The sequence below is a fragment of the Entelurus aequoreus genome, linkage group LG05 (assembly GCF_033978785.1).
Source record: "Entelurus aequoreus isolate RoL-2023_Sb linkage group LG05, RoL_Eaeq_v1.1, whole genome shotgun sequence".
NCBI lineage: Eukaryota > Metazoa > Chordata > Actinopteri > Syngnathiformes > Syngnathidae > Entelurus > Entelurus aequoreus.
In genome coordinates, this window is record NC_084735.1 from 62863646 (window position 1) to 62935734 (window position 72089).

The window sequence follows — 72089 nt, forward strand, 5'->3', positions numbered from 1 at the left end:
GTTCTCGATTCTCATTTTCAAGAGGATATAGTATCCGAGGTGGTTTAAAATACAAATCCGTGATCCACAATAAAAAAAGGAGAGTGTGGAATCCAATGAGCCAGCTTGTACCTAAGTTACGGTCAGAGTGAAAAAAGATACGTCCATCACTGCCTCTCAAGTCCTTCACTGTAATGTTCCTCATCTACGAATCTTTCATCCTCGCTCAAATTAATGGGGTAATCATCACTTTCTCGGTCCGAATCTCTCTCGCTCCATTGTAAACAATGGGGAATTGTGAGGAATACTAGCTCCTGTGACGTCACGCTACTTCCGGTACAGGCAAGGCTTTTTTTTAATCAGCGAGCAAAAGTTGCGAACTTTATCGTCGATTTTCTCTACTAAATCCTTTCAGCAAAAATATGGCAATATCGCGAAATGATCAAGTATGACACATAGAATGGATCTGCTATTCCCGTTTAAATGAAAACAAATCATTTCAGTAGGCCTTTAAAGGCCTACTGAAATGAAAAAATCATTTCAGTAGGCCTTAAAGATATACAGTAGCTCCTTCCCCTACCTTTGCAATTATACCCCCTGACCGTTAGGGGCTCCCATATAAAAGGACGGCGGTGCTTCCAGTCACAATAAAAGAAGACGACGAGGAACACTATAACGCATAGACATCTTATACGTAGACGCAGCATTGGCTGTTGTGACGCGAGAAATTTGGACTCCATCTTGAAGTGGTGATGAGGAGCCGGCAAGCAGCCTAAACTGACAGTTGACATGTACAAAACAAAGATGCCGGGCTGGTATTCAGCGTTTTCCTGCTCAAATGAACGGACTGTTGAAAATAGGAATAGGGGGATTACTTTTCACAAGTAAGATTAAACATTAACGTACTATTGGTTGTATTTTACACTGATCATACAGGGAGCGGACCGCCACAATCAGATAGTCCGATACCCCATACTCTCTAAGCACTCCCCACAGGACTTCCCGAGGGACACGGTCGAATGCCTTCTCCAAGTCCACAAAGCACAAGTAGACTGGTTGGGCAAACTCCCACGCACCCTCAAGGACCCTGCCAAGAGTATAGAGCTGGTCCACAGTTCCACGACCAGGACGAAAACCACACTGTTCCTCCTGAATCCGAGGTTCGAGTATCCGGCATAGCCTCCTCTCCAGTACACCTGAATAGACCTTACCGTACACTGACACTGTATGATCAGTGTCAGAGCTTGGTCCGCATTGCCGGCAGTAAGTCGGACACGTTTCCAGTGAGGGTTGGACTCCGCCAAGGCTGCCCTTTGTCACGGATTCTGTTCATAACTTTTAAGGACAGAATTTATAGGCGCAGTCAAGGCATTTAGGGGATCTGGTTTGGTGGCTGCAGGATTAGGTCTCTGCTTTTTGCAGATGATGTGGTCCTGATGGCTTCATCTGGCCAGGATCTTCAGCTCTCACTGGAACGGTTCGCAGTTGAGTGTGAAGCAACTGGGATGAGAATCAGCACCTCCAAGTCCGAGTCCATGGTTCTCGCCCGGAAAATGGTGGAGTGCCATCTCCGTGTTGCGGAGGAGACCCTGCCCCAAGTGGAGGAATTAAAGTACCTCGGAGTTGTGTTCACGAGTGAGGGAAGAGTGGATCGTGAGATCGACAGGCGGATCGGTGCGGCGTCTTCAGTAATCCGGACGCTGTATCGATCCGTTGTGGTGAAGAAGGAGCTGAGCCGGAAGGCAAAGCTCTCAATTTACCGGTCGATCTACGTTCCCATCCTCACCTATGGTCATGAGCTTTGGGTTATGACCGAAAGGACAAGATCACGGGTACAAGCTGCCGAAATGAGTTTCCTCCGCCGGGTGGCGGGGCTCTCCCTTAGAGATAGGGTGAGAAGCTCTTCCATCCGGGGGGAGCTCAAAGTAAAGCCGCTGCTCCTCCACATCGAGAGGAGCCAGATGAGGTGGTTCGGGCATCTGGTCAGGATGCCACCCGAACGCCTCCCTAGGGAGGTGTTTAGGGCACGTCCGACCGGTAGGAGGCCACGGGGAAGACCCAGGACATGTTGGGAAGACTATGCCTCCCGGCTGGCCTGGGAACACCTCGGGATCCCCCGGGAAGAGCTGGACGAAGTGGCTGGGGAGGGGGAAGTCTGGGCTTCCCTGCTTAGGCTGCTGCCCCCGCAACCCGACCACGGATAAGCGTAAGAAGATGGATGGATGGATGGATGGTTGTATTTTGTGAAAAGAATATTACCACAGAGTTGAGAAGGAGCAAAGATCTTCAATAGTACTGAAATCGTAGCCGCTAGCAAACAAGAGTATGACCATAATAGAATTGCTTGTCAATTAAATTAATTACATTTAAAAATGTCATACTTGAGTAACATAAAGTTGAAATGAATGATGAAGATAAAGATTGTAATACAGAATTTGGTTTTGTTCTGAATCCAGTGAAATAGATTGGTGGTTTTAGCTGATATAAAGACTTTCAGGTGTTTATATATGTTTATGTTTAAAGGTCTACTGAAATGAATTTTTTTTATTTAAACGGGATTAGCAGATCCATTCTATGTGTCATACTTGATCATTTCGCGATATTGCCATATTTTTGCTGAAAGGATTTAGTAGAGAACAACGATGATAAAGTTTGCAACTTTTGGTCGCTGATAAAAAAAAGCCTTGCCCCTACCGGAAGTAGCGTGACGTCACAGGCTGGAGGGCTCCTCACATTTCCCCATTGTTTACACCAGCAGCGAGAGAGATTCAGACCGAGAAAGCGACGATTACCCCATTAATTTGAGCGAGGATGAAAGATTTGTGGATGAGGAACGTGAGAGTGAAGGACTAGAATGCAGTGCAGGACGTATCTTTTTTCGCTCTGACCGTAACTTAGGTACAAGGGTTCATTGGATTCCACACTTTCTCCTTTTTCTATTGTAGATCACAGATTTGTATTTTAAACCACCTCGGATACTATATCATCTTGAAAATGAGAGTCGAGAACGCGAAATGGACATTCACAGTGACTTTTATCTCCACGACAATACATCGGTGAAGCTCTTTAGCTACTGAGCTAACGTGATAGCATCGGGCTCAAATGCAGATAGAAACCAAATAAATAAACCACTGACTGGAAGGATAGACAGAAGATCAACCATACTATTAAACCGTGGACATGTAAATACACGGTTAATAATTTCCAGCTTGGCGAAGTTTAAAAATGCTTTTGCTAACGACGCCATTGAAGCTAACTTAGCAATGGGACCTCACAGAGCTATGATAAAAACATTAGCGCTCCACCTACGCCAGCCAGCCCTCATCTGCTCATCAACACCCGTGCTCACCTGCGTTCCAGCGATCGACGGAAGGACGAAGGACTTCACCCGATCATCCGTGCAGTCGGCGGCTAGCGTCGGCTAGCGCGTCTGCTATCCAAGTCAAAGTCCTCCTGGTTGTGTTGCTACAGCCAGCCGCTAATACACCGATCCCACCTACAACTTTCTTCTTTGCAGTCTCCATTGTTCATTAAACAAATTGCAAAAGAATTACCAACACAGATGTCCAGAATACTGTGGAATTTTGAGATGAAAACAGAGCTTTTTTGTATTGGATTCAATGGTGTACCAATACTTCCGTTTATTTAGTGACGTCACGCGCATACGTCATCATACATAGACATTTTCAACCGGAAGTTTAGCGGGAAATTTAAAATTGCACTTTATAAGTTAACCCGGCCGTATTGGCATGTGTTGCAATGTTAAGATTTCATCATTGATATATAAACTATCAGACTGCATGGTCGGTAGTAGTGGGTTTCAGTAGGCCTTTAAGTATTTGGCAGACGCTTTTATCCAAAGCGACATACATAAAAAATACATATAAAACAATTACTGTAAACATTATCATTTAAGGGAAGAATGTAATACAAAATATTAATACAATACAAAGTGTCAATACAGAATAAACTCTCTGCTACTGCAGCAACAGAGATACAGTCTATAGGATAGGTCCCTATAGATATATAGACATCTAATGTATTTATACATTGTTTATGAAGGATATACGCATGTATATATAACCTAATCATATTGTTTCTTGAATTTAAAAATAGCTGACCGTTTTTTTCCCCCTTCTATGGGATTATATTCCCAGTTTTGATCTCGGACGTCTGGTCACTTATCATATACGAATATTCTATTACTGTTAAGCAAACTATGAATAATAAAACACGCCAAAACATGTGTCCTTTATCATAGCTACACGTATGACAAAAAAACGCATGAAAATCTGTGGTATTCAGTGAGGTAAGATGAATTAAATGCGCTGACAGTTCATTGCTCCTGCCAAATGAATTGCACTGAGTGGAGCGGATAACCACTCCAAGATGGCGGCCCCGCGTCTCGTCAGCGCCAGTAGGCAGTAGCGCTCGATGCTGCGTCTACTTATAAGATGTCTATGGTTATAACGTGTATTGACGCGAAACAAATAATATATTACAAAAATAAAATAAAGGAGTAAACATACCTGATTACAGTGACGATCAGATTGAACAAATCTGGAAAAAAACAACAACAAAAAACAAAGCCTTTAATATTTACGGCATGTCTTGATAGACTAGTCAGATTACTTAAAAGTATTGTAATGATAATGTCAATTTGGGATTTCTAATCACTGCTATGTTGGAATTGTTATTCATATTGATACTGTTGTTGATATTATTCATTTTTGTTTGACTACTTTTGGATTGTTTTGTGTCATGTTCGTGTGTCTTCTCAATTGCTCTGTCGATTGCTATTCTGAATGTTGCTGGGCCGGGTTTGGTTTTGGAATTGTAATTGTATTATTATTGTATTATTGTGTATTATTGAGTTGGATTGATTAATTAATAATACAAAAAAAGTATTGATCTGTCTATGGCAGTTTCATCTGTTTATGATTAACTTAAAAGATACGAAAAGTGATAGGATCATGACAGCGTCATAAACAAGCTTTGTATTATAGTTAGAGGTGCAATAGTTAACTTGCCACTAGATGGCGCCCTGACTCTTTTGAGTGTCCCTGTAAACACACTAGGCTCATGACAGTGGTTACTACTTTGTATTCATCATTAGCCAGCACAATTACCCTCCTCATTAAGAAGTGTATTCTTCACAATGCTTGTAAGCCGTCTAAGTCATACTTTTGGGGCTTTCTGCTGACTCCCCTTCCCCTATAATGAGACGACAACTTGACTGCAAAGCAGGCTGAGCATGTGATAATGTGAGGATGAGTAATAATTCATCTAAAGAAAAAAAGCCAGAATTGCTCATCTGAAAGGGCGACTCTACCAGTTCACAGCTCAGAGATGGACCTGTGGTTTTACAAAGGATACAAAACAAAACCACACAATCCATGTTGATGCTCGCGGGAACTTAACAGATAGCATAATGTTCAATACTGCATCCTGTGTCCTTGAAGGTGCCAATAGGAGCTCGGACTGATGAACCCAAAGCATGAAAGGAGGCTGGGTGTGACCAAGACGGATGATGTCATCGTGCTTTTGTCATAGTTCAGCATTGACACTAAATGAACCTCTTTGTGGTCATACATGTGCATTGCGAGCAAAAAGGGCCAATAATGAGCGGCTGGCAAGTCCAACTAACTACAGAGAAGGGCATATTCTGACTGGCAGTCACACTGGTAGACACTGTTGTTACTGGCATTGGTTGAAGTTGAAGTTACAGAAGGGAAAGGATTCCTGGGTGGATCTCGCAAGAGAGGAAGGTGGGGCCTCTGGGGGATTAATCATTATGCAAACCAGTCTGCTGAAAATTATGGAAAGCCCCATTCTACACAGCAACTCCCACAATTACCACAAAACTAATTTTAAGATATTCAACACTCTACTGCCGTCTTGTGGCTAAAGTGGATAGTGCACCACACCAACTTCCTCACGTTCCAGGTGTCAGGTAAACCGCGATGATTGGAACCATATGAAACCCCCTCTTACTGTAATGGTGCATTTACAACGTATTATGAAGAAACTGACCAAGCTGTATGTTCATGTAATCTTACTGACTCTGAAGCTTCTCGGTTTATAAGATTGCATAGTTGAGTCGAGTCATTAATGATTAACATATAGTTACGGTATTTTGTTGAAACTTACATATTTGGGTTTATTTGTGGAGTTGAGTGCCTGATCACAAATAGTCTCGAACGTAATAACTAATTGTATTAGTGGTTATAAAGTGTTGCTAGTGAACAAGGCAGATACGGTTGATAAAGCAAATATATTTTTGGATGCAAGGGGCTGTTTTCAATTGGAAATTGATCAACAAACTATTATAACAGACATTTGTTCACAAGACACAACTGTTTTTTTTGGAGCCTACAATGCAAACATTTAAAAAATAGTATTCAAATAAGGTTGTACGATGTTCATCATAATACAGCAATAATGCACAATATTCCATATACATTATGGCAGGGATGTCCAGAGTTTTTCCACCAAGGACTGCATGGAAGAAAGAAAAAAAAACTAAGGATTTGGGGGTCATTTTGACATTCTACTTTTTTAACAGGCTAAAACAATCCATGTTTACTGTTGATGTTCATTGCATTCTCTGATATAATTGCACACATTTATGGCAGAAAAGAACGGGATAGTGTGTTAAGACTCTAGAGGGGATTATTTCGAACAGGAAATATTGTAGTTTGGATCTGAAATAAATCTTTGTGACACACCTCATATACTGTATGAAGATATAATTTAAAAAACAACAACAACAACAAAAATAACAAAAACGTCAGACTGCATTTAGTGAAGTGAATTATATTTATATAGCACTTTTCTCTAGTGACTCAAAGCGCTTCACAGAGTGAAACCCATTATCTAAGTTACATTTAAACCAGTGTGGGTGGCACTGGGAGCAGGTGGGTAAAGTATCTTGCCCAAGGACACAACGGCAGTGACTAGGATGGCGGAATTGGGGATCGAACCTGCAAACCTGAAGTTGCTGGCACGGCCGCTCTACCAACCGAGCTACAAGCTTTGTTTTATAGGGGAAGTGTGTTAATGTTATAATTTCTATTTGCTCTTTTTGCCATTTTTTCCTTTGTTTTTTTGTTTAATTCTATTTTGTTTAATACTGTACCAAAATACCGAGCTGCGAGCCAGAGTTTGATTACTTCTTCATTAAACTGTTTACCAGTCAAAGGTTTGGAGACGCGTTCGCTTTGATTGAACGAGCAAGTGTCTATAAATGTTTGGCCTGTAATTCGTGTAAATAAGAGGAATATTGTTTTGCGGATTAAATACAATATATTACAACTATATCAAAACTGTCTTTCTTTTATTGATACTGTGGTGTTGTATAAAATATATAATGCATCACAATATTTTGTCAAACACCTAGTCACAAAGTAAATACAATTTTACACAAAACACATTTGACATGTAAACATGGAGAATATGTGAATGCATGTCATGTGTTAAGTGTAATAATAGGCATTTGTGAGGGTGCCATAATCAAAACAATAATGGTGGACCATAGTTCATTAATGGTACATTTACTGTACTGTATTGCAATCTTACCGACTAAAGCATCAATTTACTTAAGAAAATAGTTTGAGATAAAACCTGGAAGAACAAGCAGTTGGTACCATTGCCATCTACTGGCCTGGTGTGCATATTGCAGCGTTTTCAGTCATTTATACAGGTTGGTGGGAATGTGTGCAGATAATGCGCCTTATTTTGTAAACATACCCTTAATGTATTTCTTATTAAACAGTTTCCCTTTTTGGTAGAATGTATTTGCATCCCTCGACTAAATGGGTGACCTGCGTGTAACTCAAAAGGCCCGAGGGTCAAAGGCAAAGGAATGCTGACGGGTCAGAGGTTATGAATGTTAGGGTAGAGGTTAAGAAATGAGGGAACTTGTTTGTGTTGCAACAATGAAAAGCTGAGAGAGATGTTGTAGAATCAATCAGCAAGACAAGACAAGAAGCTAGTGTCTACAAAAAAAAGCAGAGTTTAAAAACGGCCGACATTCCCTTGATCCTCTCTGGACCTCCTTCTGGGCCGCCGTCAGGGGCTTTCCTACGGCGCCGGTCATGTGTGCAGCTGGGGATGGAGGCCACGCAACAGTGATCTTGCATTTCCCGGCTCAGGAAAGTACCGTGCCTCGCTGCGCACAACCAAAACAACAAAGAGCCGAGTGTGGCTGCAGCCCGCGGGGGTTCACTGCACCCACCACAACACGTCCAAGAGTCACGGCTAGCTGCTCGTACCCGTCTATCCACGCATGACTCTCCTTCTTGCCTGCTGCCTTGACAATGTCATATTCCTCTCTTCCACAGCAGGGGTGTAGAGGACTTGGGAAGGCCAAAGGGAAGGACACATTCTAGAAACCGCACGTTTGGTCACAAAAGCTGCAATGCAATTATTATCATATCTGGTACATTGTCTTTCCAGTGAATTAAGACAAAGAGGCTAAAGTGATGTAAAATGGGGTTAAAGATCCATTTCTTATGCAGACATTACTTTTGAATTATGGTATAACAGAAATATGCACCTGTCTCTAGATCTTTAGAGCCACCACCAAATGTGAGAAAAATATATCATCTACCTCACTTGTTTGCTCCACTTTTCAGAGATGAGGAAATCAAATGGTCGGTTTAGAATTTTGGGGTTTGGATGATGACGTAAACACCATGTGGATGCCTTTGTAAAAAAAAATAAAAAAAATGCAGACTTCACTACACATCTTAAAATATCTGTCAATTGTCCATCAGCCAACTACAGAAAGTAGCTGTAACTTTTGTCACTTTGTCTATAGTAAATAGGCTAAACTAGTATCATGTTGCTATTAAAATGTGATTGGAATGTTAGCATTGAAGCTCACATGTAGCTATACTATAGAGTTGCTAGCAGGTTTGTCCCCCCACTCCTTAAAGGGGAAATGCAGTTTTTTAGAAATGTTTCTTATCGTTCACAATCATTTTGAGAGATAAGAAGACGTATGTATTTGTTAAATGCATTCTGTCTCGTAAAAACAACCTTAAATACGATTCTGATTACAATGGAGTCAATTCCACCCATAAAGCCGTCTAAATAACCATCCAAAAAGTGCCAACAATGCTCCATTTACATTTCGTGACTTGAATATCAACCAAGTATTAGTGATATTGTTATTATAAGCCAGGGGTCACCAACGCGGTGCCCGCGGGCACCAGGTAGCCCGTAAGGACCAGATGAGTAGCCAGCTGGCCTGTTCTAAAAATAGCTCAAATAGCAGCACTTACGAGCGAGCTGCCTCTATTTTTTAAAATTGTATTTATTAACTAGCAAGCTGGTCTCGCTTTGCTCGACATTTTTAATTCTAAGAGACAAAACTCAAATAGAATTTGAAAATCCAATAAAATATTTTAAAGACTTGGTCTTCACAAACTGACAAAGAAACAGATAACAGATTGGTGTCCAGTTCAAAGTGGGACATGATTTATTTACAAATGTGACAGTTGACTTTTGTATTTTACATGAGTTATTATTTGAACAAACATGGTGCAAAGTAATTCATGATTTGTTAAAAAATGTTAGTGGCTAGCTAGTTAAAATGGGATATTGTGATTTCACAAGACTGTCTTAGAAGTGATCGTTTGAAAATGTTCAATTTGAAAAATGTGCACTTAGAGAAAATATAAAAATATAGGGTTGCATATTGATATTTATCTGTTTCTATATATATTTATTGTGAGAAATCATTAAGATGATCAGTGTTTCCACAAAGATAAATATAATTAATTATTAAAAATAACATAGAGTTAAAGGTAAATTGAGCAAATTGGCTATTTCTGGCAATTTATTTAAGTGTGTATCAAACTGGTAGCCCTTCGCATTATTTAGTACCCAAGAAGTAGCTCTTGGTTTCAAAAAGGTTGGTGACCCCTGTTATAAGCGCTAACGCAGACAAACTATTTTAGTGACGCATTGTCACAGAGAGCTAACTAGCTTGTTGCGGCTATATTGATGTCATGAGCTGGTGAGCTGCTTTCTCGCCTCAGTGCTTGTGAAAGTTTATTATAATGCCTCTCAGAAGCATAAGGACAAAATCCGAGAAGTTGGTCAACTTTGGCATGCAATTTATACCTGTAATGGTGAGAAATACACAAATAGTCGCTTGGTTTCACCCCCCCTTTTTCAATCAATCAATGTTTATTTATATAGCCCTAAATCACAAGTGTCTCAAAGGGCTGCACAAGCCACAATGACATCCTCGGTTCAGATCCCACATAAGGGCAAGGAAAAACTCACAACCAAGTGGGATGTCAATGTGAATGACTATGAGAAACCTTGGAGAGGACCACAGATGTGGGTGAACCTCCCCCCCTCTAGGGTAGACCGGATGCAATGGACGTCGAGTGGGTCTAGCATAATATTGTGAAAGTCCAGTCCATAGTGGATCTAACATAATAGTGAGAGTATGAGTCATTCTCCATCTTAATCAAGGGTGTCAAACTTACGGCCCGTGTGCCAAATCAGGACGCAAACAGTTTTTAACCGGCCCGCGGGATGGGTTTGCTAAGTATAAAAATTAGCCGAAATTTTTGAATAAAATAAACTGCTGTTCTACATGTGTCCACTAGATGTCACAATAGCAATTATTTGTATCTTTGTAGATTATGCTACATATGTAAACAAAATAAACCACATGATGTTAGTACATCAGTCGAGGAAAATTAGCAAACTACATAAATAACATACTGTCTTTTTTTTATCTTGATTGATTGAAAATGAACACCAATGAGTTGACTGATGAACATTATCACATAATTTATTCAAAAAGTATACATAACGACAAATAAAGATAGAATACTATTAACCGCAACATGTAAGTGTAAAAAGAAAAACCCCAACAACATTATAATTTGTACATTTTCAAAACGTTCTTATTGTATTTTTAAACAAAAAAAAAACAATCTGAAGTTGTCTTTATTTTTAAGTTATCGTGCCGTGATTTTACCAGTCCGGCCCACTTGGGAGTAGATTTTTCTCCATGTGGCCCCCCATCTAACATGAGTTTGACACCCCTGATCTAAATGGTACTATATGAACAACCCAGCGGTTGCCATCCTAGTGACAGCAAACATTGTACAGTAAGTGATGTTTTATTTTGTTTGTTGTCTCTCATGAATACTGCATGAGTACAGTAATCAGTGATGTTGTCGAAGGAAAAAAGCAAACGTAGTGACGCGTTTTTGAAATTAATGCGCCAACGTATGTTTAAAATGTGTCATGTCTGTGTGATCATGTTTTGTTTTAGTTATGTTCGGTTTTGTTTTTGGACTCTTTGTGCACTCTTGTTTTGTCACCATGACGATCGATTAGTTGCACCTGTTTTCACGTTCGGACTCACACACCTGTTGTCAATCATGTCTGTATTATTTAAGCCCATTGTTTTCAGATAGTCTGCCTGGCGACATCACACTTTATGATCACTCGTCTTCATGCCATGTTCACAGTTCCATGCCAAGTAAGTTTTTGTTTCTTGTTCATAGTTTTTTGCCTTTGTGCAAGTCTTTTGTTTTCATTAGCCAAGTTTTGTACCTCTGCTATGAGCGCTTTTTGTTTGTTCATTTTTTGATTAGATTAATTTAAAAAATGTACTCACATTCAAGTCTTGCCCGCGCCAACTTTCCGTTGCCTTCCGGGAAAACAAACCCCAAGGACCAAGTCCTGACAAAATGATCTAAAAAGGTAAACATACATGTTAATATAAATGTTCTTGTTACTACACACATACTTACATCATCAATCAATCAATCAATCAATGTTTATTTATATAGCCCTAAATCACAAGTGTCTCAAAGGGCTGCACAAGCCCCAACGACATCCTCGGTACAGAGCCCACATACGGGCAAGGAAAAACTCACCACAGTGGGACGTCAATGTGAATGACTATGAGAAACCTTGGAGAGGACCGCATATGTGGGTAACCCCCCCACCCCCCTTCTGGGGGAGACCGAAAGCAATGGATGTCGAGTGGGTCTGACATAATATTGTGAAAGTCCAGTCCACAGTGGATCCAACACATCAGCGAAAGTCCAGTAAATAAAGTCATGTAAATAAAACCTTGATGGGGGTGTTTGGATATTTTTTCTGATTACATATGAAATGTATTTAAACATAGGGATTGAAATATTATTTATTATAGTGCATGTATTGGTGGGTAAAAATTAGGTATAGGTCTAAGCATGATGCACTTATTATTATGGATTTCTTGGTTTTGCGGCGAGTGTTTTGTGAACTAACTTGGAAAATGTTGAGCGAGCCCTTTTGCATCAAATTTGAAGTTTATTATTCCGAATCACTTTATACCCACCGACACGTTCAATAAGTTATTCGTGTGTGTGCGCGCGCATTTATTGTGTGAGCTGCTGTTTGGAAGGCGACGTCTGTGCGTAATTACGCACTCGGTGGCCTTTGACTTTAGTATTTGCCAAGTGAGTGTCATGTTTACGAGCCACAGAGAATATTTGTTTGCAGGGAGGGCGGTTGGCCGCTGTCACGGTTGGTACACCCCCCCAGCCACACACACACACACACACACCCCACGCTGCCTCTCGCCCTCAGCTGTTCTCTCTCTCCCTCTCTCTCTATGTTCCAGCACTAGAGCCTCCACCGGGCGGCTCGATCGATTCGCATTGATTGTCCCTGACGAGCTGCTCCACTTTCTAGCCAATGTCAGCCGGTCTGCGATCGGGAAGGAGAGAAATGAAGGAAAATCTCTGCCGCCCTGGCGGTGTCATGTCCACACACTTGGGCTGAACGCCTGCCAAGCACCAGGGCTGGTCCGAAGACGCGGAGTGGACTCTCCGATTGAAGGACCGACCGGGGGGAGGGAGGGTGCATTTCTGGAGTGAGTTCAATGATCCATATTCAAATAAGAGTTTTGGGGCGGTAAAATAAACAACCGAGCAGCAATGATGATGCAAATAGAACGTGTTTTTAAGTTCCAAAATGTATCTGTACCACTTATTAACGTGAGAAACCGCGCCATATAGTCAAACTGATTGATGACATCGGTTGTGCGCTGCGTGTTTCCACGACAATCGTGCAGGCTGCAGAAAGTGTCCTTGTCCGAGTGTCGCGCCGCACCAAAAGTCCACTTCGGTTTTTCCTCCGAGCTCCAAAAATCCATGAAACGTGTTTGCATGTTCCTCTCGGCGAGTGGGGTTGTAGAGGTGGGATCGCCAGGACCGGAGAAGGCAGGCTGAGGGGAACCCACGCGTCCGAGCACCACGGAAAGTCCGCCTCGGCCAAAAACACTCTTTCGTTTCGAACCTCGCGTGTTTCCGACTACACGGACGCGCCGCAGGCTACTTGTGGAAGGAGAGGAGGGGGGACAAATTGTCTTTCCTTCCCGCTTTTGGGTGTTTTTTGTGTGTGTCACCATTGCGCACGACAAGGCTTGGGAAGACGGAGCTCTCGGACTGTGGGAGCAGCCCCTCAGCCCTCTTGTGCTCGTATCCGCTCTGGTAGGTGCCAATACGCATCTGTGAGTACAAATAACATTGAATGAGAGGTGGAGCGGTGCACCGCACTTTGCTCAAGTAAGTCCAAAAAAAGTTCGGGGACGTCATCTCCACAAAGCGAAACGTTTTGGACTCGGATGACACTGCGGGAGCCGGTGCCGCAGATGGGCTTCCGAGCTCCAGACAAAAGCGGTGCGTAAAGATGCTGCTCCCACTTGGCACCGACAATCTCGCCTTTAATTTCGGATGCGCGCGGCGTGAAAACTTGAACCATTCTTGTGTGTTTATATTTGTGTGTGTGTGTGTGTGTGTGTGTGTGTGTGTGACTGGTGGGTTTAGTGACTTATTCCGCTGCCGTGCCCCTCCAAACACAAACAAGCAATATTAATGGTGCGTAAAAAGAGGCAGGAAGTGAGCTTCGTCCCGGTCCAGATGCCACAATCTCTCTTATCTACGCCTCGGTGTGCTTTTGTCCGAGCCTGAGCAAGTTCTCAGGTGTCCTTAAACGCACCACGAGGTGCAACATTACGCGTGTTTGTCTTCAACTTGGCAGAAAATGTGCACCGGATGGAGGCTGTGTGAGTGTTGTAGTCTAATCGTTGTCACCATGCTTTTTAACTTCCTGTGCGTGTGTGTGTGTGTGTGTGTGTGTAGGAGGTGGGAGGAATTGAAAATGTGACGCTCGTCGTCGACAGCGTGTCTGCAGGGGGGGTAGAGGAAGGAGGAGGCGAGGGCTAGGTTGGTGGGGGGTCGCATTATGTCCATCAATTGCGTTGCACTCATGCATGAAGTATTCCAGCGTCTCAGCAAGTTGAATCACTTGGTGGTCTAAATGGGCATCAAGGTGCAGGAACGGAAAAAACCCCCCAAAAAACCGATGTTTGTTTTTTAAATGCTGACTGCGATAAGTCGCCACCTGCGCCTGCAGTGACGTCAGTTCCCCGCACTTTAATGAGGCAGGCAGCATGGGAAAGGTTTATTGTCTAGTAGGGTGACTACTAAGAAAGTTAAACATTTTGTCTCTGTTTCTAAAAAAAAAATGCCGCCTGCATGCCGCCTGCTATTACTTGGTAAACAAAAACTATCAGTTGTATATTATAGGACTTTTTCTGCAAGGAAAATCATGTTAGGATAGTGACCATTGTGCCGATGTCTTCTTGTCCTACTCATAACCCATCCATCCATCCATTTTTTATCGCTTGTCCCTTTCGGGTTGGCGGGGGTTCCTGGAGCCTATCACAGCGGCAGGGTACACCCTGGACAAGTCGCCACCTCATCACAGGGCCAACACAGATAGACAGACAACATTCACACTCACATTCACACACTAGGGCCAATTTAGTGTTGCCCTGCTCACAACCACTAAAGAAAATATTTCACAGTATTCACATAAATATTTTGTTTACAGTAGTACCTCGGTTTTTATTCCGAAGGGCCGACAAAAGCTGTTTTGTAAGAAAACTGAAGAGGTTTTTCCCATAAGAAATTATCTGTTCCAGGCATCCAAAAAAATTAACACAAAACACATTTTTTAGAGAATAATTACAGTTTTGTAAATGAATAACTGAACATTTGTTTTTACCCTGATTTCAGATTTTTGTTGGCAAAGACGGCGATCAGTGGAGAGGGAATAGCCTCACAAATGGCACATTCGTACTTTGCTGCAAGTTCTTTGTTGAGTTCAGTATTGTTTTCCACCTTTTTTTAATGTGCTGACTAGGGTTGTACGGTATACCGATACTAACAATGAATTAAAAACTATACTATACTGCCTCTGGAAAAATACCTGTACTATTTTTTTTTTTACGGACATTACGGCGCGCTGTCGTCACGTCATGAGATTGTTGGTAATATGAGCAGAGGCTCATGTTTAGCACCGCACACGTACAGAGAGAACTTATAAGTAGACACGGTGTGGAGATATTAGAGGCAGAATGGACGCATTTCAGCTTAAAAACAAATTATAAATGTGACGCTATAAAAACTGAAGCGCCGCTTTACAAGAGGTGCTTTAAAACATAGCTCGCAAGTGGCTGACATCCATACGCAGTCATAAGTTTCTTTCATGTATCATCCCTGCAGGACAAGGAATAGCTAAACATGCGTCACTGCACACTGTAGATACACACTAGGATACAATAGAATAGCTAACCGCTAACAGAAAGCTAGCTCTCCTGAATATAAACAAATGGGTGGACCTATGCATACATCAACTTTAACGATACCAAGTACAAGAGCCGTATCTAGTCAATACTAAAATGGCCACTTCGATATTTTTTATTTTCACAAAATCTTATGTAATTTTTTAAAAATTGTTTATAAAGTCTGGAAATATTTCATGGACACAGGAGAACTTTAATTATGACCAATGTATGATTCTGTAACTACTTGGTATTGGATTGATACCAAAATGTGTTATATCACCTAAAATTAATGTGAAGTATCCAAACAACAGAAGAATAAGTGGTTTTTACATTTTAACAGAAGTGTAGATAGAACATGCTAAAACAGAAAGTAAGCAGATATAAACAGTAAATGAACAAGTAGATTAATAATACATTTTCTACCGCTTGTCCCTCATAATTTTGACAAAATAATTGAAAGAAAAATGACACAATATATCACTGCATACGTCAGCAGCCAAATTAGGATCCTTTGTTTGCTTACTTACTACTAAAAGAGAAGTTGTCTAGAATGTTCACTATTTTATTTTATGACAAAATTATTCTTTGATCACAATAAGAAACATATGTTTAATGTATAATACGATTTTTTGTTAACATAAAGCCAATAAGTATTTTTTTTTGTGGACCCCGTTTGTTTTGAAAAGTAACGAAATGCATTTTGGTACTCGTACCAACCTCAGTGCTGGCACAACTCTATTTGGTCCCATAGTGGCTTAATAATAATAAAAAAAAGTACAGCCACTGAGTCACCAATGCATGGGATTCTTAGTTTAAACACTTGATTCTGCGGAATGACATGCCGCACGATAACCAAAAGAGTAAGGATGGGTGCCCAATTTGTTACTTTTGTACCTATCGTAAAATCACGTAAAATCAAACAGTGCCATACATGCATACGATTACGATATTGTACAACACATATTTCCAGTTTCTCATTACAACATGTCCGAGAATTTGTATGCCTGGTAGATGATGCAACATTATACAACACCCCCAAATTTGGTAATGAAAACTACAACTAAGATACAAGTTACTATCAAACAGCTGGTGTGTAACAAATACAATGCTTACAGTATAAACACCTTGTAGAGCGCAACAAAAGAACAGCTGGCACATTCACCTTAATGGCAAAGACTGATCCTTGACTAGGCAACACTCCTACTGCCATCTAGAGTCTTGGAATTGCAACTGTATTCAAAGTTTACTATATAATACAAGCAAATGAGACTCAGAAGGGCTAGAAATCAAGATATAACAAGTGGACAGTAGAGATACACTATATTGCCAAAAGTATTTGGCCACCCATCCAAATAATCTGAATCAGGTGTCCTAATCACTTGGCCCAGCCACAGGTGTATAAAATTAAGCACTTAGGCATGGAGACAGTTTCTACAAACATTTGTGAAAGAATGGGGCGCTCTCATTAGCTCAGTGATTTCCAGTGTTTTCCAGTGTGGAACTGTCAGAGAATGCCACTTGTGCAACAAATTCAGTCGTGAAATTTCCTCACTCCTAAATATTCCAAAGTCAACTGTCGGCTTTATTATGAGAAAATGGAAGAGTTTGGGAACAACAGCAACTCAGCTATGAAGTGGTAGGCCACGTAAACTGACAGAGAGGGGTCAGTGGATGCTGAAGCGCATAGTGCAAAGAGGTCACAGATTTTCTGCACAGTCAGTTGCTACAGAGCTCCAAACTTCATGTGACCTTCCAATTAGCCCACGTACAGTACGCAGAGAGCTTCATGGAATGGGTTTCCATGGCCGACAGTTGCATCTAAGCAATACATCACAAAGTCCAATGCAAAGCGTCGGATACAGTGGTGTAAAGCACGTCGCCACTGGACTCTAGACATGTTCTCTGGAGTGATGAATCACGCTTTTCCATCTGGCAATCTGATGGATGAGTCTGGGTTTAGAGGTTGCCAGGACAACGCTACATTTCGGACTGCATTGTGCAGAGTGTGAAATTTGGTAGAGGAGGAATTATGGTGTGGGGTTGTTTTTCAGGAGTTGGGCTTGGCTCCTTAGTTCCAGTGAAAGGAACTTTGAATGCTCCAGGAAACCAAAACATTTTGAACAATTCCATGCTCCCAACCTTGTGGGAACAGTTAGGAGTGGGCCCCTTCCTCTTCCAACATGACTGTGCACCAGTGCACAAAGCAAGGTCCATAAAGACATGGATGACAGAGTCTGGTGTGGATGAACTTGACTGGCCTGCACATAGTCCTGACCTGAAAGCCGATAGAACACATTTGGGATGAATTAGAACGGAGACTAAGAGCCACAACATCAGTGTGTGACCTCACCAATGCGCTTTTGGAAGAATGGTCGAAAATTTATATAAACACACTGCGCAACCTTGTGGACAGCCTTCCCAGAAGAGTTGAAGCTGTAATAGCTGCAAAAGGTGGACTGACATCATATTGAACCCCATGGGTTAGGAATGGGATGGCACTTCAAGTTCTTATGTGAGTCAAGGCAGGTGGCCAAATAATTTTGGCAATATAGTGTATCATAATCTTTCATTGTTAAATGTTCAATTAAAAAAATATTATCAAACAATTAAAATCTCTTAACGCATGAAAACCCACAAAAGCACTAAAAATTGGCACCGTATCGGTTCAAATGTGAAAGGTACCCATCCCTACAGGAAAATATACAAAAGGGCAAACTTTTGGCAAAAAAAAAAAAAAGTCAAAAACTGAATCCTACAGAAAGTGGGGCATATGAAAACCAATAAATGGATGCTTAAAAATAACAAAGAGCAACAAACTATTAATACGCTATAACACAGTATAACTGTGAACACTATAAAAATAGGATGATTCAGGTAATACAATTTTTAAACACTCTGATAATGTCATAAAATGTTATCACAGTTTGTCAAGCAATCGTATAGTGTTTGTTCCCGAGCTCATTTATCCAATTACAGTACACATTACCCAATTTGTTACTTTTTGAAACTTTCATTCACTTTTAATTGTTCATTTATTTCTGTAAGAAATACAATTATTTTTAAGTGACACTAGACATCATCAGCATTTACTTAAACATTAATTGAAAAGGCTAAATATATGGTTCGTTTAAGTCAAATTTTAAACACTATATTACTCATATATTAATTGGTAGAATTCAATGATATGTTGTATTGTTTTTGGCAGATAATCTTCTTATTTCTAGTGGGGATCTTTGATCTTAGTTGTAGGCCAATGATTATACAGCCAACAAAAGCAAGTCAGTAAGTGTTGTTGTGACGATCGCATAGTAATCGTTGCAAAGAATTGATGATGTGACTCTTAGAAGTAATTAAAGGCAATAAATTATCTTTGGGTAGCACCAATATTTCACCAAATAATGTTTTTATGTGAATTCAAGTTTTGACTTGTATTAAGTGAAATAATGATCAGCCATCCTTATGACCCTCCCTCCACACAAGAGGAAAAAATAAACACACCCAAGCCCTAAAATGCTTTTCTCCATCACCTATTGATCAGTCAACCATGTCATCGACTGAACCACCCACCCATTTATCAGCTGTGTTGTCATAGGGAGGATTGGGAGGAGGATGTGTATTACTATTGTACAGGGCCGCACACACACAAACACATGCACACAGAATGAAGTAAGGCATCCGAGGACACAAGTCTTTCAAAGGTATCTTGTTATTTCAAGTCAGTAAAGTCTTTAGAATCATAATGGTGAGAACCTAAGCAATTCAGAAAGTGGAATAATATCGCTAAACAAACTAATACTAGCACATCATATCACAACAATATCAAACTTCCATTCTCTAGTTCCACTTCCAGTCATTTTTCTGTCATCTTGACAGTCTTTACATTTGACTTAGTGTTTTAACAATGTAATAGCTTTGGTATATACAGTATATATATATATATATATATATATATATATATATATATATATATATATATATATATATATATATATATATATATATATATATATATATATATATATATATATATATATATATATATATATATATATATATATATATATATATATATACGGCACACAAACGCATGCTCTTTGTGCCATATATCTCAAAGGAAAGGCTAAACACGTTGGCATACACATTTATTAATTTTACTGCCAAAAGTTTGATAGGATTGATAGCACTCGCATGTGGCTGCAAGCAAAGTTTGATGCCATCGCCAGGAGCTGGCAGTTAATTCACAAAGGGTTATGTACCTGAGTATTTCTTGGCCCAGTAACTTCCTGGAGCCCTCACTGGTTGCCTGGCAACTGAAATGGTTTGGCAGGAACGCGGCCGTAAACAACAAATTGACGTTTTACTCCTCGGGTTCTTGCACGGATTGAATAATTGAGACACAAGTTGTTAATTAGTGGGTTTTCAAGGCGCTAGTGGGTGGACGTCACAACTTCAGCATAGATCCACATTAGTTTTAGTCCCTTGTTTGCAGAGTCAGTGCAAAGTAAGCAATGTAAGCTAACAAGCGCATAAACAAGTATTGAAAAGAGAGAAAACTTCATTCGGGAGCTGTAAGGATATAAATATACAAATGAATAAAATACATTTTCCATCCATCCGTCCATTTTCTACCGCTGGTCCCTCTCAGGGTCATTCATGCACATTTGTAATGTACGTAAACGACATTCTGTAGAAAATTCTGATTTCAGACGGCTTTTCAGAGTTTGGTGGAAAAGTGTCTTTTGAAAATGCAGGTAAATAGAACGCCATCTGATACTTGTGGTTAATCATAATCAGACTTCACAACAAATTTCTGGCAAATGCTTTAACATTTAAACCAAATTAGCTTTAATTTTGCCTATCGTTTACAATACTAATGAGAGACACGAAGACAAAATGGTTTTTTTTGCATTCTAATTTGTAATAATCTACAATCTAAGTGGCTAGAAATGCAGCTGATAGGATCCATTCTGCCTCTCGATCACTTTAAAAATGCATCCCAAAACTGCAAACTATACTTGATTTACGTTCCGTAACCTGTATAATAACCAAGCTGTAGTGACATTGTTATTGTAAGAGTGAACACTGAGGAACTGTTTATCTAGCATAGTAATACATCGTTTTGCGACGGCATGCTACGGCACTAGCCGTAAACTAGCTTGAGTTTGTAATGCACAACACAATGCGATAAGACGCCAATCTGTACTGACTGAAAAACATGAACAATCATATTACAGTATCTGTAAAGTATTAGCCCACATTTCATGTTTTGTTTGTACACAGCAAGCTCGACATTGTATATATTTGTAATAACAAGCATGATGTGCTGCATGGATCATTGTCAATATTACAGTGACTCACTCGATGGGCAGTTGTCTGTTTGGTCAAGTTGGCCGGGGATGTTTTTTCAAGTTGACTTTGGGTAAGCACGTCATTTATGTCAGCATAGCTTGGCTCCAAGTTCCACATTTACCCCTGCAAGTCACCCTGACCTTACTCTCTCGGCTTCCGTCTGCTACAACGTTTCACCCTTTCCTCGCGCTCGCTTCTCTCAGCAGCAGTTCATCTTCCGTATATTTGGGTTCAAAAAGATAAGGTTGTGTATCCTCATTTGTCTAAAAATAGTCGTCTTTGATGTCTGTTACCAATCTGCTATGATTAGTAAACACAAGCGATTGTTTCCAGAAGTAGGAACACACATTTGTTGCTGGAAGTCGGAGGTGCACTGCTATGGAAACGGAAATAAATGCGCTGAGGAAAGAATTCCCGGTAAGGCATAAAATTACCAAATTACAGTAAATGTTGTTATGAATGTGCATGTTACTACATTATATATTTACTTGCAGTGTGTATATAATATATGTATATTGATGGAGGGTTTTGAAGTCGTTTGCTTTGAAGGCTAAAACAGTGACTCCCATTAACCACATTTTGCAAGTGTTTTTTTTTAGCATTTTTAGAATCCCCCCCCAAAAAAGACATGTGTTTTTGTCTCTCATAATGATTGTGAACGATAGGCAGAATTCCCCAAAAAGTGCAGTTACCCTTTAACAGCTTGCTAAAGACTGAATTCTGTTATATGAAAAATTGAACCCCAAAGCCTCACAGTAAAACACAACTGTGGCATCGGGGCGCCAGCTATTTTAAATACTTTGATTGCAGGATCACATCACACTTATAAAGCCCCACCCACACCAAAGTGACATATTGATTATTTAAAACTGTTTGTATGCAGATCTGAATACCATGTTGTTAATCCTATACAGAAACTTTTGACAATAATAAGGAAAAGGTCATGTACAGTGGAGTATGTCTTCGTTTTATACTAAGGCAGCATGCAACATTTGACTACCACAGTAATAACATTGTCAATTTACAGCAACCAGAGGTGTATAGCTTCAAGCATGAACTGCAGTATCAAGTCTGTGACACAGGAAATTGAGTAAAAGTGCCTCAAGTACAAAGCGACACTAAATTATCGGGTTTCAGCTGCATTGCATTTGGAACTCTCAGAAGCCCACGGTTGTGGTTCAGGGGACGGTTCACGTCAGGACAGCAGAGCCTTCAGTAAGTGATGTGGTGAGAGAGTCTAAAGAGTCATGACGTTGGCTTGTTCAGCCCAAGACTGTGCACCACGTTTAAGGTTGATGGTGTTTGATTGTGACTATAGGGTTAATTGATTAGAAAATACCTTTTATTTATATTCTGTTGCTTCGATTAATCATTTGATAAGTGTTACAATTGAAAATTGACAATGCCCACGCCGCATGGAGTGCCTGGGACATAGTTTCTGCTCGGCTGTTGCCCATAAGCAATACTTATGAGTGCCATGATCTGTGTGGTGGCGAACAATGGAGATTTTGTATTTTATTTTTATCAATGCCCACACGCAAAAGTGCAATTTCAAAGTTGATGAAGGTTATGGCAAGCATAAACAACTATTTTCCACCTTTGAGGCTAAAAGTGTGTTTTATCCGATTACTCAATTAATCAAACAAACTAATCGATAGACCATTACTCAATTGGGAAAATAATCAATAGCTGCAGCCCTAATTGTGACTGATCAATGCGTGTGATGCTAGGCGCGCCTTCAAAAAGGCATTAAGCTCCTACCAAATACATAGGAATACAATACAGAAGTGCAAACTAACACCTGAAGTGTGGTGTGCTGCCCTTGGCTCCAGCTTCACTGCAAGGCTGAACCCAGCAGGCACAAGACATTAAAACAACGTTGAGTACTTGTTGACTTAGGTCCTGACATTGAGCAACTCAATCCTAACATTGGAACAACATGTTTTTGACGACGTTTAATCAATGTTGGGTTCTCACGTTGATTTGAGCATTGAATTTTGGTAATTTCCCAACCAATATTTTACAACCAAAATTCAACGTTGAAACAACATGCTTTTTGACAACATGTATTCAATGTCAGGTTCTGGCGTTGATTTGACCATTGAAATTTGGTCATCCTCCAACCAACACTGTGGATCCAACGTTAGACACCAACGTTGTCTCAATTTTACAAATACAACTATTTTGTAATGTTGTTTCAAAGTCAATTTTAAAGGACATGTATGTATAATCAACGTTGTATCAATGTCTTGTGCCTGCTTGGAATACCCAGTAAACCTGTGAGCCTTTCAAAGGAAAATTTTGGCACATGTTGTATTTTCATCCCTTCATAATGAATCATGTCACACTTTTAGTTTAAGTACTGCTAAAAGTTGTTTTCCTCTGCAGATTTACATAACAATATCAAGAGAATAGATCATTCAAATTTTATAGTATGCACGACAGAACAGCAGTTGGTGGTGGAGCTGATTAAATACCCAAAAACAAATAATTTAGTTATTCTACAAAACACCATCTATTGACAGATAGTTAGAACTATATGCTACTTTTTATTAGAAATGGCAACAGCAGAGGATTTTAGGATACATGTACATGTATGAGACAGTCTGCTCCTACAACAAGACGATAGAGAAAAATAAATAACTTATTGACTATAACTTTGGACTAGAATTTAATAATAATGGGGGACTCGCTCAAAGCTCTTTGGGTAAATCTCTACTGGGCCATACAGTATATGGAGTTATTCTCTGACGTAACTAAGACAAAATATGTCACTAAAGTCTCAAATTCCAAATGGAACTAGGTAAGATTATTTTATAATAATTTCAGCCATGCATCCATGGTTAGATTTAAAATTTTCGGGACACCCAATTACACAAAAACAAGTACCAACAGGTAAGAATAGTCGGTTTTGCATGATAGGACACCTTTAAGGAGTACACTTGAAGTTATAAACTCATTAGGATAATTAGAACATGGCAGTGAGTAGGTCATAAGAAACAATGTAATGTAATCGACTTTTCTGGTAAAACCAGTCGGATTCGTCTATTCAGTCTAAAAACAATTCTATAAAAATAGTAAAGATCTAAAAGCCACTTGTTATATCATGTTGACAATTGGAAGATGTTCAGCAATGTGTTATGTCATTATCAGCCAGAAGGTTTTGCCTGGACTGTCGCAGAGCAAGTCAGCAGTATCCAAAGTGCTGCGTCACATCTGCACTATAAATTAGTGAAACAACCTCACTGACAATACACATCATCTTATAATTCATGGCGTCATCCTACGACGGAGGGATCGACATGTCCCAGCTGAGTTACCCATTACAGTAAATCACACATTTTTTTTTCTTGAAAGTGTTTATGGGTCGTCTCTGCCAGTTTTGTCACTTTGTAGATGACTTGAGAACTCATTTGTTGTAGTGATTGATTGTATGCCAATTCATTAATCTTGTGGAACACTCAAGGCTTTTAGCACGTTTACTGTATTTAGAACATTGATGAAGCGCCTGGATCAGAACTGGATATTCTCCCAGGTCTTGATTAATCAAGAAATAGTCCTGGGCATGGGCCCAAGCTCACCCGATTTACTTCTGCGGATGCACAGCTGCCAGAGCGCAACTCAGAGTGTGTGAATTTCAAATGTCTATCAATAACCACTTAGCTGCTTTTAACTACATGAGAGTATTCAGAAATGACCGCTAAACACGTACTTCGTCTTGTCCCGTGTTATATAAAACCCACACATAATCACTCTGTGATGACTCGCAACGCTTTTATGCGTTCACTTGCAACCGCAGAGAGATGCAATTAGTGCTGAGATGCTTAGGGGAAACCGGACCCTGGTCAAGACTGGAGTGGGAGAAACTGAAACTATGGGGCCGAAGGGCTGTGGAGCTGGCTCTGGTTCACTGGCGCCACATCCCCCTGTGCTGGTGAGAATGTGGGGGCTGTGCTCTTGCCTTTGAAGCTTTACCTCCCACTAATTCTGGCCTTCCAATTTCCACACACTGCACAGATGCCCCCCCCCCCCCATACCCCCTCCCCGTCCTCTTCCCCTCCTTTCCCTTTGTTTCCCTTATAAGGAATGGCCCGGCCATTTCCTCGGCTTTTCTGTGGGAGGCGGTGTGCTTGTTTGTGAACACGGACAGGTCAGGAGAATACGGGCGGAGTTTGCCTTTTCATAGATGAGCAGCCACAGGAATCTCAAGCCCAGTGCTTGATTGCATCTCTGTCCAGTTGGGAGTCTAGCGCTACCTGTCTTCAGAATTGTCTTCATCCTTACAATGGTTTGATGCAAAATACCACCATATGATCTTGAATATTTACATAGGAAATTATATCATTGCAACAAATATACATTTTAAGTATTCTCACATTCTCCATTTAGTTTGTGACAAATGTTTGTTAAAATTGGAAAAAGTAAGATTTTGATCAATTGCCTTTGCACTCCCTTGTCTCCATGTGTCAAGGTTCCCGGTGGCCCATGGAAGAACGTGGATGAGAGCTTAGCTGTAGAGCAGGCAGAAGGCCTGTCTGTTGTCGGTTGGCTGACTCGTCCATCAAGGAGTGGCATTATTCTCACCAGGGCACAGAACGGACCAGGAAAAGGTTTTTCACGTTTATCCCTGCTCCCTTTCCACCCTCATCCCCAACCCAGGCGGGACATACACTCTGGACCATGTCTGGTAGGTTGTCCCACGGGGGCCGGACCGAGGACCTGGAGCGGAGTAGCTGCAAACAGGACTCTCCTGTCATAGAACGCAGGAACCGCAGTGGCATCATCAGTGCACCATTAAACAAGAGCCTTAAGAACTCCCGCACCCTCTCGCAGTACACAGCGGTCTCCTCCGCCACCAGCAATGGACACAAAGACAATAGTGAGACAAAGAGCCACTTGGCCAAGCCCCAACAACCTACACCACCCCAGCCCACTGTCTCCGCACTGACAGCAGCCAAGTTGGACCGAACCCTAGAACAGGTTCTGGAGGGACAGAATGGCCTGCTGCACTTTGCCCAGGCAGCAGCACTATTAAAGCGGGCTGGTATGGAGCACATGCTTCTTCCTGGGGGCATGGGAGTGGGAGTTGGCGGAGGAGATGCCGGCTCGGGGGCTAGCGACTTAGAGGGTACGTCTGTCACGGATGCCGCAGGTGTTCCTGTTGACTTTCCATATGGAGTAGGGGGCGGCTTCCCCTTCAACCCGGGGCTTTTCATCATGACGCCGGCCGGAGTGTTTTTGGCGGACAGCGCACTGCACATGGCCGGTCTGACGGAGTATCCGGCACAGAACGAGCTGGCCTCTGCTATCAACTCCGGTAAAAAGAAACGAAAACGTTGCGGCATGTGCCCACCTTGCCGACGGCGGATTAACTGTGAGCAGTGCAGCAGCTGCCGGAATCGCAAGACGGGTCATCAGATCTGCAAGTTTCGCAAATGTGAGGAGTTGAAGAAGAAACCTTCTGCTGCTCTGGAGGTAAGAAACTGTAGTCCTGGACTATTCCTTGTTACTGCACATGTGCAGACTTGATTCAGGAAAACGTACTGTACCAAAACAAACTTGTTGGCACAATTATTATATAAATGAAGCCGTTACCCAAGTGGAAAGCAGAAGAAGAGAAAGCGAGAAAAGAAAACAGTTTTTTTATTAAACTACCCAAGGTGCAAACCCTTTTCTCAGTGACACCGAATTATACGTGCTCGACACGGCAAGGGCTACTGTCATTGCAGGATGCAAAGGTGACATTGAGAGTGATGCTTTTTCATCACAAGTCAAGTATTAAATCGCTCAAAATGGTAAAGTATTGTTACCGAGGTTCTGGTATAGGCCTGGGCGATATGGCCAAAAATAAAATCCCAGTCTTGAATAAAATACTCCTGTTAACAAAAATATATTATAGCAGATTGCATGCAAATAAATAATAATATCCAACACTGAAATTATTAAAGTGCAAACTAAAAACTTCTGTCTTGAAAAAACAACAACTCCATGAATAAACATGTAGCATTGCACAATACATGAAAATAAATAAAAATCTCCATCATTAAGATTATTAATGTAAAAACCTAAAACTTCTGTCTTGAATAAAATCCATCCATCCATCCATCAAAGTTCTACCACTTTGTCCCTTTCTGTAAATCAAAATGTAATATTATACATTGTGTGCAAATAAATAATCAAGTAAAACATTGAGAAGACTATACAATAGATTTAGTAAGTGGATGAAGGCAGGCTTTTTCATTCACACATCTTGGCGGTGTGCAGAACAATCGCTTAAGTGATCAGTCTCCACCGTGCTTCTTTCTCATTATACATGGGATCATGATACATACCTGGTGGAAATTATTCTACCACAATAAGATGCATTTTAACCAGAGTTTGTTTGTTGTTGTGGTCTTGTTCGGCTTGTAGAGTTGCATTTCCGGCACTTGACTGGAGGCTTCGGTTTCCAATGCTGGAATAAGTTTGTGCTGCTGCCTTTTTTAAACAAACTTTGCACCGTGCCGTCATTTGTTCCGCGCCTGTTTTTTCGCAAAACCAAAGTACTGACAAATTTTTTGTTTTCTTTGGAAGAAACGTCTTACTCTCGTTAGCATTAGCCATGTTTTGAATCTATGCTAAGGAAGTAAGGGGACAAAAAAAAAAAGTTATTTTTTTAAATTGACTGCAACAAAAACCTCAAATTTACTGATAAAATCGATATATCGCCTAGGCCTAGTTTGGTAAGATGTAGTGCAAGCTAAGCAAAAAGGACGGCAGACAGGAAGTCAAGAAGCGTTTTTTTTAAATATTTTAGTCTACAACAATCTCGTCTTTCGTTCAAACAAGAGCTCTCTTTTTTCCACCAGTCACACACTTCCAGGCTTCACAAAAATAGCGGTATGTGTCACATCCGGTCAAACTGTGCTAACAAAATAATGTCCTCCAAAAACGGGCTTACATTATATTAAATATGGATTAATGTTTCTATCAGATACAGCGAAAGCGGTGGGAAAGCGTTAATATGCAGCTCGCATGGTAGTTTTTAACAACATGGTACAGTATATTACCATGTTGTTTTTGTTATGTGGCAAGCCCAAATGACTAGGTTTGCCTTGGCCCCCCAAATCACTACACACGCCCCTGAATACAGTATTAGGAGAATAAAGGAAATTACGTAGCCGATATCCAAAAATGTGTTTATCAGACATCCCAGTGAGGTTAATATATATATATATATATATATATATATATATATATATATATATATATATATATATATATATATATATATATATATATATATATATATATATATATATGTATTAAAACATATCAGCGGGGGGTCTGAGGAGCCATTTTGAAGTTAAAGACATCTTACCATTTTTACGGCATTTCCTACCTAGAAATTCAGTAAAAATGCAAGAAAACTTACCAATGGTTTCTATCTATTAGATGCTATAAACTGAAAGCCACACCTCTTTTTCATGGCTGTAACACATCATAAATAGTTAATTGTTTTTTTTTTTATACCTTCAATATAGCAAATATTAGCCATTCCAAGAATGTATGCCCATCCATCCATCCATTTTCTACCGCGTATTCCCTTCGGGGTCGCGGGGGGCGCTGGAGCCTATCTCAGCTACAATCGGGCGGAAGGCGGGGCACACCCTGGACAAGTCGCCACCTCATCGCAGGGCCAACACAGATAGACAGACAACATTCACACTCACATTCACACACTAGGGCCAATTTAGTGTTGCATCCATAATTAATTTCATTTGTTCATTATTTTTGTTGACAAAATATCTTCACCATATCAATGCGAGCCATTCTAAAATGTACAAAATCCATAGCTTATGACATTAGTTCAATGTTTTGTCTGGTTTAAGAACATTTCTTCACTCCATCACTACAAGACATTTCATGGATACATGGGATATTATAGATATATTTGATAACAAATATTGTAATTGTAAAAACTCAAATATTTTGTTGAACTAGAACTACTAGTAAAGTCATGGATGTAAGATTGCATTCATGGTTTGTTTGTTGTTTTTTCAATTATAACAAAGATTTTTAATACAAGTAGTTTTGATAAATTCATGATTATACTTTATAGTGGTTTTTAGGCAACTTTGGCCATGCAGCACTAGATTTAGTATCGAGTTAGTGGGTTTAATATTTTAAATCATGACATAGGAAGTGTATTACAGCACTCGTGTCGCCACAAGAATATATCCTGTTTTCCCCATCTACTGGCTACTTTCATCCTCTTTACTGCCTAACTCGTTAACCTATACTATAAGACGGTCCAAACTCAACATTTTTTAAATCATTCTTCACGCGCAGCCAGGCTTAGCCTAGCATCGCTATCTCCAAAAACATCACCACATGCATAAACTCGAGTATGGCTTCATGTAACAATTCCACACTTCTATTAGAGAGGTTGTCTCTGATAGAGGGACGTGTCCACATGTTAGACAGAAAAACACAATTTAGACCACGTGGACAGTTAGCGCAGGCTGCACAAGGCCTAGCTTTGGCTCTAAGCAGACAGCTAGCAGCCGAGTTAGCAGTGTTATATGGAAATCTAAAAAAAAAAAAACCACTTGGCTAAGAATATAGCGGAATTCGACTAAATAGCAGACATCTGGGATCCCAGGAACATACAAACTTGGAAGTCCTGGAAACCAAAGTGTGAATTCATATTTAAGCATTTAATACAACTTTCTGGACACAAAAACACGATATGTGTGTAAACGCACCATAAAACTGTGGCAGTCCATTTTGTCCAGGTATTAATGAAGGTGGTGCGGAGTGAACGAGAGGAAAGACATGAGGTCCCCGTGCGGCTCAACCTCACCCATCGCTAGGGCTGGATAGCGTTTAAAATTTTTCGATACCAGTACCAATACCAGTACCCTTAAAATGATACCGATACCAACTGAGTACTTCATTCGATATTAATCATGTGAAAAGAATGCAATGTGTTGCGTAATTGTCACCACTCCTTCCCATTCAAGATTTTTACACAAATACATTTTGAAAGTGCTCAAATATTTACTAAATAACTGTACAAACATGAACAACAAAGTATTATTTCGGCTGTGTAATTAGCGAGTAAGCTAAGCTAGCGTTAGCTCACATGCCTACGACATGCACAAAACGATTTACTTGACAATACATGTTTTAACACACAAAGGATGAGTACTGTTAACATAGCAACCATTTATATATTACCTGAAGTTATCGACGGTTGAGCAGTGATTGAGTGGTTGAGCACCTGTTGAGATGACGACGACGATGCTGGTGTTGTAGAAGCCGGCTTTTTAAACACAGTACAGTTCTCCACCCTTAAGTTTGCTCCGTGCTTGATGAGGTGTTTAATCATATTGCTAGTATTCCCCGTTTTCCCCGAAATAATCTTGCCGCATTGTATGCATTTATTTGCACCCGGCGCCAAAGGCGTGTAGTACAACCATACCTTTGACCGTTTTGCTGCCGGCATCTCGGAATGATGACAATTCTGCACTGCTTCAACCCGCTTTACCGCCATTCAAACTATCGTTGTTGCTGTGGTGGACCAATCACATGGTGCATTGAATCGAAGAACGCTTGCAATGATTGGCTGCGAGCAAAACCATAGAAATAGTAATTTTTTATTGATCTGGGTACAAAAAGAACCGATTGCAGGTTCGGTTGACAGACGCAGTTTCGATACTACCGGGTTGTTTCGGTCGATACCTGAAAGGTATGGAGTACCGATACCCAGCCCTACCCATCGCCCGCTATTAAGTAGCTGTAGGAATTCATGCTCAGCCGCTGTCTTGACCAGCTACCTTGCCTTAACCAAAGCATTTTCAGTTTGGTCACGTTTTGCTTACGTGTGTATACAAATGTTTTGGCTAAATTAAGCAGAAAAAAAAAACTGCGTTATTTGGCAAAGTGATGGTCATTGTGTAAAATATGTGTTTGTGAGTAAGCGTACACGTGTGCGTAAGTACGTGCATGTGCATGTAATAAGGTCCATCTGGCCTTGGACCTGTCATCTGGAGCACCAGGTGTCAGCGTGGCACACGTGCCCCCCCCCCCACCCGCACCCCCCCTCTCTTTCGCTGCCCCCTGTCCTTCTCTCCGGTGACAGTCCTGCTCATCTAAATGGCCTCGGGAAGAAAAAAAAACAAAACGTCCTGCCCTTTCCCTCCGTCGCTCTCTGTGGCCTAACCAAGCGTGTCTGTGGTGACAGAATGACCGATCGTGAAATTAATTTTGGCAGATGTTCCAATCTAAAAAGAAAATCGACGTTCCTTATCAGTTGATGAGAGAATCACTTTGCCAGGACATAAAGACTGCTAAGTTCCTGTGTGAAAGGAGTAATGTCTGCTAATAAAGGGATTTATTTGGTCTAAATACACACTATAATGGACAGATGTATTGGGGCTCCAGGGACATGTTGTACCAGAACATAGATTTTCTCAAACTGTGATGGAAGCTTAGAATTGGTCAAAAAAAGTCGACTGAGATTCGATCAGGTTTCTAATAAAACTCTTGATTAAATGATCAATTAGAAGATGTGTTCTAGGACTTCTGTCTAAATAGTGTTCCTGTTGTGTATAATGAGTGTATGTGACATGCCCTCAGATAACGCTTGTTGTGATTGGGTGTCATAATCAAACACCTCAGCTGCACACCGACTCATTGTTTCAATGTACACCGCTACTGTAACCAGAGGGGATTTAAGTCTTAATTGATGATTTGCAATTGATGGGGTCCTAGTAATTAACCTGGCAGTGATGCCAAACACAAAAGGGTTTGAATATTCATAAATACTGATGCTGATATGGGTCATCACGTAGCTCGCAACGTCACAGTCGGCCGCATTTGCAATTATATGAAATAGGCTTAATGATACCATAAACCTGCAGCGTGTAATAGTATTCTGACTGGCTGATACTGTATGTCGGTGCTAATTCATTAATTACCTAGAGATCTATACTCATTTAAATTGTATTTGTCATCATATTTAGAAAATGTGTAAAGCCTGTGTCCCTCTTTATGTTTCTTTGTAATTTAATTAGCCACATTTAGCATAACAGTATTATAATGAATGTTATTAAAAGGATTACGCTGTGGTATAATTCTCTAGTAATGCCAGAGCAAAAGCACCATAGTGTTTCAGAGCCGCACTACTCTCCCGCATCTGGGTTGATCTTGTAAAAACAATGTAGCTGTCGTTAGAAATTGGTGTTAAGGTGGCGACTGACATCAAAGTCAACACAGAGCGGAAAAAAATGGTGGCTTATGGACGGTCAATGTAAAAGAGCACACAGGTATACTGGTCATAGATTGTTGAGAGAAAGAAAAGAAACAAGTCAAAAGTAGAACAATGACATCACATCTGCCAACACAGAAAACACCTGTGCGGTGAGGTTCATGTCAGGTGAGGCACTGACTTCATCACAGTCAGATTTACAAACATATGAACCCTAAAGAGTATCTTATTCACCATTTGATTGGCAGCAGTTAACGGGTTATGTTTAAAAGCTCATACCAGCATTCTTCCCTGCTTGGCACTCAGCATCAAGGGTTGGAATTGGGGGTTAAATCACCAAAAACTATTCCCAGGCACGGCACCGCTGCTGCCCACTGCTCCCCACTGCTCCCCTCACCTCCCAGGGGGTGAACAAGGGGATGGGTCAAATGCAGAGGACAAATTTCACCACACCTACACTGTAAAAAAAAAAGACATTTGAGAAAACGCAAATTTTCAAGGCAACATGATGCGACAAGATTTTTGCGTTTTCTCAACTTTTGACTACTGCTAAGACACTGTTTTGGTACACTGTAAAAAATAATTATAGTTTTTAAGTTAGTCAGACTCAGAAATAAGGTTTCACTATGTTTAACTACCAAAACAGTGTCTGGCCAGCAGTAGTCAAAAGTTGAGAAAACGTAAAAATATTGTTGCATCATGTTGCCTTGAAAATTTGCGTTTTCTCAACTTTTTTTTTTTTTTACAGCATTGTGTGTGTGACAATCATTGGTACTTTAACTTTACACTTACAAACTGTACCACACAAAAAAACACATTTAATAAAAAAAACGTTATTATGGTCTTACCTTTACTTATAAGTGCGGGAACAGTGGTGTTCGTGTTGGAAGAGTCGTGAATGAATGAAATATGAAATCCGCTTAGCAGTCTGCAGGTGTACCTAATGTTGTGTCCCTGTTCACGGCTCCTCCGGCGCGCCGCGCGAGAATGCATTGTTGTTTTTGCACTTTTTGGCTTCTTGTTAAGTGACTTTTTTTGGGTGGATTCGGTCTTGCACGTGGAGGGTTTGGGTGTGGGCTTTGGTTGGTGTGGCCGCGGCGCTCCCGTCGGGAGGTGCGTTCTGCGGCGGAGATGCTTGGCACCAGGAGGCGGGGTTATGAGACGAGCCTCCAGTTTTATGATCGCTCAGCACTAAAAATACGTTACACACATACAGTTGTTGACAAAATACACTGTACATTATATACCTCAGCTAACTAAACTATGGAAATGTATAATATAATTCATATAGCAATACAGTCTCACTGCACAGCAGGCCAGCAGTTAGCCGAGTCATTGTGCACAATCCATGTTGAGGCACAAATCAGTGACGTGCCTCAACTGGCTGCTGATCACCGCACCGTCTCTTCTCAGTATTTGAACGGCAAATGTGAAAACAAAAATAAAAATAATCTAAAACTGGTGAAGTTAAATGGAAAATAACTTTAGTATAATCACTGGATACATATAACAATTTAATTGTTTTTTTTTCTTTTTACTTTTGTTTTCTTTCCATGATGGCAGGTGAGGCCGTGCCTCCCCTGCCTCTAGTGATGGCACGCCACTGATATATATATATATATATATATATATATATATATATATATATATATATATATATATATATATATATATATATATATATATATATATATATATTTATATATATATATATATATATTATTATATATATTTATATATATATATATATATATATATATATATATATATATATATATACATATATATATATATATGACCCCCAGTATGAGATGCATTAAGCTACAGACCCCCATTTAACGGCATTTATATCTATGTACCCACATGTATAATATCATTGTTAATGTAATTGAGAGTGTACAAATACAGCCAATAACAACTACCTCTAGGGGTCCTTGCACCCCACTGTATTGTGAATACTTTATTTTGCCTTTTTTTTTGTCCCACTCTTATTATGTTATTAATTTTCTTTGCCTACAGTAAAAAAAAAAAAAAAAAAAAAAAACCCAGCATCCATCCATATCTTGACAAAAAAAACAATGACTTGTGTGTTGTTTAGGAACAGTTGCTAATAGTTATGTGCAGTAAAACCTTTCATGAACTCAACTCTCCTTAGTGTTCCTAAATTTGTGTTGGGTGTTTTGTATGAAGAGAGCAGTTATGATTTTGGTTTACAGAGTAAACAACAAAAAATTAAGGTTTTGAGCATTTTATTCTCTAAACACATACATTTGTCTAAATATGGCCAAGGACATGCATTATTGTGGGTTTCCTTCACTTAATCTTCATTTCTAAAGAAAAAATCTAATCTGCAGGAGAGAATCCCTCTGCCGTTTTCAACTACTGTATTTTCCGGACCATAGGGCGCACCGGATTATAAGGCGCACTGCCGATGAGCGGGTCTAGACAGGTCTATTTTTATACAAAAGGCGCACCGGATTATAGGGCGCATTAAAGGGGGCATATTATTATTATTTTTTCTAAATTGAAAGCACTTCTTTGTAGTCTACATCAGTGGTCCCCAAACACCGGGCCGCGTCCCGGTACCGGTCTGTGGATCGATTGGTACCGGGCCGCACAAGAAATTAAAAAATAATTTATTTTTTAGTTTTTTATTAAATCAACATAAAAAACACAAGATACACTTACAATTAGTGCACCAACCCAAAAAACCTCGCCCCTCATTTACACTCATTCACACAAAAGGGTTGTTTCTTTCTGTTATTAATACAGTATTTCCGGTTCCTACATTATATATCAATATAGACCAATACAGTCTGTAGGGACACAGACCGTAAGCACACATGATGGTATTTTTTTATGACAAAAAAACAAAAACAAAAACAAAAACAAAAACAAAAAAAAATACCATACCCCCCATCCCCCGGTCCGTGGGACAAATTTTCAAGCGTTGACCGGTCCACAGTTACAAAAAGGTTGGGGACCACTGGTCTACATAACATGTAATGGTGGTTCTTTGGTCAAAATGTTGCATAGAGGATGTTTTACAGATCATCTTCAAGCAGCTTTCTGACAGTCACTTCTGGATGCGCCGTTTTGTGGGCGGTCTTATTTACGTGGCTCACCTTCGGCAGCGTCTTTTCTCCATCATCTTTGTTGTACCGGTGTAGCGTGCAAGGACGGGAGTGGAAGAAGTGTCAAAAGATGGAGCTAACTGTTTTAATGACATTCAGACTTTACTTAAATCTATAACGGAGCAGCATCTCCTCATCCGCGGCTCACTAGTGCAACAACAACACCGGGAATGTGTCCCGTGAAAAAACGTCCGGCCGGAACTCTAATAACTAAAGTTCCTTGGGTGAATAATGTAAGCTCACTATACCGGTATGTTTTAGCACTTTCATGGCAAGTTTACTGACAGATATAAGTAAGAACTTTACACTACTTTATATTAGAAATGGCAACAGTGGAGAATGAATGTCCCATAACAAGAAGATAGAGAAAAAGAAGAAGCTTATCGACTACGGTGTTTCTACAGACTACAAATGCGGATCTGTGCAAATTTTCAGGACTTATGCAGATCCCAAATACACATCAGCAGGTACCAGAAGGTCAGAAAAGTTGTTTTTGCATAATATTGCGAAAAAACCCCGCCAGATAATATGTCTTACCTTATACACACACCATAATAATACTCGTATGTTGAAGCACAGCACAATCCAGCGGTGCGGCTTCATAGCTTACGAAAGTCGTATTAAAACATATTGATAGATTTTTGAGCGCTGTGTGTAATGTTTTCAATGGAACATATACAATTTTGGTGTTGTTTACTTGAGTCATATTGCAGTCTACACGTATCTCTTATGTGTGACTGCCATCTACTGGTTGCACTTATCTTTTCATCATGGACCAAATAAAATAGCTTCAAGGTCGGTCAGCACAACCAAAATTAGGTGCACTGGGTTATAAGGCACACTGTCGAGTTTTGAGAAAATGAAAGGATTTTAAGTGCGCCTTATAGTCTGAAAAATACGGTATGTTTTATTTTTGAGTCCTCAGCTTGAAGCGTCCCTCTGTCTCCGACTCCCTTGTCGTCATGTGACATGATTTCATGTCTGTTATGATTTTGCATCCTGGTTTCGAGGACCCGCCTTATCTTGCCTCTGATTGGCCAGTCCGTAATGTTTTGCCCTAACCCAGTCCTAGTGGGGCGGGCCCCCCTGGGGGGGCACAGTGAGATGCAAGGGGGGGGCACATATGACCTCGGGGAACATGCTTTTTTTGCCGTACCAAAATATGATGAAGCGTATGTAGCACTTGACTTCATTGTAACCACGGTGGGAGACGAGGAAAGACTGGTGTGTTGTTTCCTTTAATGTTAATAAGCTTACAATGAGATGCAGAGGTATATTTATAGCAATTTTATAGACAAATTATACTATTGATAGTCACAGTGGAGAGTGGAGGGGAGGCGCAAGGTATTTTTTTTCCCCTAGGGGGTAGGGATGATATTTGTTAAGAAATTATCGATGTCGATGCCATTATCGAATCCTCTTATCGAACCGATTCCTTATCGAATCTCTTATCAAATCCAGATAGGTTGTTGTGTGTGCACTTTGTGTGTGCACTGAGTTCCAAAAGCCATTGATGTTATGTGACTGGGCCGTCACGCTGTTTGTATGGAGGAAAGGCGGACGCGACTGAGGACAGCATGCGGACGTTAAAGGGTGAAGGTTTCAGGTGAGAGAGGACGCTAAAAGCACGCCCCCAGTGAGCATATAGTGCTGCTATGTGCGTTGTAAATAAAAAAATTGCAGACAAACACATCACCAACATGGACGAGGTGCCGCTCACTTTCGACATCCCGGTAAAGCCCACTGTGGAGAAGAAGGGGACCAGCATGGTAGCGAATCCATATGCACAACGGGGCAAGAGAAGTCGGCTTTTACTTACAACGAGACTGACTTTGAAAATGACAAGAGGGAATCTGGCGTGTTTGATGGAGAACTTGCCCAGCTGTTCATTTTGGGCACAGAAAATGAGGACTTTGATGAATTTGTGGATGAGGATTGATCAAAAAATAATGTGAGTACATTGATAGATACTTCAATAAAGTACAACCGAACTCAGCTTTGCTCCTGCTGCCTTTTTAAAACAGCGTCCATGCATGCTAGCGTATGTTTTAAGCTAGCGAATGTTTAACCATGCCTGCGCCCAAAAATACGCTGCGTCTTATTTATGCGTTAAATACAGAAATAGCACCCGTAACTGAAACGGCGCCTTTTAAATCGGTGCGCCCAATGGTCGCAAAAAAACGGTATAGTGGCTTCGATAACTGTAACCGGTTCTCAAAATTAGATTTGAATCCATGGAATCGGTTCTTTTCTTATCGAAGCATTGGGAGAACCGGTTTTCGAACATCATCCCCACTAAGGGTGGTGTAACAGAAAATAATTGAGAAGAACTTAACCTGAGGCAAATGTGACTTATAATCATCAACGAATCATCATGAATTTTCTCTGTATCTAAGGATGCTCTCATTCGTCCAGGTCATTGTATTTTCTCCGTATTTTTGGGGGGCCTGGGTTCGCAGTCCATTTTCTCTTTTTGTAGCTTGTTGCTTTCATCTAGGCAACCTCGCTACATGGGTTTAAAAATAGCTAAGTGACTATTTGAATCGCTACTTGTTCAAAAAGTAGTGAAGCTACGGCCAAGCTTCGCTACATGTAGCTTGCTAATGCCCATCACTGACAGTAGCTTTAGGACAATAGCATAGTGCAGCACTTTATAGCATCTCACGGAACAAACATGAAAAGTTGGTTCCTACTACATATTGGTCCCAAGCCAGTGGGTTGGACAAAAGTTTATGTTTTTTCTAATAGATCACACACGATGCATTCCTCCAGCGATCACAAACATTTTGCTTCCTGTTTATTATGGGAAAAAAGTAAGGGATGATGCTGTTAGCATGTTAGCATTAAAACTAGTGTGTGATGCAAATAAGCCAGCAGCAAACAAATGTTCCTCAAGCAACTGCCTATTTTAATGTAAGAGTCAACTTGTACATTCTTGTTTACAAGGCTACTTTTAATACTTTAATATATGTCAATACATCATATTAGAAACACATCATCATACAAGGTAATCATGTCATGTTTAAAGTTACCGAAAAGTAGGTAGAAGTAGGGGTTATTTAATCATACCCCTTCTTTTTCGCTTCCCGTGTTCAGTATACGTTTGTATATCAGTTAATAATTTGATAATGATAAAAGAAAAGAATAGATTTCTGAAAATAGATTTAACCGTTGGTAGATGGGCATTACTATAAAATAACTAAGGCATAAACAAATTGATGGATACATGAATAAATAAAGTAGTTACTGTTGACAGAAACATTGTTTGGTGAAATTGAGTACAGAATACTGTATATTAAAAAACCTCAAATGCTTAATAAACATACATTTGACTTAAGCATTGTATAATGAATATACTTGGCATAACTTCTGTAATAAACATAAAACAGATTATATAAAATGCCTTATTTTGTAAAAAAAGGTTAGTATAATTATATCAGATACTGTGGTTCAGGATTCTTCTTCCTAATGCCTTTTTAACACCATACATTTGTACTGTTTTTTTAACACGCTCATATTATATTAGTACATTAACTGTGAGTAAAAACTACGATCATTTGATAGAGTGATGCCAAAATTACTTCTCATATGAATCAAAACGGTGTACCTATTGACTTAAATGAGCGAATGTTCAGTCACAGAAGGACAATTGGTCAGCGTTTCAGGTGGTCGCCATACAAATGTTAGGCGCTGAGATAACAGTGACGTGGCACCTTGTCTCTAGATTTGATTTAACAGCAAGGAACTAGTACTCAAGTGTAAAGCATACCTTGCTGTCAGGTAGTCAACTGACTTAGATTATTGACACTGTTTACATGTATGTGTCGCATAAAATCGCCAGGCCTCCTTTTTTTACTGCATTTGCATCGAAAGGTTACTTGAGCGTGTCTTCTCCCAGCGTACACGTCAATACACCAGCACAGTCCAGCGAGCGTTGTGCCTATTTTAAGGGTGTTGACGGCTCATGGCGGCTCAAAGAGGAGCGTAAAATCGGCAAGTGAGGGGGAGTTTGCATGCAAGAGGCCTTTGCCACCTCGCCGCTCGCTGGCGGAAAACGTCTGGATTTATTCTGAGAATGTGACGTTTGATGGGGAAATGTGCGTTCTGGTTGGTTGTAGGCGTGGAAAAAGCCTCCAGTGGTGTCAGGCTCTGCAGTGTTGATGAACTATTAGTTGCATTGGAACTTCACAATAAAATCATCTGAAGCACCAGCGACATCAAGAGACTCGTTGTTGTTGCTGTTTGGAGTCGATAGGCCAACATTGGACTGATCAGAATGCCCATAGTCTACTCCCTCATCAACTTTCCTCCCTACAAAACCTTGGGCAGCAGCGGCTCATGCAAAGTGACAGGCGTGCTGGCTGGCACTACGACACATTTAGGACATGAGGACATAAGGGCAGACTGAGGGACAAGTTGCAACTGGAAGACAGGAGGAGAAAGAGGACTGTTGTGTAGAGCACCACTGTTTACTAAAAGAAAAATAATCAGACTGACAGACATAATCTGTGTAATGATCAAACTATTGGCATTACAAACATTTAGCTGGTCAGTCCATTTTCCATTTTCATTTCTATTTTTGTTTTTATTTCATTCATTCATTTATTTTCATTCATTCAGGGTCAAAACATATTAAAATAAATCATGAATGAAAAGGAGCAGAAATAAGTTTAAACGTACAATATCTTCCCCCTAATTCACAAAGTTACATTTGTTGTTCAACTCAGAAAACTGATTATGGCAATGTTCCTATTTCATAACATACAACAAAATTAACAAACATGGAAACAATAATTTACTCCAAATCATATATTTTCATTGTCATGATTTTAAAAAGTGAAAAGTGATTTACTTTGTTTTGTTCCCCTGCCCCGTTTGTTCCATAAACGTACATCTTTGACTGAAATGCTTATTTTCATTGTCGCTGTTCTAAATCTCAATTTATTAAAGATCTCAGTTCCTTTTAAATTAAAATTACTTTCTCTTTTAACAAATATTTTTTGAATGTTGTTTGGTAGAGTTTTTGTATGTGCTTTGTACATGATTTTTAAGATATTATACTCTACCAATTCATACATTTCAATAATTTTATCCATTTGAATATTGGGTTTGTGGGTTCCCTGTTTGCATTTCTAGGAATGATTCTTATAGCATTCTTTTGTAAAAGAAAGATTGGATTTAAATATGTTTTACAGGCACTACCCCACACTTCAATACAGTACGTTAGATATGGATCAATCAGTGAGTTATACAAAATATACAATGCTTTTTGATATAGCAATTATTTAACTTTTAATAAAATAGCAATAGTTTTAGATATTTTAACCTTTGTATAATTTATATGTGATTTGCATGACAAATGCACATAAATTATAACACCCAACAACTTGATCTCTTGCATTCTTTGAATTTCAACTCCTTCGACATATGAGGCATCTACACTGTTCCTATTACTACAAACAAATCATAAATGTATTTTTATCAGTATTCAAGGATTATCTTTTAACATCGAACCATCTTTTAATTTTAATAAATTTGTTTTGAACTACCACTAACACATCTTCAATATTCCGTCCTGAATAAAAAAAGGTTGTCTCGTCTGCAAATAAAATACACTTAAACAGTTTGGAAACCACATTAATATCATTGGCATACATGAGAAACAGTATAGGTCCTAGGACCGATCTTTGTGGCACTCCACAACTAATATTATGTAAGGCAGATTTCCTATTGTTACCTTCCATAAACTGTTTTCTGTCTTTTAGGTAACTTTTGACCCACTAATTTATCACTCCTATTATTCCCTATTTATACAATTTGTCCAATACTATTTCATAATTGAGTCTATACTGTTGCATACATGCAAGAGTAAAAAGTAAGTTAACCATGTTAAATGACAGTAAACCACTGTAAATCCTGATCTATTGTAATCCAAATAATAAGTGCTAAATAGCGTGTGCAAACTATGTGTGTACTATTAGTGAGTATGTTGCGGCAGATCTACTATGACTGCGTGTAGAATTAAGAACAAGTGCAAAAGTGTTGCAGACCGCCTTATTTAAAGGGGTCCAATTTTGCAAAACCAACTTTTCTTACTTATTGGTACCTGTTTTTGTGTATTTGGAATGGGGCCCGGGCGATATCGCTAAAAACTGAATCACAAAAAAATGTATTTATATTGGTCGATATCGATAACTATGGATAATGTCGACCAGGATGAAAATATATTAAATGTAAACATTTTTATATCCTTTGATTATAATCCCTTCAGCTACCAAGGCAGAAAGGAAAGGACATGACAAAACAACCATGGAAAAATGCTTAATAAAGTGTAACAGAGTAGTGCAAAGTGTAAACATAAGAAAATCCGAGAAGAACAATTTTTGCAGATTTACTGCCAGGAAGTTACATGGACTGTGTAACATTTAATTTGGTCTGTTATTCCTATTTAAGTATGTAAATTAATTTATGTTATTCACTAATTATTATTTAGATATTATTGGATAAAGTTTTTAATTTTAATTTGACACTTGTTATATTTTGTTATTTAATTTATTTATAAAGTCCTGCATTTAAGTCCCTACCTGTTTTTTCTGTACATCCGAATAGGGAACGGACAAGGGTTTAAAAGAAAAGATGGGTGCGATCCGTTTGAAAAAATCCCCAAAAACTGCGGGACTGTCGAGGTGACTTCCTGTTTTATCTACAATTTCTTCAGTCTCTGCAGCACTTATTTTTAGTTTCTCCTCTCACTTCATGCAGAGAATCAACAGTGAGATAGCAAGATGGCGCAACCAAACTTGATAGTTACTACTGTTACGTGATTGACTGTTTAGCATGCCTTTCTTCATACAACCAACCATTCTTCATATTATATATCGCAAACGTTTTATCCAATGCATTTTTTTTTTATATCGATTACATGTCTATCGTGATATATATTGTTTTATCGGCCCAGCCCTATTTTAATATCTGCCTAAATCCATAAATTCTGAAATCAAACCATGGAGGCATGGCAGAGCCGCAGAGATATTTATAAAGCAATCTTGCCCTCCTTCATACTTTCTCCAAACGAGCCGTTTTGAATTTGCTCAATTTGTGACCATTTTCGCAAATGTGATGTTAGCAGATATCTCCATATATGGTAGAAGTTAAGCGAAGATTTTTGCGCCATTGTCTTCCGACGTTGTAGTCAATCAGCTCCTTCTTTTCATCTGGTTCTGAGGCAGACTGTCTCATACATGCACATGCATCGTCTGCTATTGTCATTTCTCATGCAAATTAGTGTATAGTTCTAATTTATATCTGTCAGTAGACTCCATATGAAAGGGCTAAAAACTACAACATGGCTGACGGGGAGAAGGCACAGTCGGAGTGGAGGCACGTAAATAAGGCCGCCCACAAAATTAAATGTAGAAAAGAAAAATCGTTATATGACCCCTTTAAATGAGGATTTTGCCTGTCGTACATGTGCCGTGCCTATGGAGACACTCATTTCATGCACACACTGTACAACTGTAGTGTTTTGTGATGTTGTGGAAAATCCAGTGCACAGATATAATTTTTCCTAAAGCGCGATGTTGGCAACAGAAGCTATTTTTACCATGTCAAAAGGTGCACTCTGGGAGGCACCCCTGTTTTGCGATGATGTGCCAAAAACCTATTAGGTATCAATTTAACTATATGTATATATATATCTGTAGAACTGCACAGCATCTTACTTATGTAATATTTTGATTAACTTTGCTGTAGTTCAACATCAGCGCAAACCAGATTAAAAAACACTTAGTTACTCGGAGTTAATATCAGGGTTGGGTGTTGTTTACAGATGATCAAATATGATGCCAAATATGAGTGCAACAATTTGTTGACAAAAAACTAAAATAATATTTGGGTTGGATGTTGTTTATAGATGATCAAATACGATGCCAAATATGAATGCAACAATTTGTTGACAAAAAAACTAAAACAATATTTGTTGCAGACAGATTCATTTGTCGATAATAGTCGGCAGGGATGTAACGGTTTCAACATCTCACAGTACGATATTATGACGGTATTATAGCCATGGTACGATATTATCCTGGTATATATACTGCATATGAAAAAAAAAAGCTTAGTAAAAATGCCTTAGTGTGTAAACTGAAGTGGCTGGAATGTTTAGGATAAACACACTTACTGTAATTGAAAAATGTAATCATCCTTTTTACTAAGGGACGGTCGGGTTCCAGGTTCGATCCCAGCTTCCGCCATCCGAGTCACGTCCGTTGTGTACTTGAGCAAGACAATTCACCCTTGCTCCTGATGGGTCGTGGTTAGGGCCTTGCATGGTACCTCCCGCCATCAGTGTGTGAATGTGTGTGTGAATGGGTGAATGTGGAAATAGGGTAAAAGTACCTTGAAGGTAGAAAAGCACTATACAAGTACAAACCATTTACCATTTTACTGCAAAGAAGTATTTCTAAGTGCAAATAATTGTGCAGGAACATCTACTGTTTCAAGCAAATGTTTAAAAGAATAACTTACAGTTGTGGTCTTTAAAGTAACAATGTACCGGTAAACATCCAGTGTAACAAGTGTAAAATAACAATGTACAGTTTAGTGTGTTTCAACTTTTACATTATGGAAAACAGTGTCCTCTACAGAGATCATTTTTATATCAGTCTGTAAAATGTTGTTTCTCAGAAAGTTAAACTAATAATATGACTTCCTTACCTCTGCCAAAGAGGTTATGTTTTGGCGTGGGCTTGTTTGTTTGTTTGTTAGCAACATAACTCAACCGGTTAAGGACAGATTTCATGTCCAAAAAACAATTCATGTCATCTATGACGAGTATGAACACACTTCACTTTGTACACCTCACCAGTGCTGCGCTGCGCAGAGGATTCTGGGAGATGTCGTTTATTTACAGATCCGGCCAACGCTAATACACAAAAAAAAAACTAAACTCACCAAGTTTTCGTTTCATACTGTCACACGTCACGATACTATTGAGACGACTTTGACAACGAAATACCGCGGTATTTATACTAGCGTTACATCCCTAATAGTCGGTGACAACATCACTCAGGTTTTTCCGGACATAAAACGGCGACTGACAGCAACTGGAAGAGAAAAATGGCTGAAAACGCCGCAAAAAACCCCACAAACTAAAACAAAAAATATGTCAAACTTATGAATAACTCGCTCAATTTGCGAAGCGGACCTTGCTTTTCATGTTCTGTGAAGCGGGAGCGTTTAAAGCTGAGACGTGTGGGACATCTGGTAGATGCGGTCATTAACTCCTCTCAGTGAGATAGTTAACTTGTTAGCTAGCCAGCTACAGAGTGATGCACTTGTGTGAAAAATACCTTTAACTATCATTTTAGTCAAAGTCTGCCAGCTAAACTTTGTCTATATACCTGTGTGCGTCTTTCTAAACACTTCATCCTCACAAAATGCTCCTTTTTTTTGGAGGAAGCGAGATAGCTTTGGTGTTATTTTAATTTTATTGACTGTCCTTTGCTTTCATAAAAATGTTATACTTAGTTTTTAATAGCACTTTGCTTGTCTTTGCTTTAAAATTAATAAAATGTTGAAAGTTATTTTTGATTTTTGTAGCAGCCTAATGAGCAGCAGTTACAGCATAATTACTGTATCTGAATGAAGTAATCATCTTTATGATTTTAATCCAATTAGTCAACTAATCGCTAAAATATTCGTTAGTTGCAGCCCTTGTCCCAGATTGATACTTTTGGAAAAAAGGTCAAAAAAAAAAAAAAAAAAAAATGTTTCCCCCAAAAACTATGCTGAGTTTTGTGAAATGCAAAATGAAGAAATAGTACTGAAATAATTCAATATTATAAATAATATTTAAACTATTTGTTTATTTGAAAGGGATCCCCATTAACTGATGCTGTGGCAGTCAGCTCCACACAAAACATCACATATTACTGCACAAGTTACAAATTGACCAATCCACAACAAACTTTTAATTATCAGGGTAAAACCAGCAGCAAAACAGAACACGGAATGAGTGAAGAAAAAAGAAGCAATTTTTGTAGGTTGGTGAGTCAGCATCTTTTGAGGTGAAGTACAAGCAACTTTTCCCGCATTTTGGCCTGAACCTTTTAGTTAGATCAGGGGTGTCTAACTCATTTTAGATGGGGGGCCACATGGAGAAAAATGTACTCCCAAGTGGGCCAGACTGGTAAAATCACGGCACGATAACTTAAAAATAAAGACAACTCCAGATTGTTTTCTTTGTTTAAAAATAGAACAAGCCCATTCTGAAATTGTACAAATCATATAGTTGTTGGTTTTTTTGACACTTACATGTTGCGGTTAATAGTTTTCTACCTTTATTTGTCATTATTTATACTTTCCGAATACATTATGTGATAATGTTCATCAGTCAACTCATTAGCGTTAATTTTCAATCTATCATGATAAAAAAATTATATCAAAATCAAATTACAGTATGTTATTTATGTAGTTTGATCATTTTCCTCGACTGATGTACTAACATCATGTGGTTTATTTTGTACATATATAGCATCATCTACAAAGATACAAGTAATTGCTATTGTGACATCCAGTGGACACATTTAGAACAGCTGTTCTTTCATTAAAACAATTTCAGGTTAATTTTTATACTTAGCAAACTCATCCCGCGGGCCGGATAAAACCTGTTAGCGGACCTGATCCGGCCCCCGGGCCGTACCTTTAAAACCCCTCAGTTAGATGCTCACCGTCGTTTGTGCGTGTGAAAAACGAGCCTAACACCTTCAAGACAGTTGACATTTCCTCATTTTGCTTAATTTCAGGGACCCTAAATTAATAGTAAGTATTCATTTGACCTATTCTGCTTAATCAGTTGTAACTATTAATTTATATTTCTGATATGGCTGCTATCTCCTTAGTTTTTCGGTCTGGTTACTAACGTTTACGTTTGCACTGGTGCCATTATGGTACCGAGTTTCAGTACACTTCCTTACCGAACAATACTACTTATAAAGAATCTGTTGAGTGTGTGGAGATGTCTTGTGTTAAGAGAGAATATGATATTCATGCCAGTCATAAATTACATCTAGAGCAGGGGTGTCAAACTCATTTTAGCTCAGGGGCCGCATGGAGAACCATCTATTCCTACGTGGGCCGGACAGGTAAAATCATGGCATAATAACTTAAAAATACAACTACGACAACTTCAGATTGTTTTCTTTGCTTTACTTCAGCCCAAAATAGAACAAGCACATTCTAAAAAAAGGACATATCACATATAATCCTCTTGACAAAACATTTCAAGTTAGTTGAAAATTTGAGGGAAAAAATGGTGCGGTTTCAAAAACACCATGAAGAACACCATGAATTTAGACCGAATCTCAGTGTATCTACAAAGCAATTCAACTTTAAGTCACAGCCCATCTAGGATTGAACAAAAAACATAATAAAGCAAAAATAAAAACTCTTCTATGTATCAACTAGCTCATTTTGTCTTTTCCACTGTTCACTTTATTTAAATTTGCACAGAAGACAATCATTTTCACAGAACTATATCAATGTGCAGTGTCTCATACAGCATTTTAAGTGAGGTTACCAAATGTTTATTTTACTCCTATTTGTTTTACGTTGGGTTGAGGGGGAGGAGTCACAGCCCCGCTACCGTGTAGCTCTTGCCTGGTATACTTCTTCTATAAACTATTTGCTTGCCTAACAGAGTTGCTATTGCGACATCCAGTGGACACATGTATAAAAACAGTTTCTTTAAGTTAAAAATGCATCTCAATTTTACACTGACTCATCTGGCGGGCCGGATTGAACCTCTTCGAGGGCCTGATCCGACCCGTGGGCCGCATGTTTGATCTAGAGGGTGTTATTAATGTGTGGCCTCTACTGACAGACAGCTGGCGGTCTATTGGAGTTGTATTCCGATGTTTGAAAATTCCCCCTTTTCCGGTTATAGTGATTGAAACACACATAGTTCGGCATGGCTTTAATTGGCTAAAATAATGTCTCTGCATAACATGCACTTCAAGTCCCATCATGACAATTAGTTCAGAGTGGATGTCATTATCATCACAGCCCACTTTTATATTCTGTGATGTGGCAAATTGTTTGTTCTATGCTAAGACAACGTGCTCATCTCATTGAGAGGGGAACCATTGATTTTAGAAATTGGCCAATTCAAACACACAGATCCCATCTGCTTGAAGCAGTACAGTGCTAGCGAAAAAACATGTTTTTCCTTCTATTTGCTGCCACTTTCTATTGATTGCACATGTTTAATGAGGAAACGTAACAGTTAAAGTTCATCTGATGAATGTGTTTTCTTGCCATGTATTACGACACAGTAAATCCAGACCTTACCGGGGTTTTTTTTTTTTACATCTGTGTCGGCGCCAGATGTTGCTGCTGTCCTCCTGGCTGTCTCACCAGCTAAGTGCTTCTGTAGAAAGGTCGTCACAGAGACAGATGAGAGGTTAACAACACAGACCATAAAATGATGCTGCCAATATGCTGCCTGCGAAGTTTACCTTATGGTTCATATTTATTATCACTTAAGAAGCAATTTGTCTAAAAAAATGTGTCACAATCTTCTGAGTACATTCATTCATGTCTTAACAAGTGACTAAATTAGTTTGACCTCAAACATGGGTTGATAAAAGTGAGAGTTCTATACAATTTAACTGATAGTAAAGGTTAATGTTGCATTGTTACTGGACATGCAAGACTATCCCACAATGCATTGGTGAATCTTGAAATTAACAGGGGAAAGTGTTAACTTTAACATTGTTCTCTCTAGTTCAGTGGTTCTTAACCTGGGTTCGATCGAACCCTAGGGGTTCGGTGAGTCGGGCTCATCGTGTAAATAAAAACTTCTCCCTATTTGCGTATTACGGATACGGTAACAGCAGAAGTCAGACTGATTTGCAGGTGTGTAATTTGTTGTGAGTTTATGCACTGTGTTGGTTTTGTTCTTTGAACAAGGTGATCATGCATGGTTCATTTTGTGCACCAGTAAAAAAAACATGGTAACACTTTAGTACGTGGAACATATTCACAATTAATTAGTTGCTTATTAACATGCAAATTAGTAACATATTGGCTCTTAACTAGTCATTATTAAATACTTATTAATGCCTTATTCGGCATGGCCTTATTATAACCCTAACCCTCTAACCCTGGCCCTAACCCTCTAACCCTAACCCTAACCAAATAACTCTAAATTAAGTCTTTATTACTTAGAATATGTTCCCCTAGTGTCCAAAAAACTCTAAATTAAGTCGTTGTTACTTAGAATATGTACCCCATACTAAAGTGTTACCAAAAACATATAACTTTGTCTTGAATTTGAAAAAAAACCCAAAATCTTATTTTTCACTAAAGAAGGGTTCGGTGAATGCGCATATGAAACTGGTGGGGTTCGGTACCTCCAACAAGGTTAAGAACCATGTTCTAGTTATTTTCCTATGTTCTAGCTTCACAGTGTTTTCTTACAAGACTATGCAGGTTTAGGAGTTAAACATTACATTAGGTTCACAAAAGGTTTGACTACAATCACAAAGACTAGTTAGCCAGCTAGCATGCTAGGCTAACACTATACAAGCTTATTTTCTATACTAAAGGATCTGAAATGACAAAATATATGAATTTTTTTTTTAAACATGTTAAAAAATGATTAATTTACAGAGTCAACATTCTAAGTGGTGCAAATGTCTTTTTAAACTCCATTTTCACCTCGTGGTTTAGGGTTTTGCTCTCCCTTGCTAGCGCCTCCTTGTTTGGAAGAAAGTACTAGAACAGGCATGCCCACACTTTTTCCAACATACTGACAAATCAAAGAATGTGCGGGCCATTTTCACCTTAAAACTAGTTATATATATTGTATTTTTTTTTGTGCCAAAAATGCAATTGTTGTAGAAATAATGTGAAAAAAATATGAGCAAAATGTGCTAAAAAAGCTAACATGCTGAAGTGTATACCTGCTAAACTAGCATGGCTAAAATGCTAATTACGCGCCAAGTACCAAAATATATTACTCTTGAGTTGTGTACCTGAAAAAGGTAACATGCATCAGGTAGCAAAGTATGACTGATGTGAATGCCTACAAAATTGGCTCCAAAAAATGCTAGCATACTAATGTTAGCATGCTAACAAGAATCAGTAGGGTTGTACGGTATACCGATATTAGTATAGTACCGCGATACTAATGAATCATATTCGGTATTATACCGCCTCTGAAAAGTACCGGTCCTTAATAATTTTGACAAAATAATAGAATGGAAAATGACACAATATGTTACTGCATACGTCAGCAGCTAAATTAGGAGTCTTGTTAGCTTACTTACTAATAAAAGACAAGTTGTCTTGTATGTTCACTATACAAACTCGCAATATTCTATATTCAAATTTTCTGGACAGATGTGGAGTTTTATGCTTGATCTGAAGGTTAACACAAAACACATTACCTAATTGGTGTACTTATTTTTAAAGAACAATGTTAAAAAGACAGCTGGGATTTGTAGATAGGCCTAAAGTTTTACAAGCAGCACAACTAAGCGTCTTTTTTTTTTTTTTTTTTTAAACCCCAGCGCACACTGATTTACCTTTTCACTAATAGACATATTTTTGCCTACCCAGTGTTTTTATTTTTAACATCATTAATATTTAACCTGTTAATCTTTAGCCAATGTGATTTAGCAACAGTCAAGGGGGATGAGGTTAACACAAAGCATGTGATCTAACTTACTGCACTTGTTTTTATACCCCTTTCATGACTGGGCGCCGATAGACACCTGAATGCAACATGCATGGGGATTTCAGTTCCATCGTCTCGCTGTTTTTTGAGGGCGTAGGAACACACTGGTGCGTGTGGAGGTGTGTGACACATATTGGATTTGGTGTGAGAGCGCGTGTGGGTGCATGAGTCCTTCCTGCCTCACTCCAGGCTCCCTTCGCGCGTGTCCCAATTGGACTTTGCAGGACACCCGCCTTGCTGATAGTGTCTCTCCGCGTCCTGATTGGCGGGCCTCTAGCAGCACGCATGTGTGCCACTTCTGACGTGCAGATAGCCACAGTGAGGGTCGGCGGAGGGGGGTGTTGACGGTGTAGAGTGGCATCGTCATTAAGGATGGCGTGGGAGAGCGACGCGTGTGGTGGCTAAATAATAAATGTGGCCTATCGGTTTTTGTGTGAAGCCTTTTCCTGCGTCTAATGGCTCATACACATTTCATCACTCATGCCGAGAGTGGCGGGTCATTTATGAACTAAAATAGCAAACAAGCAAAGGTTCAAGCGCTTTGGTAAAATGTGTGTTCATAAATCATGTAATTTATGTTTTTATTCGCATTTTTTGCAATAATACAAACAGATACAATTAATTAATCATGTAAATAAGGATGCAGGCTACCACAGACACAAACCCTAAAAGTTTGCAATGTATTTTTTAATTTTTTTAATTATTATCTAAATTAGGGGTTCGCACACATGAACATTAAATATTTTCTTTACTCAAATGTAGTTTTATACTTAACTTCTTTAGCTTCAAATAAGATCGTCTTTTTGCCATGGGTTCAAAACAGAGAACATTTCTGGGTATGCTGACCTTTTTACATATACAGTAATATTGTACATGGTAATTGGGATTTGTTATATATTGTATATGTTATATAAAAATATAATATAATAATATAATATATCAGTATTTATTATTATATACTGTATATATATATTATGTAAATATTACATATGTTATATTTTATATTGCTACTATGGTACATTTTTTGTCGACTTAAAGGCCTACTGAAATGAATTTTTTTTATTTAAACGGGGATAGCAGATCTATTCTATGTGTCATACTTGATCATTTCGCGATATTGCCATATTTTTGCTGAAAGGATTTAGTATAGAACAACGACGATAAAGATTGCAACTTTTGGTATCTGATAAAAAAAAGGCTTGCCCCTACCGGAAGTAGCGTGACGTAGTCAGTTGAACATATACGCAAAGTTCCCTATTGTTTACAATGATGGCCGCATGAAGTGAGAGAGATTCGGACCGAGAAAGCGACAATTTCCCCATTAATTTGAGCGAGGATGAAAGATTTGTGGATGAGTAAAGTGCAAGTGAAGGACTAGTGGGGAGTTGAAGCTATTCAGATAGGGAAGATGCTGTGAGAGCCGGGGGTGACCTGATATTCAGCTGGGAATGACTACAACAGTAAATAAACACAAGACATATATATACTCTATTAGCCACAACACAACCAGGCTTATATTTAGTATGCCACAAATTAATCCTGCATAAAAACACCTGCGTGTTTGTTACGCTAGCTCCTAGCTCCTCTGCTAGCTCCTAGCTCCATAGAACACGCCAATACAATTCAAACACCTGATCAACACACACAATCACTCAGCCCAAAAGACCGTTCACCTAACCCAAGGTTCATAAAGCTTATATATTTTTAAAAAGTTACGTACGTGACGCGCACATACGGTCAAGCTATCAAATGTTTAGCAGCCAAGGCTGCATACTCACGGTACCTGATATTCAGCTGGGAATGACTACAACAGTAAATAAACACAAGACATATATATACTCTATTAGCCACAACACAACCAGGCTTATATTTAATATGCCACAAATTAATCCTGCATAAAAACACCTGCGTGTTTGTTATGCTAGCTCCTAGCTCCTATGCTAGCTCCTAGCTCCATAGAACACGCCAATACAATTCAAACACCTGATCAACACACACAATCACTCAGCCCAAAAGACCGTTCACCTAACCCAAGGTTCATAAAGCTTATATATTTTTAAAAAGTTACGTACATACGCAAAAAAAAGTTGCGCACATACGGTCAAGCGATCAAATGTTTAGAAGCCAAAGCTGCATACTCACAGTAGCACGTCTGCGTCTTTGTCATCCAAATCAAAGTAATCCTGGTAAGAGTCTGTGTTGTCCCAGTTCTCTACAGGCGTCTGTGTATCGAAGTCAAAAGTCCTCCTGGTTAGAGTCTCTGTTATCCGAGTTCTTCCATCTTGACTGCATCTTTCGGGAATGTAAACAAAGAAGCGCCGGCTGTGTACTGTTGTTGCTGACTACGTTCGAAAAATACGTCCATTTCGCACCGACAACTTTCTTCTTTGCTTGCTCAGCTTCCTTCTCCATAATGCAATGAACATGATTGCAACAGATTTACGAACACAGATGTCCAGAATACTGTGGAATTATGAAATGAAAACAGAGCTTTTTCGTATTGGCTTCAATGTGGAAGGCATACCCGTGTTCGCCGGTCTACGTCACGCGCATACGTCATCCTCAGAGGTGTTTCGAACCGGAAGTTTAGCGGCAAATTTAAAATGTCACTTTATAAGTTAACCCGGCCGTATTGGCATGTGTTATAATGTTAAGATTTCATCATTGATATATAAACTATCAGACTGCGTGGTCGGTAGTAGTGGGTTTCAGTAGGCCTTTAATACCTTCATTATCCTTTCCATCCGTACCCTTTCCATCCTTTAAAACTGAGCTACTGAGTGGAACAATTTCCCTTGTGGATCAATAAAGTTTGTCTAAGTCTAAGTATGAACTATTAAAAAGGTTGGAAATGACAGCAAAAAGGGAATATGAAAACATACAAAACATAAACAGATTAATAAATACAAACAATAAAAAAGTCAAACAAAACTAAATGCTCAACGTTAAATAAATACAATTGTAAAATATTTGGTCGGTTGGTTAAAATGTATTTCGAACATGTATACAGCATCGATATGATACATCACATATTTTACATATTTAATTTTTTTTCTTTACAACATGTCCATTAAGGAGTAGGAAGAAGCAAGGCTTAATTAATCCTACCCCTTTTCCACTTCATAGCAATTACTAACACATATATTCACTTCCTGTTCTCAGTTTGTACACAATTTACACCAACGTGTTCTAAATATATCAGTTCCCTCATAAATAATTAAATCAGACATGATTCACTTAATGAGATGGATAATATCTTATTTTGAACAAGTTCATGACGCTGATCATAATGCTTCTTCCTTGTACTTTGTAAACACTTGTTTGAACAACTTACTTTAACTATTGAAAACAAATATTATCATGTGAAGTTTAAAATGGTAAATGGGTTATACTTGTATAGCGCTTTTCTACCTTCAAGGTACTCAAAGCACTTTGACACTATTTCCACATTCACCCATTCACACACACATTCATACACTGATAGCGGGAGCTGCCATGCAAGGCCCTAACCACGACCCATCAGGAGCAAGGGTGAAGTGTCTTGCTTAAGGACACAACGGACGTGACGAAGTTGGTAGAAGGTGGGGATTGAACCAGGAACCCTCAGGTTGCTGGCACGGCCACTCTCCCAACCGCCCCACCCCGTCCCCCAAGTTTAAAAGCCATTCCACTGAATCGGTGCCATTCGCTCGTTATAACTCTCTCAAAATAAACTTACATTGTTGTCTTTTTTCCCAACTTTAAATCTAATAACACACTTATTGAAATCCTCCAATTGTCTACTGGCCCATCTAAGGCAGACCTGGGCAAATTAATCTGGCCTGCCGGACATTCCCAAATAATTTTTTTAGGTCTTTAAGATGGAAACTGTAGCTGCCATTATGATGTGCAGTGATGTTTTGAAATAACCGTAAGTCTTGAACTATACAAAGTATTTTAATGGTTGGAATCTGCGATTTTGCATGGTATACTAGATACTATGGTAATCTAAGTCACAGCAGCTCAGACGAGGCACCAAGCAGTGTGGGTGGGGAGCGTTTCCACAGAGTGTTTCCAGATCAGCCAGCCTGAAATGCGGGTGTCAGGGACAGATGCAGAAGGAGATTTTTACAACAAAATTCTAAAGCTTAGTGATTTATCAGATCGTAGGTGTTTTTTTTTTTTATCCTTCGTGTTCATATTTCATAGTTCATATTACGTTTCGCTTGATTGTAAAATATGTCGATCGAGAGGGGGTGTGAAGTTCATATGTTGTCAATATTCAGTGTTTTATCGTTAAGTTATTATTGTAAATCCCACATTTTTAATTTTCATGTACATTCTGGGTGTCTCATTCAGTAAAAAAAATCCATTTAAGGTGGTCTGTCATAACGTTTTTAGCATTCAATCAGACATGAGGTTTTGTATTAGTGTTCCTAAAAATAGATATACCGGCCCCCAGACACATTTTTTCTCTAAATTTGGCCCCTCGAGTCAAAATATTGCCCAGGCCTGATCAAAGGCAACTTTTGTTGGTAAAAAAGTTCCACTGGCGACAATTACTTACATAAGTAACAGGACTGAAAGTAACAGGAGTGAGTTTTCATTATAGAATTAGCAAATGCATGAAATATAGCTCGTAGCATGTATGCTAATAGCACGTTGACACTAAGCACACTACAGCGATTCATGCACAAAATAATATTTCAGAAATACACAAATAACGTCAAAACAATTGTTGGGGTATCAGGACGATGATAACATTTTAACTCCCACTCCAGTCATGGTTGAAATATCTTCTGTCAATGACTACATGTACTCACTTACAGAGGATCTGAACGATGCAACTACCTGTGGACCATGTGACTTTTAGAATATTCCTTATTTTTCTTAAAATGGGTAATGTGTTAGAGCATGATTTTCAAACTGTGGTGCGTGTACTACCAGTGGTACGCGGGCTCCATCTAGTGATACTTTAACTTTTGTGTGCGATAATTTTATTGTATTCATTATTTAGTTAGTGTTTTTTCCCCGATATTCAAACACAGTGTTACCGTTCAAATTGTGTGTAATGTTACAGCGGTCAAAAATTATAAATATACTTGTAAAATAAAACTATTTTCTTTGTTTTTAATGAAGACTTAGGCCTACTACACTACTGTAATTTAATGTTGGTCATTATGGTGGCACTTGGAGAGCCACGTGTTTTCTTAGGTAAAAAAAAAAAAGTTTGAGAACCACTGTTAGAGTAACGGGACTGAGTGGAAAAAGTGGAAATAAAAAAAATATGTAAGGAGTCACTCAAACATTTTACATTTTTGAATGATTTAAATGATTATATTTCATGGTAAATTCAAATTTAAGCAGGGACAGGCAACAAATGCTTATTTTCCCAGTGTTTATTTCTGTTTGAATTAATGTTTGAAATTAAAAAAATGTATTTATGAAAATGCAGTCAAATCAATTTGCAGTATACTTTGCTAAAAAAAAAAAAGTAGTTTACAGTTCATTTAGGGCAGCCGCTATCAATTATTTTAGTAATTGATTAATCTATCAATTACTCAGGTTTATCAAACAAAACCCACTTTATAGCCTTAACGTGAAATTTATGGAAAATAGTTTAAATAAACAACACTGCTTGCCATAATTTAGATTCTTTTTTTCCGATAAATGCACACTCAACATTAAAATAGCACTTTTGAAATGTGTGCATTATTACAAAAAAAACAAAAAAACATCTTTGCACCCACATACCATGGCTCTCCTGTGCTTTATTTCAGCGGTATTGTTCGCGTATTTAAAGTTCTGGGCACTCAATACGGTCCGGATTTTATAATGTTACACTTAAATAAAAAAATATTTAAATAAATACTGGAATTATTGCAATAAAAGTCTCATTTAAATAATTGATTGATAAAAATAACTAATAACATAATTAAAACACATGAAACTGAATAAGCGAAAGGGGGAAATGTGTCGCTGTCAAAGATTGTATATAAAAGAAGAACATGTCTTACTTTTCATGAGTAACTTACAAACTTCTCTTCCCTCGTCTCCCTTCCCCTTCTTCTTTTCTGTGTTCTTCCAAGAAGGTGATGCTTCCGACAGGAGCGGCGTTCCGATGGTTCCAGTAGGACTTCTCCTCCTCTTCTCCCTTACCCAAAGCTCTGCCATCAAGTGCAATGCCAACTCTTTGGATTGTCTCCGGACACTGGCTACTAAATAAACAAGCAACAACAAGAAAATATTATTAAAAAAAAGAAAAAAAAGAACAAAAACAAAGCAGAAAAAAAATGGGGTAATGGATGCGCCTACTTATTTCTTGAACCAAAAATGAAGCGTGAAGAAAAGCATCTATGGAAACTTTAATTCCTTTTTCTATGTTTCCATTTTGGTACCTTTTGTCCTTTTACCAGCAGCTTTTTTTTTCTTCATGTCGCTCGAACACAGAACTGTTTATTGCCAGAAGCAGAAATGACAGACCCAGGTGTGGACAATCAACTTATTTCTGTGTTTGGTGTTAATGTTGTTCATGTGTGGAAAGATACAGTACTTGTGTAGAGAATGTACTTTTACAGCTATATCTTTTAAAAACTAGCGGCTAATGGCAAACATTCTTGGAACTCTTCATGATTACGTTACCCAAAACTTTGTCTCTTTTGACCTAACAACCACACATTCAAATTGCTGTAAAATCCCACCTCCAAACAGGAAATAGAAGCTGATACTTGGCAAAAATGTCATCCATCAACAGCCCTTGTTTTTTTTTTTAAACTGTTTTTTTTTTAATGTGCAACTGGCAGCCTTACGTTTGTTATTTTGGCCCCTACTGAGCATGCTCCGTAGCATGCTATCTGGCCGATAGCACTAAGAGACAGCACTTGCTCTGAGTCTACCCTACTGAACGCACTGAGACAAGATTACTTTATTTTGTATTTGCTTTCTTTTATTTTCATGATTTGTGTTATGTTACCGGGTAGCTGCAGCTCTTAAGAATAACCGATCTTTGTATTTGTTTAGAAAATTGGACTGTTTTTTGTGAATAAAGAGGAATGCATGTATTTGTGTCAAATGTACAATTCCCATGTTTGTCCACTTGTCACTCTTTAAAAAAAAAAAAAATAATAAAAAAAAAAAATATATATATATATATATATGTATATATATATATATATATATATACAAAGGGACTTTTTTTTAATGATCATTAGTCAGAGTGATAGAACTTATAAAGCCAAACACAATTTTTAGTTATATTTGAATATAAACAGCGGTGAACTTCTTTTTACACTTGTATGACAGTTAAGAATGTTAAAACTCCCACAGGAAGCAATGGAAATAACGACAATAATATTTTAGTTAGCTAAGTACAGTACGGTTAAGTACAGTAATAAATAAACAATAAAACACTTACTCTAATGGCAAAGGTGTAATATTTGTTTATTTATTTGAACTAGGAAAATGCATGTTCATCAACATAGAGCAACAATGTAAATATGCCAGAGTTAGCACAATAGCTAATTTTCATCCATTGCCCTAAGGCAGGTTAATACAGAAAACATTCAACAATATCAAGGTGATTCATATTCTAGATGTGCCTAGCCTGTGTTTTACGTTCTATTTACCTTGTTTTACCTTCTATTTACCTTGTTTTACATTCTATTCACCTTGTTTTATCTTCTATTCACCTTGTTTTATCTTCTATTCACCTTGTTTCACCTTTTATTTACCTTGTTTTACCTCCTATTCACCTTATTGTACCTTCTATTCACCTTATTTTACCTTCTATTCACCTTATTTGACCTTGTTTTACATTCTATTCACCTTATTGTGCCATCTATTCACCACATCACTTACCTCCTGTTTACATTGTTTTACCTTCTATTTACCTTGTTATATTTTCACATTATTTTACCTTTTATTTACCTTGTTTTACTTTCTATTCACCTTGTTATATTTTCACATTATTTTACCTTTTATTTACCTTGTTTTACTTTCTATCCACCTTGTTTTACCTTCTATTCACTGTATTTGACCTTATATTTACCTTGTATAAACATCCATTTACTTTGTTTTACCATTTTTTCACCTTATTTACCTCCTATTTACCTTATTTTACCTTCTATTTTATATTGTTTTACCATTGTTATCTTCTAATTACCTTGTTTTCTTATTTTACCTTCTATTAACCTTCCTTTCCCCTGTATTCCTTACATTTATCTTCTTCTCATCTTGTTTTACCCTTTTTATTTTCTATTTACCTTGTTTTATCCTCTTAACTTGTGTTTACCTTTTTTTTTACCTTCTATTTATTTTATTGTATTTTCTCTTTACTTAGGTTTAACGTTTTATAACCTGTTTTTACCCTTTATTTACCTTCTTTTAACTTTTATTTCATTTCTTTGACCTTCCACTTACCTTGTTTACCTTTTATTAACCTTGTTTCACCTTCAATTGACCTCTTCTTTTACCTTTTCTAAACCTTATTTTACCTTGTATTTTTCCTCTATGTAGCTTGTTTCACCTTCTATTTTCCTTGTTTTAATCTTATATTTACTGTATTTTGCCTTCAATTTACCTTGTTTTACCTTTTATTAACCTACTTTTAGCTTGAATTTTTATTTATTAACCTACTTTTACCTGCAGAATACTTGCCAACCTTGAGACCTCCGAATTCGGGAGATCGGGGGGTGGGGGGAGGAGTATATTTATAGCTAGAATTCACTGAAAATAAAGTATTTGTTATATATATATATATATATATATATATATATATATATATATATATATATATATATATATATATATATATATATATATATACATACATACATACATACATACATATATATCTATATATATATACATACATACATACATACATATATATCTATATATATATATATATCTATATATATATAGATATATATATATAGATATATATATATATAGCGGAAAATTATCGGTATCAGGTTTTTTTAAATTATCGGTATCGTTTTTTTTTAAATTAAATCAACATAAAAAACACAAGATTACACTTACAATTAGTGCACCAACCCAAAAAACCTCCCTCCCCCATTTACACTCATTCACACAAAAGGGTTTCTTTCTGTTATTAATATTCTGGTTCCTACATTATATATCAATATATATCAATACAGTTTGCAAGGGATACAGTCCGTAAGCACACATGATTGTGAGTGCTGCTGGTCCACTAATAGTACTAACCTTTAACAGTTAATTTTACTAATTTTCATTAATTACTAGTTTCTATGTAACTGTTTTTATATTGTTTAATTTTCTTTTTTATTCAAGAAAATGTTTTTAATTTATTTATTTTATTTATTTATTTATTTATTTTAAAAAGGACCTTATCTTCACCATACCTGGTTGTCCAAATTAGGCATAATAATGTGTTAATTCCACGACTATATATATCGGTATCGGTTGATATCGGTATCGGTAATTAAAGAGTTGGACAATATCGGAATATCAGATATCGGCAAAAAGCCATTATTGGACATACCTAATATATATATATATATATATATATATATATATATATATATATATATATATATATATATATATATATATATATATATATATATATATATAAATAAATTAAAAAATATAGTACAGTACAAAGTCATGAAAACACAGTTGTTCTACTAACTGTACTGTACTTGCTGCTTACTTAAAAAAAAAAAACACACTTACCTTTCACTATTTGAGTAGCCTTTGTTCTGCGATTTGAGTACTGGCGAGCGATCTCTGAATCCGGGAACATATCCTTCACGGATTTGTAGAAAACATCCGCAAATGAGAACGGGATGTTGCTTGCAAGGTGGCCCATCTTCTTCTTCTTTTCGTGTCTTGGAAGCATGTGGTTATATGACAGTTTCCCATTTACAGTCTTTTGCATTGTCGTTGAACTCTGCGAGATCTTTTAGCAGAACTGGTTGAGTAGCAGAGGACAGACAAGGCAGTGCTGCATCGTGTGGTCCTCTTGAACTCTTCTCCGCATTCGCAAGTGTTTGGGCCGGTTTTGTAGCCCCATCTGGCCACAGCAGCTTTTGATTGCCCTGTTCCTGTTCTCAGGCGATGGTGGGCGATGGTGGCCCATAATACTGTGTTGCCGCCGCCTTGTGCTTCTCTGACCGTTCATGAGTGACTAAATCCATTCGGCCACCGTGTTGTGGGTTATAGATAAACCTATGGATAACGGAGACATATATAATGGTCTCCTTCAGGTGAGAGGACGCTAAAGGGAGTGCCTTTAAGGCACGCGCCCAATATTGTTTGTCCGGCTGGAAATTTTGGACATTACTACTTGCCGTAGTTTTGAAGCAATGCATGATGGGAATCCGGATGTTGTGTGTCAGTGTATTGGAATAAACACACGCTGAGAAATAGCTCCGTGCATGCCTACTTTATGGGTGATAGATAAACCTATGGATAACGGAGACATACTGTATATAATAGTCTCCTTTTCAGGTGAGAGAGGAGTTAAAGGCAGTGCCTTTAAGGCACGCCCCAATATAGTTGTCCGGCTGGAAATCGGGAGAAATTCGGAAGAGGCACTGAAATTCGGGAGTCTCCCGGGAAATTCGGGAGGGTTGGCAAGTATGACCTGCAGTGTACCTTTTTTATTAGCTTATTTACTTTCTTTTACCTTATATTTATCTTGTTTTCACTTCTTTTACCTTATATTTAACTTTGTTGTACCTTCTATTTACCTACTTTAACCTGTTTTTTAGTGTTAAATTGTAAAAATAATTCACAGTAACTGTAATACAAAATTATTTTGATGACTGAATAATAAGAAAATGAAAACAATCTGCTTAATCACGAAGCTGTAGCGAAATCATGTTAAAGATGGGTTTCGCCCGTCTCACTTCGGTTGTAAAAGAAGTTAACCACTTTTAATATGAAAACTACATAAACAGTAAGTTACAGAATAGCACTTTCAATGTAAAAGTGTAAAGAGCTACACAAGAGTACAAATAGTATGTTTACAACACCTGTTCGATTCAGACATAAAACAGTCAGCTGTGAAGACACTAGGCGAAGGTGATTAAGATGTGCCCTACACACCTCGCTTTTAGTGTTAAAGTGTAAAAAGAAGTTAAGTTTTTAAGCACAATATTAATTGCCTGTCACACTGTGGAATGGAAACTCATGCAAGGTGCATAACAGTCCTCCTATGGGATAAGCGTCGTAATCCTTTGATGCTCACATGAGCTCTTATTTTAAAGCAGTGGTGTTCAAAGTGCGGCCCAGGGGGTCATTTTTGGCCTGCAGCTAATTTTTTAACGGCCCTTGGAACATTCTAAAAATACTATTGAAAAACATAAAAAATAAAAAAAACATTAAAAAGTGGAATAAAACAGCAAACTAGTAAAATATAACAAGAAAAAGTTGTAATGTTGGCTAATAACACAAAGCTGCCATGCAGACAGTTTATTTCTTTAAAGCTGTCATTGTTCAAAAAATAATAATGTATTCAAATCAATGGTGTTATGAATTATTGACCTATCCAAAGCTCCAATTACTTCAAATAAAAAAAAATCCAATTTAAAATATTTTTTTTGGGGGGAATATTGCATAATTTGTTATCTTTGACAAAAAGGGCATATAACAAACAAAAAACATGATAAAAATGATAATCAATGAAAAGATTTGAAGTTGATCTAGAGATTTAAGCGTTGAAAGTAAAACAAAAATCTGACTTGTTTTTAACACTTTTATGAGTGGGACCCTTTTGGATCGCCAAATTAATTAAAAAAACTGTCATTGCTCATAAAATAATCTTTAATTAAAATCAAAGTTATGAATTATTGTCCTATTTAAAGCTCCAATTACTTCACATCAAATATTCAACTTTGAAAATTATTTTGGGGAAAATATTGTAGATTTTCTGTTTTTGTCATAAAATACAGGTATTCCACAAAACGGACTCGATACATAAAAAACAAACAAACAAACACAAATATATAGACGGATAGACATTAAGTTAATCTGGAGATTTACTGTAAGTGTTGAATACAAAAAATAATATATGAGTTATTTTTAAAAAAAAAATATGACTGAGACCCTTCCGGGTGCGTGGGACCGAACCTGAAGGGAACTCGAAAGGTTAATTTTTTTAAATATATATTTTATTGGTTTTGAAAATGAAAAACATCAAAATGGCCCCTACAACATTGTGGGGCCCTGAGTGGAAAAAAGTTTGGACACCCCTGTTTTAAAGTGCACAGACTCAGGTGCGTTTGACTTTAGAGCTTACACTGTTATATATATGGGGCGGTATAGCTCGGTTGGTAGAGCAACTTGAGGGTTCCAGGTTCGATCCCCACTTCCGCCATCCTAGTCACTGCCGTTGTGTCCTTGGGCAAGACACTTTACCCACCTGCTCCCAGTGCCACCCACACTGGTTTAAATGTAACTTAGATATTGGGTTTCACTATGTAAAAGTGCTTTGAGTCACTAGAGAAAAGCGCTATATAATTATAATTCACTCCACTGTTCTTTTTAAGGAGGTTTTGGTAAAGAGGCGAGCGTGTGCACAGTTAAATTGTGCACATTAGCCAAGCAAAGGATGCAAAGTTGGACTAAGGAAAATCGCAAACCTTCAACGTGTGGCCAATCTCACATGGGTATTAGTGTAACTGCTAATTCTAATAATTTGGGTCTGTGACGCCACAGTGAATTTCCATTTCCTGCCAAGTGATGATTCTTGCTGTTTTTTCTTTTCTTTTCTTCACAGCTTTGTCCGTAAAGTCCCTCTCTTTCTCTCACGTCCAGGTATAGTGATGCGGGGCTCTGCTGCAGCCGTGCTGCTGAGTGTTTTTAATTAGCGCACATCCACAGTGGAAGGCCCAGTATGGCGTACGAGCTCGTGATCAGCTTGGCGAGCAGAGAGTTGGAGAGAGTGGCTGTATCCCCCGCCTCTGCCTCCCCCCTTCACTGATGACAGTGCTGGGCTAGTGCCATCGCCATGGCGATGGGGGGAGTGCATGCGTGAGTGTGTGTGTGTGTGTGTGTGTGTGTCTGGGGGGGGGGGCGGGAGGGTGTCTGAGGCCTTTCATTATTAATGTGCACCGCGGCGTCCTTACCTCCTCTGAGCCCGCACAGCTCACTGCCTGACCTGCCATCCAAGGGAGAGGGGAGTGGGGGGAGGCTGGGCTGGAGGGGGCCTGAGATAAAGAACGAGAGGAGAGTCTGAGAGAAAAGAAGCAGCGTGACGGTGTGCACAGTGAAAAAGCGTCCAACTTTAAAGTAGAAATCCACTTCGTTTTAGAACGCTGGCAGGAGATGTAAACCAGATTAATAATTAGAGCGGGAGAAGGATCTTAGGTGTGGCTGCACCTGCCTGCTGAGGTGTAGCAGAGGTGTGTGTGTGTGTGTGTGTGTGTGTGTGTGTGTGTGTGTGTGTGTGTGTGTGTGTGTGTGTGTGTGTGTGTGTGTGTGTGAGGGGGCGGGGATAGGTCAGGCGGCGATAGCGACGGCTGCCTCCATGCAAAAGGGGGCGTTCGGCTGGCTGAGCAAGCCTGTCACACCGGGAAAAATCCTGGAATCTTATCAGCGCCTCGCAGACACTGAGCCACGCTGATCTACTTGCCCTCTCTGCCAGCAGACGTGCCTCTCCCCCATACACCCAAGGGCCCCCACTGCACACGGCCAGGCCCCGGCTCGCGCTCACCAACTCCGCTCGCACAGGAGAGATAGCAGGAACCGATGAGGTCCAATTGTTGACGGAGGCAGGAATGTGATGTGGAGGAAGAGAAAGGCTCGAGTGTTTAAAACCTGTTGAAGGAATAGTGAGGGTCGCTTACTTATTATTAAGGCACTCACTGTAAAGTACACACAACAATACATTAAGGAGTGTATCTATTAGATATGCCAGCATATAAACCCACCACTTCACAGAGCTTTGAGAAAAAAAAAGTGACGAAAAGGCTTCGCTGCACATCCTAAAATGAAGCCTTTATTTCTGACGACCCCACTCCTTAATGTTACATTGTTGTTTAAGGCATCCATCATGTTGGACAAGTGCAGAGTTACTATGTACAGGTATATGTATAAAAAAATATATAAAAACGTGGATTAAGTGCACATGCTCTCCGAGGAGCAAAGTGCTCTGCTTTAAAGCTACAGACCCACAACTTGAGAAACGTGTTCCAAGAGGAGCTGACAAAAAGCACTGTTAAACGGTGTAAGGCCATGTCCACACAAACACAAATACAGCAGAACCTCGATTTACAAACATAATTGGACGCTTGAACAGGGTTTAATGAAAAATGTTTTATATTGAAGCTAATTTCTCTATAAGAACCAATGTAAACATGAATTTTGGTCTATAAATTAGTAAAGGTTTGTACATTTTGAACACAATATAAAGCGATATACTGTACTGTATTTTAAACAAACATAACAAAAGGGGATGGATCAATTTTCTATTTATTAAAGAAGCTAAAACAACAGCAACTAGCTGAACTGTCCTCCTTATATTCAGCCGCCCTGCTGACACACACAATGTCCCGAGCCTTCGGGTGCGCTCAGTTTGAAATAACAAAACTCCTTCACTTTAACAACCACATCGCTACAACAACAACGGTTAATCTTCTTGGCGTGCAGCGGAAGGGAGGGCGAGGAGGCAGTGTCGACAACGCTGCGGATTTGTGACTGTTTTAAACCACAGATTGCTTGTCCATTGCTTTCTTTGAGCTTATATTGAGCTGACAAAACCATAAAGATGCTCTAAGAAGGCAAAAACACGTAAAAAGCATACAAAGTACCAGAGGTGGGACCAAGTCATTGTTTTGCAAGTCACAAGTAAGTCTCAAGTCTTTGCCCTCAAGTCTCGAGTCAAGTCCAGAGTCAAGACAGGCAAATCCCGAGTCAAGTCCAAAGTCAAGACTGGAAAGTCTCAAGTCAAGTCCTAAGTCCTGCATTTTGAGTTTCGAGTCCTTTTAAGTCCTTTTAACCACAGACTAATATATTTACACAGTTTGTGTAAATATAAAATGCTGTATTTATTTATTAAAACAAGTGCATTTGAAGTTGCAGGAAAAAAAATAGTGCTGACATTGCACTTCATAATAGCACTATTAACCAGTCATTTTAAACATGTAACTCATTCCTTTACAGATTAAACACATTTGAAAAAACAAGTGCAACTGTACTTATTTGCACAAAAGTGTTAACATTGTATTTCCATGGGATATTGCATTTGAACTGGTTCCACAGCAATTTCTATCCTGTTCTTACCTTATCTCATTGATCTCATCTCATACTGTAGTGTTGATGTGTGCGTACACATGAAAAACATAACAAATACATGAACATAACAATGAACAGAGTTGTACTTTTTAGATGTCAGGGCCCTATGCAATATGTACACATATTCTTTATTTGACTATGTTTGTCATTTTGTAGGTGGCTAAAATACGCGGTGCTGCTGACCGCCGTCTAACGTTATGTTACTGTGTGTGATACATTGACTAACGTAATCGCTCAATAGATCGCAACGTGGGTTTTTTGCTCTGCTACTTATAAAACCCCGACCCAGAATCAGGTCGTCTCACCTCATGCAACCCTGCTTAAAAAAACACTTGACAAAAAGTATGAATAAGGTAGCGAACTGCAGTGGACGCAACAGATAGCCGTGTTTGCAATGACGTTATAACCATAGACATCTTATTAGATTGGCTGCTGTGACGCGAGCAATTTGGCCGCCATCTTAAAGTGGTGACGAGGAGCCGGCGAGCAGCCTAAACTGACAGTTGACAGGTAGAAAACAAATATGCCGGGCTGGTGTTCAGCGTTTTCCTGTTCAAATGAGCGGACTGTTGAAAATAAGAATCGGGGGATTACTTTTCACAAGTAAGATTTAACATTAACGTACTATTGGTTGTATTTTGTGAAAAGAATATAACCACAGAGTTAAGAAGGAGCAAAGATCTTGAATATATGTATGTGAAAATCACAAAGAAATCTTCTGGGGGAGGATGACCCCACTACAGGGGTTTGGTTTACAAACTTTCAGCCCCACCTAAAACAAAATTCACCAGCCCGATGCATTCTCATTTTAGGCAAAGTATAAGACAATACTTTCTGAACAATATAATTGTAACCAGGAATAAGTCTTCAAGTAACAATATTCAAATACTAACATTGTTGGGTAAAACAGAATTTGGTTTTATTCTAAATCCAGTGAAACAGATTGGTGGTTTTAGCTGATTTAAACACTTTCAGGTGTTTATATATGTCTATGTTTACGTATTTGGCAGACGCTTTTATCCAAAGCGACATGCATAAAAAATAGATATAAAACAATCTCTGTAAACATGATTGTTTAAGGGAAGAATGTAATACAAAATATCAATACAAAGTGTCAAGACAGAATAAACTCTCTGCTGCTGCAGCAACAGAGATATAGTCTATAAGATATATAGATATCTAATGTATTCATACATTGTTTATGTAGGATATACGCATGTATATGTAACCTAATCATATTGTTTCCTCAATTTAAAAATAGCTGACCTTTCTCTGGGATTATATTTCCAGTTTTGATCTCGGACGTCTGGTCATTTATAGCATATAAGAATATTCTATTACTGTTAAGCAAACTATAAATAATAAAACACGCCAAAACATGTGTCCTTTACCATAGCTACACGTATGACAAAAAAACGTGTGAAAATCAGTGGTATTCAGTGAGGTAAGATGAATTAAATGCGCTGACAGTTCATTGCTCCTGCCAAATGAACTGCACTGAGTGGAGCGGATCACCACTCCAAGATGGCGGCAGTAGCGCTCGATGTTGCGTCTACTTATAAGATGTCTATGGTTATAACGTTAGCAGTGAGTTTACAGCCTCACTGATTTAACTAAACAGCAAATAAAAGTCACGTTACTTAGCCAATAAACGTTAGCTTACATTCAAAACTTACCCTTCTTTGTGCATCTTCAAATGTCGAACCAAGTTGGAAGTTGTTGCGTCTCCGTCTGTAATCTTCGAACCGCATGCTTTACATACTGGAATTCGTTTTTAGTTGACCAAGTCGTAGTTTTAATACCCGAACAAAACTATTTTAGGCATAATTTTTCCTCACTGGCGCGTTGTTTGACATTTCTTCTTCGTTGGTTGTCCTGCAATTTGATTGGATGAATGCTGTGAGACAAAAATAACGTGGATGTAGTTTGATTCGCTGTTGTACTGACAAGAACAACACGCTGCCAGACAAGTACAAAATGAAAGATATGGAGCGCTTCGAACAACTTTTTAATCTTTGGGTTTTGGGGAAAGTAGCAAGTCATGTCAAGTCAAAAGGCTCAAGTCCAAGTGAAGTCACAATTCATTGATGTTAAAGTCTAAGTCGAGTTGCAAGTCTTTTTACATTTTGTCTAGTCGAGTCTAAAGTCATCAAATTCATGACTCGAGTCTGACTCGAGTCCAAGTCATGTGACTCAAGTCCACACCTTTGCAAAGTACTGAGTACAGTACAGTGGCTAACACCTGCAAGACAGAGCAGGTAAACAATGAGCATCGGAGATAGATCAGCCTGCCCACATTGGATGTGCTGCCGGGCCCAAAATGGCTGCACTGCAAGGCGCACAATGGGAGGTTGAAACATTCGTACACTGAGACAAAGTTTGTACACTTAAGCATGTTTTCATTCAACCTGTGGATCGTAAATCAAGAAGTTTGTACAAAACCCAAAACCAGTGAAGTTGGCACGTTGTGTAAATCGTAAATAAAAACAGAATACAATGATTTGCAAATCCTTTTCAACTTATATTCAAGTGAATAGACTGCAAAGACAAGATATGGACTGGACTCTCCCTATTATGTTAGATCCACTATGGACCGGACTTTCACAATATTGTGCTAGACCCACTCGACGTCCCACTGGGTTGTGAGTTTTTCCTTGCCCTTATGTGGGATCTGAACCGAGGATGTCGTTGTGGCTTGTGCAGCCCTTTGAGACACTTGTGATTTAGGGCTATATAAATAAACATTGATTGATTGATTGATATTTAATGTTGGAACTGAGAAACTTCATTATTTGCAAATAATCATTAACTTAGAATTTAATGGCAGCAACACATTGCAAAAAAGTTGGCACAGGGGCAATTTTACCACTGTGTTACATGGCCTTTCCTTCTAACAACACTCAGTAAACGTTTGAGAACTGAGGAGACCAATTTTTGAAGCTTTTCAAGTGGAATTCTTTCCCATTCTTGCTTGATGTACACCTTAAGTTGTTCAAAAATCTGAGGTCTCCGTTGTGGTATTTTAGGCTTCATATTACGCCACACATTTTCAACAGGAGACAGGTCTGGACTACAGGCAGGCCAGTCTAGTACCCACACTCTTCTACTATGAAGCCACGTTGATGTAACACGTGGCTTGGCATTGTGTTGCTGAAATAAGCAGGGGCGTCCATGGTAACGTTGCTTGGATGGCAACATATGTTGCTCCAAAACCTGTATGTACCTTTCAGCATTAATGGCGCCTTCACAGATGTGTAAGTTACCCATGCCTTGGGCACTAATACACCCCCATACCATCACAGATGCTGGCTTTTGAACTTTGTGCCTATAACAATCTAATTGGTTCTTTTCCTCTTTGGTCCGGAGGACACGACATCCACAGTTTCTAAAAACAATTTGAAATGTGGACTCATCAGACCACAGAACACTTTTCCACTTTGTATCAGTCCATCTTAGATGAGCTCGGGCCCAGCGAAGCCGGCGGCGTTTCTGGGTGTTGTTGATAAATGGCTTTGGCTTTGCATAGTAAAGTTTTAACTTGCACTTACAGATGTAGCGAGGAACTGTAGTTACTGACAGTGGTTTTCTGAAGTGTTCCTGAGCCTATGTGGTGATATCCTTTACACACTGATGTCGCTTTTTGATGCAGTACCGCCCTAGGAATTGAAGGTCAGGGGCATTGCTGCTTACGTGCAGTGATTTCTGAAACTTTTGATGATATTACGGGCCGTAGATGGTGAAATCCCTAAATTCCTTGCAATAACTCATTGAGAAGTGTTGTTCTTAAACTATTTGACAATTTGCTCACGCATTTGTTCACAAAGTGATGACCCTCACCCCATCCTTGTTTGTGAATGACTGAGCATTTCATGGAAGCTGCTTTTATATCCAATCATGGCACCCACCTGTTCCCAATTAGCCTGTTCACCTGTGGGATGTTCCAAATAAGTGTTTGATGAGCATTCCTCAACTTTTTTGCCACTTGTGCCAGCTTTTTTGAAACATGTTGCAGGCATCAAGTTCCAAATAAGCTAATATTTGCAAAAAAATAACAACGTTTACCAGTTCGAACGTTAAGTATCTTGTCTTTGCAGTCTATTCAACTGAATATCGGTTGAAAAGTAATTGCAAATCATTGTATTCCGTTTTTATGTACGATTTACACAACATGCCAACTTCACTGGTTTTGGGTTTTGTACAATGAAGAACTGTATGTACTGTGTCATTCTTTTTTATGCATTTTGGCCTCTTTTGTCCTCAAAAAATCACATTTTTGAAAACGTGAGTTTCAAAACAAATTTCAAAACTCTGTCTTCAGCGTGTGGATGGGTTGAACAGAGAATGATGGCTTGTCCTCATCTGATCCATTTCCACAGTACAATGGTAAACAACACTACCTTGCTGGCTTTAAAGACACTAAGAGGACATATCGTATATGTTTAAACGCGAATATACAGCCACTTCCACTCCACATTGATGAAAAGACGCGTCAATGTAGACTTTGAAGGATCCATCTATCCATTGTCTTGGATGGATTGTCCCTTTCAGGGTTGCGGGGGGTGCTGGAGTCTATCTCAGCTGCATTCGGGCGTAAGGCGGTGTACACCCTGGAAAAGTCGCCGTCTCATCACAGGGCGAACACAAATAGACAGACAACCTATCAACATATCCCCAGGTGCATGTCTTTGGAGTGCAAAAAGCCGGAGTACCCGGAGGTAACCCACGCAGTCATGAGGAAAACATGCAAACTCCACACAAAAAGATCCTGAACCCGGGATTGAACTCCAGGACCTTCATATTGTGAGGCACATGCACTAACCCCTGTCCTACCCTGCTGCCCTGTGCTGACTTTGAAGGATGCCGCTACAAATTATGATACAACACTCTGGCCGGCGCCAACCCTGGCTGATGCGACAACTTTGACAAGCAAGACTATTTTGTTTGTCTCATAAGAAAGGTGCAACATTATCGAGTGTTTTAACCCTTATTTGACAACAAAACGTGAGGTTATTTACTTACGAGTGTTGCTTTTTTTTGTGTGTAGCTGTAGAGGCGCGTGTACCCGTGTAAAAAACCCCCCATTAAATATGTTTCATTGCACATGCAATATACAGTATGACTGTATTGATGAACAGACGACGTATAATGCTACCAGTGTTGGTTCTATTTTGTGCAGCCATGATGTTTCCTGGGCTCTGTGTAAGATTGGGCAGATTTTAAAGATAATGTACAGTCAGGATGTAACGATTTGAAAACTTCATATCGCGATTATTGTGACCAAAATTATCACGGTTATCATTATTATCATGGTATTGTTGAATGTGCGCAAAAATACAACACACTGAAATATTTCAACAATGTTTCATTTGATAACAAATAATGAAATAAATCCAAATAAAATATACTTTCTTGACGAAAGAAAGATTAAATATTATTTTGGCTTTTTAACACACATATTTTTTGTTTGAGTGTTTAAATTATATTATTAATTATATAAAAATATAATATAATATATCAGTATATATTATATACTGTATATATAATATGTAAATATTACATGTATGTTATATTTTATATTTCTATTACGGTACATTTTTAGTCTACTTTATACCTGCATTATTCTTTCTAACCTTACCCTTTCCACCCTTTGTAACTGAGCTACTGTGTTGAACAATTTCCCTTGTGGATCAATAAAGTTTGTCTAAGTCTAAGTCCAATTCTAAGTCTAAATATGTTAATAGTCTTCTGTTTTAATTTGTAAAGGCAAAACTGGTGTCGTGCGCTTCACTTCTTGTCTATGTGACGCCACGCAAGTTAACCTCCTGATGTATTCTTTTTGAACATAAATAGATCACTCTGTTCTAAGAAAGCACAGGCTCAATCTGCACGACGGACCGTAGATGGTGAAATCCCTAAATTCCTTGCAATAGCTGGTTGAGAAAGGTTTTTCTTAAACTGTTCAACTATTTGCTCACGCATTCGTTGACAAAGTGGTGACCCTCGCCCCATCCTTGTTTGTGAATGACTGAGCATTTCATGGACTCTACTTTTATACCCAATCATGGCACCCACCTGTTCCCAATTTGCCTGTTCACCTGTGGGATGTTCCAAATAAGTGTTTGATGAGCATTCCTCAACTTTATCAGTATTTACTGCCACCTTTCCCAACTTCTTTGTCACGTGTTGCTGGCATCAAATTCTAAAGTTAATGATTATTTGCAAAAAAAAATGTTTATCAGTTTGAACATCAAATATGTTGTCTTTGTAGCATATTCAACTGAATATGGGTTGAAAAAGATTTGCAAATCATTGTATTCCATTTATATTTACATCTAACACAATTTCCCAACTCATATGGAAACGGGGTTTGTACATGTCATTGTAGTATGAGTAGAAAAGCTGCTGTTGTGTTTGACGGCATAGCAACTAGAAGGAGTTACCGTAGATGTCCACTCTCCAAGGTAAATGCTGTACATTATTAGGAGGTTATTTCATAGAACTACTGTAGTTGTGAGTGATCCATTGTAAGTATTTTTTTTTACAGTATTTATTATCTAAAAGTTTGTTTTTCTTTTTAAAAGACTTGTTACATGTTCGAATTGTGCTTTTTCGGTGGGGGTCTGGGCTAGGGCAAGCACTGATTAAATTGATTTTGATTCATTTCAGTGGCAGATGTTGATTTGAGTAAAGAGTGTTTTGAGTAAAGAG

General features: G+C 38.7%; 1 protein-coding gene across 2 annotated transcripts; it reads left to right on the plus strand.

The window, feature by feature from the left end:
• The first annotated feature begins 13197 nt into the window (after nucleotides 1-13197).
• Nucleotides 13198-57148, plus strand: LOC133650867 (CXXC-type zinc finger protein 5-like). Of its 2 annotated transcripts, none has more exons than XM_062048591.1 (3): nucleotides 13198-13499; nucleotides 25461-26464; nucleotides 56186-57148. In XM_062048591.1, exons 2-3 carry the CDS (start codon nucleotides 25670-25672, stop codon nucleotides 56228-56230), a joined length of 840 nt encoding a protein of 279 aa, XP_061904575.1. In that variant the 5' UTR covers nucleotides 13198-13499; nucleotides 25461-25669; the 3' UTR covers nucleotides 56231-57148. The 2 variants fall into 2 exon arrangements, with proteins under 2 accessions (XP_061904575.1, XP_061904576.1); XM_062048592.1 differs by having other exon boundaries at nucleotides 56189-57148.
• Nucleotides 57149-72089: the final 14941 nt, after the last annotated feature.

What these genes read in the sequence shown, in the direction of transcription:
- LOC133650867 (XM_062048591.1), top strand. Translation starts at nt 25,670, where the DNA reads ATGTCTGGTAGGTTGTCCCACGGGGGCCGGACCGAGGACCTGGAGCGG. An exon ending in AACCTTCTGCTGCTCTGGAG is followed by an intron (nt 26,465 to 56,185) that starts GTAAGAAACTGT and finishes TGTTCTTCCAAG; the next exon opens with AAGGTGATGCTTCCGACAGG.